The sequence below is a fragment of the Oryx dammah genome, unplaced genomic scaffold (assembly GCF_014754425.2).
Source record: "Oryx dammah isolate SB20612 unplaced genomic scaffold, SCBI_Odam_1.1 HiC_scaffold_4, whole genome shotgun sequence".
NCBI lineage: Eukaryota > Metazoa > Chordata > Mammalia > Artiodactyla > Bovidae > Oryx > Oryx dammah.
The window spans coordinates 79,586,607-79,658,695 of NW_024070188.1; the positions used below are offsets into that span (position 1 = coordinate 79,586,607).

The window sequence follows — 72,089 nt, forward strand, 5'->3', positions numbered from 1 at the left end:
TGCCTCAGTTTTCTCATCAGTAAATAACTGGTTATATAAATATGTTTTTGTTTAATGTTAAGGAAACAGAAAGGTTTCACTAAGTGTTCAGTTCAGTTCACTTCAGTCACTCAGTCGTGTATGATGACTCTTTGCGACCCCATGGACTGCAGCATGCCAGGCCTCTCTGTCCATCAACAACTCCCGGAGTTTACCCAAATTCATGTCCATCGAGGCGGTGAAGCCATCCAACCATCTCATCCTCTGTCGTCCCCTTCTCCTCCTGCCCCCAATCTTTCTCAGGATCAGGGTCTTTTCCAATCAGTCAACTCTTTACATGAGGTGGCCAAAGTATTGGAGTTTCAGCTTCAACATCAGTCCTTCCAATGAACACCTAGGATTGATCTCCTTTAGGATGGACTGGCTGGATCTCCCTGCAGTCCAAGGGACTCTCAAGAGTCTTCTTCAACAACACAGTTCAAAACATCAATTCTTGAGTGCTCAGGTTTCTTCACAGTCCAACTCTCATATCCATGCATGATCACTGGAAAAACCATAGCCTTGACTAGAGGGACCTTAGTCAGCAAAGTAATGTCTCTGCTTTTTAATATCCTATCTAGGTTGATCATAACTTTCCATCCAAGGAGTAAGTGTCTTTTAATCTCATGGCTGAAATCACCATCTGCTGTGATTTTGGAGCCTCAAAATATAAAGTCTGACACTGTATCCACTGCTTCCCCATCTATTTCCCATGAAGCGATGGGACCAGATGCCATGATCTTCATTTTCTGAATGTTGAGCTTTAAGCCAACTTTTTCACTCTCCTCTTTCACTTTCATCAAGAGGCTTTTTAGTTCCTCTTCACTTTCTGCCATAAGGGTGGTGTCATCTGCATATCTGAGGTTATTGATATTTCTCCCGGCAATCTTGATTCCAGCTTGTGCTTCTTCCAGCCCAGCGTTTCTCATGATGTACTCTGCATAGAAGTTAAATAAGCAGGGTGAAAGTAGACAGCCTTGATGTACTCCTTTTCCTATTTGGAACCAGTCTGTTGTTTCATGTCCAGTTCTAACTGTTGCTTCCCAACCTGCATATAGGTTTCTCAAGAGGCAGGTCACGTGGTCTGGTATTCCTATCTCTTTCAGAATTTTCCACAGTTTATTGTGATCCACACAGTCAAAGGCTTTGGCATAGTCAAGAAAGCAGAAATAGATGTTTTTTCTGGAACTCTCTTGCTTTTTTGATGATCCAGTGGATGTTGGCAATTTGATCTCTGGTTCCTCTGTCTTTTCTAAAACCAACTTGAACATCAGGAAGCTCACAGTACACGTATTGCTGAAGCCTGGCTTGAAGAATTTTGAGCATTACTTTACTAGCATGTGAGATGAGTGCAATTGTGTGGTAGTCTGAGTATTCTTTGGCATTGCCTTTCTTTGGGATTGGAATGAAAACTGACCTTTTCCAGTCCTGTGGCCACTGCTGAGTTTTCCAAATTTGCTGTCATATTGAGTGCAGCACTTTGACAGCATCATCTTTCAGGATTTGAAATAGCTCAACTGGAATTCCATCACTTCCACTAGCTTTGTTGCTAGTGGTGCTTTCTATGGCCCACTTGACTTCACATTCCAGGATGTCTGGCTCTAGATGAGTGATCACACCATTGTGATTATCTTGGTCGTGAAGATCTTTTTTTGTACAGTTCTTCTGTGTATTCTCGCCATCTCTTCTTAATATCTTCTGTTTCTGTTAGGTCCATACCATTTCTGTCCTTTATCGAGTCCATCTTTGCATGAAATGTTCCCTAATGGTATCTCTAATTTTCTTGAAGAGATCTCTAGTCTTTCCCATTCTGTTGTTTTCCTCTATTTCTTTGCATTGATCGCTGAAGAAGGCTTTCTTATCTCTCCTTGCTATTCTTTGGAACTCTGCATTCAGACACATATCTTTCCTTTCCTCCTTTGCTTTTTGCTTCTCATCTTTTCACAGCTATTTGTAAGGCCTCCTCAGACAGCCATTTTGCTTTTTTGCATTTCTTTTCCTTGGGGATGGTCTTGATCCCTGTGTCCTGTACAATGTCATAAACTTCTGTCCATAGTTCATCAGGCACTCTGTCTAACAGATCTAGTCTCTTAAATCTATTTCTCACTTCCACTGTATAATCATAACGGATTTGATTTAGGTCATACCTGAATGGTCTAGTGGCTTTCCCTACTTTCTTCAATTTAAGTCTGAATTTGGCAATAAGGAGTTCATGATCTGAGCCACAGTCAGCTCCCAGTCTTGTTTTTGCTGACTGTATAGAGCTTGTCCATCTGTGGCTGCAAAGAATACAATCAATCTGATTTCGGTATTGACCATCTGGTGATGTCCATGTGTAGAGTCTTCTCTTGTGTTGTTGGAAGAGGGTGTTTGCTATGACCAGTACTTTCTCTTGGCAAAACTCTATTAGCCTTTGCCCTGCTTCATTCTGTACTCCAAGGCCAAATTTGCCTGTTACTCCAGGTGTTTTGTGACTTCCTACTTTTGCATTCCAGTCCCCTATAATGAAAAGGACATCTTTTTTGGGTGTTAGTTCTAAAAGGTCTTGTAGGTCTTCATAGAGCCATTCAACTTCAGCTCCTTCAGCGTTACTGGTTGGGGCATAGGCTTGGATTACCGTGATATTGAATGGTTTGCCTTGGAAATGAACAGAAATCATTCTGTCGTTTTTGAGATTGCATCCAAGTACTGTATTTGGGACTGTTTTGTTGACCATGATGGCTACTCCATTTCTTCTAAGGGATTCCTGCCCATAGTAGTAGATATAATGGTCATCTGAGTTAAATTCACCCATTCCAGTCCATTATTTTACATAAACAATTGTCTCATTCCGCACTTGGACTGGAAGGCGGTAATGTCAGGAACTCATTTTTGCTCAGTGTCTAGCTTAAAAGATACTGATGGTGAATAGACAACAGTGATCTGAAAGCATTTTTGTAATCTGTTAAAATGCACATTTTAGATATCTCCCTACAATGCTTTTTAAATTTTTCAAAAAATGTTACTGAGTTCTAATTGACATGTAAAAACTACATACATTTAAAGTGTACAATTTGACAAGCTTTGACATAGGTAAACATCCATGAAAACATCATCATATCAAGACAGTAAATCCTGAGGGAGAATCCCAAATAATCCATGTTATTAATTTGCATTGTCAAGAGTTTTTTACATAAATGTGCTCATCATTATGTACTGATATTGATGTGTTTCTTTTACTCAGCTTACTTATTTTGCAACTCATGCATATAGTTATGTACATCAATATTTTGTTCTTTTTATTGCTGAGTGGTATCATATTGTATGAATTATGACATAATTTGTTTATCCATTGTTGATAAATAATTGGGTTGTTTCTAGGATTGGGCTATTACAAAATATCTGCTAAGAACATTGGACATATACCTTGTTTTCTCTCAAATGAATGCCTATTAGTGGAATGGTCCCATCACTCCATGGGAAATAGATGGAAAAACAGTGGAAACAATATCAGACTTTATTTTGGGGGGCTCCAAAATCACTGCAGATGGTGACTGCAGCCATGAGATTAAAAGACGCTTACTCCTTGGAAGAAAAGTTATGACCAACATAGATAACATATTCAAAAGCTGAGACATTACTTTGTCGACTAAGGTCCGTCTAGTCAAGGCTATGGTTTTTCCAGTAGTCATGTATGGATGTGAGAGTTGAACTGTGAAGAAGTCTGAGCACCGAAGAATTGATGCTTTTGAACTGTGGTGTTGGAGAAGACTCTTGAGAGTCCCTTGGAATGCAAGGAGATCCAACCAGTCCATTTTGAAGGAGATCAACCCTGGGATTTCTTTGGAAGGAATGATGCTAAAGCTGAAACTCCAGTACTTGGCCACCTCATGGGAAGAGTTGACTCATTGGAAAAGACTCTGATGCTGGGAGGGATTGGGGGCAGGAGGAGAAGGGGATGACAGAGGATGAGATGGCTGGATGGCATCACTGACTCGATGGACACGAGTCTGAGTAAACTCCAGGAGTTGGTGATGGACAGGGAGGCCTGGTGTGCTGAGATTCATGGGGTCACAAAGAGTCGGACACGTTGAGCGACTTAACTGAACTGACCATTACATAATAGGTATAAGTTTTAACTTTTTAACAAACTGCCAGACTGCTTTCCAAAGTTGTTGGGACATTTTACATTTCCACCAGCAGTGTTAGAGAGTTACAGCTCTTCTTCTTCCTTGCTAATACTGGATATGGTCAGTCTATTTAATTTTTCATTCTAATAGGTATGAAGTACTATCTTTCTGTGACTTTGATTTACATTTCCCTAATGACTACTGTTGAGTATATTTTCATGTGCTTATTGATCATCCATATATCTTCTCTGGTAAATTGTTCAAATCTTTGTACAATTTTTTAATTGGGTTGTTTCCTTACTGTTCAGTTAAAAGATAAATCTTAGGCATATTAAAATTTTTTAAGAGTTTATTTGAGAAAAAAATCAGTTCAAATCAGGCAGCACTTAAACTTGAAAGTAGGAGCGCTCCTTCTGCAGAAATAAGAGGAAAGACTTTCATAGAGAAGATGCAGAATCAAAGGTAGGAAATCATTTGATTGGCTATTGCTTAAGTGTTGGGTTTCCCTGTGGCTCAGCAGCAAAGAATCCACCTGCAATTCAGGAGACACGGGTTTAGTCCCTGGGTCACAAAGGTCCTCTGAAGGAGGGCATGGCAAGCCACTCCAGTATTCTTGCCTGGAGAATCCCATGGACAGAGGAACCTGATGAGGCTGTTGTCCATAGCGTCACAAAGAGTTGGACACGACTAAATGACTAAGCACGCATGCACACACAGCTTAAGTGTTTACTTTATTCTGAAAAGGTTTGTTGATTGGCAGTCCTTAGGTTTTTATTTCTTAACCTTGAGGTATTTGTAGGCTTAGGTTTTGGTTTGCTTACATAGGTTGCTAAGGTATTAGAAGCACCTCAATCTAATGGCCTCCTTGTTCACTTTATTTAATAATTCCTCCATTTTGAACATCTTTGCATACATGAGAAATTGACCAAAAATTTGTTATTAGCAACATTCCCACTCACCATCAGGGTTGTTTTTGTCTCATCATGAAACTCATAGGTTATAATGTCAGATTCATGGAAAAATTGTCTTTGCTGTTCATCTTGTTTCTGTTTGTCCAGGCACAGAGAGATCATCTGATTCACTGCTGATGGCTGCAAATGGGTATTTAAGACCCTTGAGAGAATACCATGCACCAGAGAGCCTACAATAATGACTATCAGGAGAATAAAACTAACAGACTGAATTACTACTCTTAGCCAGAAGGCCTTATGAACCAAATCAGTTCATTATCAAATAAATCAGGAAATATACCTGAAGGAGTGTGAACTTGATTTAGCCAAATGGTGTGTTTGTTAATTTCTTGTATTTTGCTACAGTACCAGAGGTGTTGATGCAGGCACAGCAGGTGATACCTGCCGCAGCACAGACTCCTCCTTGTTCAGTCAGTAAGTAATCTAAAGCAATCTGATCATCTAAAACCACCTTAGCAAGAAAGTCTAGTGACTTCTGTTGTACAGATGTGGCCTTAGCAATAGATTCAAGGATAATTCAGAGTTAAGGTATATTTTCTGCCCAAGCATTGACAAAGAGAAAGCACACATTGGGAAAAGGCAAAAAGAAATAAAGGTTTCATATTGAAGATGAAAATCTTGCTCTGAGATCTTTGGAAAGCTGTCTACCTCAAGATGCCATCTGCCTCTGAAGAAGAACATCTCTAGTCAAATTTAATATTAGATCTCTAGCTGGTATATAAGTCCAAGAATCTGGAGAAGCCATTTGTAATTGGGCAGTGCAGACACAAGGTTCAAGTCTGACTGCAGTCTGAATAGTAAGGAGGACCTTGTACAGCCCTTCCCAACAAAATTCAAGGGCAAATATTGTTCTTAGTGATTCCAAATCAAAGGGTGGGAGAAAAGTCAGACACATTAGCTTGGAGAGTCATAGCCAAATATTTGAGGAAATTAGAATAATTCAGAATCTAGTTTGGTGTACAGGTATATGACAAAACAATTAATAGGACCAGAGTTTAATATCCACAAGACTATGCTATAGTTTCCTACCGACACTTAATTTTCTTTTCTGTACGATCACCATCATTTCTATCAGATACTCATAGTGAGACTAATTTGTTTTAAACTTGACCTGACTATTTGCATAAGTGAAGCAAAAATAGTGATTGACCCTATAGACTTTGTTTAAATCATCTTTGCTGGAACTTTTCATGAGGAATCTCAAACTGGACTCTTAAAATCTCTTGAGGCTAAGAAGCCAAGCCCAGAACACTATCAGACTTTGCCTGTGATCTCTATAGAGAGATACAGATAGAGAAATTTGGGTTAATTCCACTTTTCTCAAGGTCCCCAAAATATCCTGAGAGTTTTAGGGCTTCCAGGAAGTGACCTTTCTTCCTCACTTTGTAAGGCTTGGAATTCTGTAAACTAGTTTTCCAGGGGTTTTTATTGTTTCCAGAAATTCAACCTTAGTTCCTTTAAACTATCTGTATATATGTGATTTTATGCACATCATTTACAGAGAAGACATTCCAGTCAAAGTCTTAGTAATGTAATCAGTGTTTCTAATTGTGTCCTGTTACAAGTAAAACAAGTTCTTATTAAACTTATGCAAATAACTATATTACCCTGGAAATAAGAATATTCAATAATTTCTTGAATTCTAGAGGGATCAGGAAGGGGAAAAAATAAATGTTTCAATTCTGTTAACAAAATATATATGCCAAACTACTATAATTCGTAGATAGATTAAGAGAAGAGGAATCATTCTCTGCCAGGTCTTGTCCCTGTTGCTGCCTTCACCATCTACACTATGGCTTTCATAACTAGGCAATTCATGCATTCCATGTCCTCCTCCTCCACCGCCACAGCCTTGGCAAATAAAATCCTTGTCAAGCATGTGATGGTCATCAACGGTGGGCTGATGGGCTCCAGAATTGCCCAGGTTGCTGCAGCAACTGACCACACAGTAGTGCTGGTGGACCAAACAGAGGACATCCTGGCAAAATCTAGAAAGGGTATTGAGGAAACTCTTCAGAAAGTGGCCAAGAAGTTTGCAGAAAACCCCAAGAGTGCTGATAAATTTGTGGCAAAGACCCTGAGCAGCATATCGCCCAGCGTGGACGCAGCATCCGTGGTCCACAGCACAGACCTGGTGGTGGAGGCCACTGTAGAGAATCTACAGGTGATGAATGAGCTCTTCAAGAGGCTAGACAAGTTTGCTGTGGAACACACAGTCTTTGCCAGCAACACTTCTTCGTTGCAGATCACAAGCTTAGCCAACTCCACCAACAGACAGGACCAATTCACCGGGCTCCATTTCTTCAACCCAGTGCCTTTGATGAAGCTTGTGGAGGTCATTAAAACACCAATGACCAGCCAGAAGACCTTTGAATCTCTGCTAGTCCTCAGCAAAGTGCTGGGAAAGCATCCTGTTGCTTGCAACAGAATAAAATACGTAGGAATATATTTACCTAAAGAAACAAAAGACCTATATATAGAAAACTATAAAACACTGATGAAAGAATCAAAGATGACACAAATAGATGGAGAAATATACCATGTTCATGGATTGGAAGAATCAATATAGTGAAAATGAGTATACTACCCAAAGCAATCTATAGATTCAATGCAATCCCTATCAAGCTACCAATGGTATTTTTCAGAGAACTAGAACAAATAATTTCACAACTTGTATAGAAATACAGAAAACCTCTAAAAGCCAAAGCAATCTTGACGATGAAGAATGGAACTGGAGGAATCAACCTGACTGACTTCAGAATATATTACAAAGCAACAGTCATCAAGATAGTATGGTACTGGCACAAAGACAAAAATATAGATCAATGGAACAAAATAGAAAGCACAGAGATATATCCATGCACCTATGGACACCTTATCTTTGAAAAAGAAGGCAAGAATATACAATGGAGAAAAGACAATCTCTTTAACAAGTGGTGCTGGGAAAACTGGTCAACCAACTGTAAAAGAATGAAACTAGAACACTTTCTAACACCATACACAAAAATAAACTCAAAATGGATTAAAGATTAAACATAAGATCAGAAACTATAAAACTCCTAGAGGAAAACATAGGCAAGGCACTCTCTGACATAAATCACAGCAGTATCCTCTACGACCCACCTCCCAAAGTAAAGGAAATAAAAGCAAAAATAAACAAATGGGACCTAATTAAACCTAAAAGCTTTTGCCCAACGAAGGAAACTATAAGCAAGGTGAAAAGACAGCCTTCAGAATGGGAGAAAATAATAGCAAATGAAGCAACTGACAAAGAATTAATCTCAAAAAATATACAAGAAGCTCATGCAGCTCAATACAAGAAAAAGAAACGATCCAATCAAAAAATGGGCCAAAGAACTAAACAGACATTTCTCCAAAGAGGACATGCAGATGGCTAACAAACACATGAAAAGATGCTCAACATCACTCATTATCAGAGAAATGCAAATCAAAACCATAATAAGGTACCATCTCATACTGATCAGAATGGCAAAGTCTACAAACAGTAAATACTGGAGAGGGTGCAGAGAAAAGGGAACCCTCTTACACTGTTGGTGGGAATGCAACCTAGTACAGTCACTATGGAGAACAGTGTGGAGATTCCTTAAAAAATTGGAACTCAAACTGCCATACAACCAAGCAATCCCACTGCTGGGCATACACACTGAGGAAACCAGAATTGAAAGAGACATGTGTACCCCAATGTTCATTGTAGCATGGTTTACAATAGCAGGACACGTAATCAACCTAGATGTCCATTGGCAGGTGAATGGATAAGAAAGCTGTGTTACATATACACAATGGAATATTCAGTTCAGTTCAGTTCAGTTCAGTCGCTCAGTCGTGTCCGACTCTTTGAGACGCCATGAATCTCAGCACTCCAGGCCTCCCTGTCCATCACCAACTCCCGGAGTTCACTCAGACTCACGTCCATCGAGTCAGTGATACCATCCAGCCATCTCATCCTCTGTCATCCCCTTCTCCTCCTGCCCCCAATCCCTCCCAGCATCAGAGTCTTTTCCAATGAGTCAACTCTTCCCATGAGGTGGCCAAAGTACTGGAGTTTCAGCTTTAGCATCATTCCTTCCAAAGAAATCCCAGGGTTGATCTCCTTCAGAATAGACTGTTTGGATCTCCTTGCAGTCCAAGGGACTCTCAAGAGTCCTCCAACACCACAGTTCAAAAGCATCAATTCTTCGGTGCTCAGCCTTCTTCACAGTCCAACTCTCACATCCATACATGGCCACAGGAAAAACCATACCCTTGACTAGACGGACCTTAGTCGACAAAGTAATGTCTCTGCTTTTGAATATGCTATCTAGGTTGGTCATAACTTTTCTCCCAAGGAGTAAGCGTCTTTTAATTTCATGGCTGCAGTCACCATCTGCAGTGATTTTGGAGCCCATAAAAATAAAGTCTGACACTGTTTCCCCATCTATTTCCCATGAAGCGATGGGACCAGATGCCATGATCTTCGTTTTCTGAATGTTGAGCTTTAAGCCAACTTTTTCACTCTCCTCTTTCACTTTAATCAAGAGGCTTTTTAGTTCCTCTTCACTTTCTGCCCATAAGGGTGGTGTCGTCTGCATATCTGAGGTTATTGATATTTCTCCCGGCAATCTTGACTCCAGCTTGTGTTTCTTCCAGTCCAGCATTTCTCATGATGTACTCTGCATAGAAGTTAAATAAGCAGGGTGACAATATACAGCCTTGACGTACTCCTTTTCCTATTTGGAACCAGTCTGTTGTTCCATGTCCAGTTCTAACTGTTGCTTCCTGACCTGCATACAGATTACTCAACAGGCAGGTTAGGTGGTCTGGTATTCCCATCTCTTTCAGAATTTTCCTACTTTTAAGTAGGGTTCTCTGTTTTTTCAGTTCCTGGGTCCCCTGGCTGTGCTGTGGGAAGGGACTTTAGGAGTCCCTGTGGAAGGAAGCTGCTCTAAAAAAGAACTGTGGCCAGTGGTTAGCCCCATCAATATTTTAGACCATCTGGAGGATACTGATTACTGGAAAATATATATAAGAGGTTGTTTCTTGGGGAGAGGGATTTATTCAAGAGATATTTAGTTCTTACTTGACACAGTGCTAGGCTTAGGGAGAGGGCAGTAGTTGATTTAGGTATAACCAGGAAAAAAAAAAAATCAATGACCTGGAGAGGAGAGAAAAAGTTCACATATGTTTCCCTTTCTGTTGTGGATATAATTAGTGGGGAAAGGAAGTCTCATCTAAGAATTTGGTTGCTCCAAAGAACATATAAACTAAACTTTGTAGTTATGTGTTGTGATCAGGGAAAGATGGTTGCTGTCTTGGAAGGACAATTTTGGGAATATAATATCACAATATCCCTGTTTTTATAGAGCTTATAGTCCACTGGGGGAGACAAACATGTATGATACACAAATCACACACACACACACACACAGAGTTAAAGTATGGATAATTTCAAGGAAGAGGGTGTTTGCTATGACCAGTGCATTCTCTTGGCAAAACTCTATTAGTCTTTGCCCTGCTTCATTCCGTACTCCAAGGCCAAATTTGCCTATTACTCCAGGTGCTTCTTGACTTCCTACTTTCACTTTCCAGTCCCCTATAATGAAAAGGACATCTATTTGGGGTGTTAGTTCTAAAAGGTCTTGTAGGTATACACAATGGAATATTACTCAGCAATTAAAAAGAACACATTTGAATCAGTACTAATGAGGTGAATGAAACTGGAGCCTATTATACAGAGTGGAGTAAGTCAGAAAAAAAAACATCAATACAGCATATTAACACATATATATGGAATTTAGAAAGATGGTAACGATGACCCTATATGCGAGACAGCTAAAGAGACACAGATATAAAGAAGACTTTTGGACTCTGCGGGAGAAGGCGAGGGTGGGATGATTTGCGAGAATAGCATTGAAATATGTACATTACCATATGTGAAATAGATCACCAGTCCAAGTTTGATGCATGAAACAGGGCACTCAAAGCCAGTGCACTGGGACTGCCCTGAGGGAAGGGATGGGGAGGGAGGTGGGAAGAGGGGTTCAGGATGGGGGACACATGTACACCCATGGCTGATTCATGTCAGTGTATGCCAAAAACCACTACAATATTGTAAAGCAATTAGCCTCCAATTAAAATAAATAAACAAATTTTTTAAAAAAATAGAGGAGGGATCAGGTTGGGGAAAAAAATAAATGTTTCAATTCTATTAACAAAAGTATATATGCCAAACTACTATAATTCATAGATAGATTAAGAGAAAAGAGGAAAAGATTTCCTTAAACTTAGAAAGCCAAAACATTAAAGAAACAGCAATCTTTCTAACTAAAACTCATGAAAACTTACAATCATCCTTATCTGTTCAGTCAATCCATGGTTATTAATTCTTGTACTTGAATCTAGTTTTTCCTATAAGGTTCTAGAAATTATTACCCAGTTCAGCGATATGATCATAAAGTTATCAGAAATCTGTATTCTAGGATATTTAGCAGAGTCCTTTCAATAAATCTCTCTGAAAACAGTCTTCTATAAAAGCATGAAAATAAAACAATAACTGTCTACAAAAAACTTCTAAAAACACAGCAATGCTTAAACATATGATGAGAGTTTGATATAAAACTATAGTTATTTCTATAGCATACGACAGTTTAAAATAACAACTGAACAATGAGAGTATTGACCAGTTTCTATGAACTGCAATTTCTGGAGTATCTATATTAGTAACATATATCTGTACACATATAACCTGAGGTTTATCATCACTTATTTGATAATGCCTCTTTGGTATGTTAATAACTTAACATACCAAATAAACCTAATCAGTTCAATATCTGTCTTACACAAGGTAAGACACAAATCCTTTGAGATTCCTCAGGGACCCCCCCAGGAATTCTCAAAGTTAGTTTATTGTCAAAAAGATTCCATTTAGAATATAATGAAGTTGTCAAAATTGGGGAAGTTGTCAAAATGGCAAAAGGCTTTTATATTTGATTATGTAAAACCACAGGTAATTATAAAATAAGACTCAATTATTTATTTAACCAAAATGACAGTGCTGCTGCTGCTGCTGCTGCTGCTGCTGCTATGTTGCCTCAGTTGTGTCCGACTCTGTGCGACCCCATAGACAGCAGCCCACCAGACTCCCCCGTACCTGGGATTCTCCAGGCAAGAACACTGGAGTGGGTTGCCATTTCCTTCTCCAATGCATCAAGGTAAAAAGTGAAAGTGATGTCACTCAGTTGTGCCCGACTCTTAGCAAACCCATGGACTGCAGCCTATCAAGCTCCTCCATCCACAGGATTTTTCCAGGCAAGAGTACTAGAGTGGGGTGCCATTGCCTTCTCCAAAAGTGACAGTAGAAGATCTTAAAGGCAAATACAGAAGGTTATATGGTTGTTAAAAAAAAAATTTTTTTTTCTCTTAATATTGAGAAAACTCAGTTCTCGCAAGTAATCCAAGTCTTGATAAAGATGGTATGAAGCCTAGAAAAATTATTTTGGTAAGACATTCAAAATCTATGCTTTTCAAGCAGACTACTCAAAGGGTAAAGAAAAACTCTTTCAGAATCACTGTCAAGAGCAGACCAATAGTCCAAATAAACTGTTCTTTTAACACAGAGACAACCAAATTCTAATTTTGTACCAGGATATTTTTTTTTTTTGTACCAGGATATTTTTATATTAAGACTCATTCTTAAAATACTTAAACAAATCTAACCCAATCTTAGCCATCTTGATCATTCATAAAATTTCTTTTCCAAGACTCCTTTTCCATAAATCTTCTATAACCTTTTTATATTCATTCAGGTTATTGTCCTATATTTTTTCCTCCTTCTTAATCTGGAACAACCAGTCATCCTACTTAGGGCAAAATGATTTTTTACCTTAACAACAACATGCCGTTTATACCTTGGCTTATCCAAAAAATGTGTTCTACTTTTCTTATGTATTTTTCATACATAGTTACTTCCTTTCATCCTTTTTATTTCTAGAAGTTTTAATTACATGTATTGATTATAATTCTTGGCTGTCAGAAACAAAAATATGTTAAATTCCTCTAACAAAATACCAAAAGTAGATTAACTTATGTTCAGTAATTAATGCTTCAGTATTTTATTTTATTTGGAAACAATCTAGATATCCAATGAATATGCTTTATTTAACTTAATATAACTTTAATGTTTCAAGTTACCAAAAAGATTTTGGAAACTATTTTTATGTAAAGATACTATAAAACATAATTATTATTGTAAAGTTTTTAAATGAACGTTTATTTTATTTACTCTTATTTAAATTTCTTATTCTTAACAATTACATTTGGGTTACTCATAAAAATTTCATGAGACAGTAAACCACCATCATCATAAGTAATTTTTCTTGCTGACAAACTTTATAACACATAACATGAGCTTATCTGACTTTTGGGAAATCCAAGTAGAACAAAAGTTTCATGTCTGCATTATATTTAATCTTGATAACTCTGAAGACATGGCTATTTTAATTAAAGCAACACCTAAACCAGTTTTTATTTGCTAAAGATTATTCCAAATCATGAGAACTTGAAAGTCATTTGAGTTATTTTCTATAATTCAGAGGGAATACTTAATTTATACATGTTTATTTTTCCTTAAGCCGATTAAATAGAGCTCTTTTACAAATTTTGGAAACACTATCCACGGGTAGAAAAATCACAGATCTATAACATACCTATATAGACATACATAAACATAAAGACAGACTCAAATAGAGATCCTACAGATTTCATTTTAAAATTTTAGTCATGAGACAAGTACAATAATGCAAAACTCACTAGTTTATAAAAGAACATTTGGATCTGAATTATGTTTCAGGAAGATGAAAATAATTTGAAGTTTCCTGCTCAAAAGGCTTAAGCTTTCTACTAATATTTGTGGAGAAGATTTTTAACAATTTTATTCACCTAGTTTCCAGATAGCTTCCTTTTTCCTTCTGATAAAAATTACCCCCACAGAAGTTTGCATTTCAAAGAGATGGCTCTTGATTCTTAGAGAAGACCTGGTAGAACATTTACACCTCAAAGGCACAGAGAAAGGATGTAAGTTCCTCCAAAAGGACTTTTGTTTCCTAAGTCAAGACCTTTTTTACAATATCTGCAGACCTTTGAGATGAATACGGGATGTTTGGGGATTGGTAAAAAGGATAGGTGAGCTTTGAATTGCTCCTAGAGCTACAGTTCTGTTCTTCTATAGAGTTAGTCCATTTGTAAGGCAAGTACTGCTGCTGCTACTGCTGCTAAGTCGCTTCAGTCGTGTCCGACTCTATGTGACCCCAGAGACGCAGCCCACCAGGCTCCCCCATCCCTGGGATTCTCCAGGCAAGAACACTGGAGTGGGTCGCCATTTCCTTCTCCAATGCATGAAAGTGAAAAGTGAAAGTGAAGTCGCTCAGTCGTGTCCGACTCTTAGCGACCCCATGGACTGCAGCCCACCAGGCTCCTCTGTCCATGGGATTCTCCAGGCAAGAGTACTGGAGTGGGAAGGCAAGTACAGTTGTTTTTAATTCCTCAGAGAATTGAGTTGCAACCAGGATGATATCAAGGAATTGTCCCACCCATTGAACTATATTATCTTCAATTTGCTTATATATAACATAAAAGAATTCCATCTAAGATGGAAATCAAAAGATTTCTGTGTTCTAGATTTAGAGTTATGTGTCTTTGGAATGCTTCAGTAAATTGTTCCACAATGGCTTCAAAAGTAAATTCTTCTTCAATGGTTTTGTTTTGTTTTCCCCTTGTGGGCATGTAATTTCATTCTAAGTTAGGTGAAAAGGCCTTTAAAATTTTTCTATCAAACTTTGAATATCAGTTTCCAGTTTGCCCAACTTCTGCCCATAGAATTCATGTTTAAAAAATCTTTCAAATATCTTTTTACCAGGTTTTACTTGGGACAAACAGTAACTATTCCTGGCAGTATTGAACATTTTTTCTTTAAAAAAAAAAAAAAAGGTATACCTATTAAGTGACTCAAAACCAAACCAAGTAAGGCTTATCCATGGATACAAGAAGCATTACCTAAGAGGGTGCAAAAGATGCAGCCTCCCCAAGATCCAGAACCACTGCTAAAGAGAACCAAAAGGAGGCATGATTTAGCTAGTTCCCATGAGATGGGCAACAGTTCACAGGATACTAACCACAAATGGAAGAAAGTCAAGTTCTAAAGACATCAAACCATACAAAGAAGAAAAAATAGCCCTCCTTGGGAGGGAAAGAACCTATAACCAAAAGATACTCCAAAAACAAGTGTCAGGAGTCTGAATTTGAAAAGAAAAGGACAACATGAAATTTTACCTTCCTCTCTCAACCAGGCCCTATAGACAGAGATTTGAAACATCCGACTTTCATAAAAGTTCTTACCCTTCACCAGCTTCTGCCAGTTTTCCTCAGATTCCATCTGCAAGCTCCAGAGCAAGTGGGATGTCTCAGCAGGTCCCATCTTGGTCACCAGAAACTGTAGAGGAGAAAAAACATTTTTCTCTTTACCCTTTACATTGAATTCTTGGCTAAGATCCCTGTTTCTCTAGGGCATCAAGTAAATTGATAAGCTTATCTAGGTTAAAAGTCTCCTACTGTGGCTACTGTAATTAAGATTATCTTCAGTAAGTTTAATCTACTTGTTCAAACACAAGTGGAGCCACAATTTTTATACAGATAGTTAGCCAGAGTCCCAGGTGGAGGAGTCTCAGAGACTTTGTACTCATAGGAACCCATATTCTCTCTCTTTTTTTTTTTTTTGCCCCCCCTTGAAACAAAGTTTTGATTACCTGAGGCCTAACACTGGGCCAAGTACATTTTAAGTTAGATGCAGCTCAATCTTGGATGCTGTTCAGAAAAAGAAATGTGCATATAAAGTCTGAGAGCTCAAAATCTGTGGGGCTCAAGTGAAACCAAATGACTCTGTGGGACCCTCATAGGCACAAATCCTTTCTGTGTCCTCCATTTCTTATTTTCAGGGAAAAAATTTCAGCCTTCTTCCCTGAGCTCCAAAGGGCAGATTCAAAAGGCTGCTAATCAAGGAATGGAGTGAATGCAGGAACAAGGGAAGAGCAGCCAAGAAATAAAAGTGCAGCCTCGAGACAGGGTCCTGGTTTCTCTTCAAGGAATATATACAACAATATCTTTGAGTCCTTCTGTTGGAACGAAGGCCCCCATCCAGGTCAAGGATGGTGACTTCAGGCTGAATGCAAGATTCTTGGAGCACAACCCTTTTAGCTCACCTCCAACCAATGAGAAGAAAGTCACACACCTTATAGCCCTCACCCCAAATTTTGCCTGTAAAAACTTCTCCCCCCAGAAAAGGAAACCCTCTTGCACTGTTGGTGGGAATGTAAATTGATACAGCCACTATGGAAGACAATATGGAGATTCCTTTAAAAAACTAGGAATAAAACTAACATATGACCCAACAATCCCACCACTGAGCCTATACCCTGAGAAAACCATAATTGAAAAAGACACATGTACCCCAATGTTCACTGCAACTCTAGGACATGGAAGCAACCTAGATGTCCACTGATAGAAGTATAGATAAAGAAACTGTGATACATATATACAATGGAATATTACTCAGCCATGAAAAGCAATGAATTTGAGTCAGTGCTAATAAGGTGGATGAACCTAGATCCTATTATACAAAATGAAAGAGAAAAACAAATATCATATATTAAGGCATATACATGGAATCTAGAAAGATGGTACTGATGAACCTATTTGCAGTGCAATAATGGAGACGCAGACACAGAGAACAGACTTATGGACATGGGGTGGGGTGCAGGGAAGAAAGAGTGAGACAAATGGAGAGAGTAGAGTGGAAATATATACACTAACATATGTAAAAATAGAGAGCCAGTGGGAATGTGCTGTATGACTCAGGGAACTCAAACTGGGGCTCTGTAACAATCTAGAGGCAGGGTGGGATGGAGTAGGAGGTGGGAGGGAGGTTCAAGAGGAAAGAGACATATGTATACCTATTGATTCATGGCTGATTCATGTTGATATACAGCAGAAACCAACACAATATTATAAAGCAATTATCCTTCAAAAATAAATAAATAAATGATTTTTTTAAAAAACTTCTCCAAACTCACTGGGGAGTTAAGAAGTTTTGAGCACAAGCCACCCATTCTCCTTTCATGGCTCTGCAATAAACCTTTCCTTGCTCCAAACTCTAACATTTTGGTTTCTTCGGTCTCACTGCGCATCAGGCACAAACCTGTGTTCAGTAGCACAAATATCTGAAAAGGACTTACTGTGATCTTCAAGAGCAGGAAGAGAACAGTGGGCACAAAGGGCGCAGGGACTTTCTTATGCCTGCTCTATGCTTGTTGCTCCTGGAGGCCATCAGGGCTCTCCACTTACAGCACCAGAACAGTGAAAAGATGAACTAAAGCATACTAAACATTTTAAGGGTTTACTTAAGCAAAAACCTATTTAAATCAGGTGATGCCAAATGTGAAGTGCTTAGGAATATTCCATCAATAAGAGCAAGGGTATAGCCTTACAGAGAAAGAGCAGAAGCAAAGCCATGAAATTACTTGATGAGACAATGGTTAAGCATTTGCCTCATTTGGAAAAAGGTTAGTTGGTTGTTTGTAACTGGTAGTTCTTAGGTGTTGATTTCTTAACCTTGAGGCATTTATAGGCTTAGGTTTTGGTTTGCTTATGTAGGCTGCTAAGGCATTGAGACCAACTCAGCTTAATGGCTTTCTTGTTTAATTAAGCTAACAATATATTCTACTTACAAGTTCTTTATCAGATATGTGGTTTGCAAATATTTTCTTCCAGTCTGTGACTTTTATTTTCCTACTGTTATGAAGGAGTCAAAGTTTTTTATTTTGGTAAAATTCAGTGTTTTAATGGATCGTGCTTTTAGTGATATATCTCAGCAATCTTCAACTAACCCCAAGATCATAAAGACTTCCTCCTATGTTTTCTTATAGAAGTTTTATAGTTTTAGGTTTCTATTGGTATGACTTCAAGTTCATTAATCTTAGTTTCTTATTATCACTGCCATGTCAAACTATTATATGTGTAATGTCAGGGTAAAATAACAATAGATTCAGGAATGCAAGGAATCAGAAGTTTTACTTCCCATGCATCTGTGTTTAAGATGCTATCATAGGACATGGAATCCTGGGGAAAGGAGCCAACACAGAGTAAAAATAACAAAAAGGCCTAGATTAAACCTGTTCAAAAGACCTAGCCTAGATCAGAGCAAGAAGAAAGAAGGAGAAGGAAGGTTTTCAGAAGAAAGGGGGAATAAGGGAGTAGAAGGATACGAAAAGATTATTGGACATGCTCGATTATTTGAAAAATATTATAGTTATACGTTGGATAAGTTTTTATATCAAAGGAAAAAAGTTTATAGAGAACATTAAAAAAGAAAATTTAAAAACTGAGCAATAATTAACTGCACAAAAAAGCAAAATTTTGTACAAGAAAGGAAGTCTAATAATACTGTGACATATATTTGACAATGAAAAATATTTACTTACTTGTAATAATATACAAACTGTCAGGTAATTAACCAAAAAATGTACTATAGCTCAATTTGGAGAATGGGTAAGTTGGGAAAGGAATTCTAGGGAGGTAAATCCTCAAATATCACCAGAGAACATTAAGAAATAGTGTCTAAAATTTTAAAAACCAACAATATAAGTGTACTTCTTAGAAATACAGATGTAAATGCCCGAAGTTAATAGCCAGAAGTATTTGAACTGATTGCTCCCGGGCTATGGGATGGCAGGGAGGAGGTTTCTGTGGAAGGCTGGAGCTAAGGAACTCTCTCAGAGAGTGAAGAAAGAAAACCAAAGACTGGAAGGTGCTTTATTTTTTCAATGATGTACATATATTACTTTGTTTTCAAAAATTCATTTTTTAAAAGAGTAGTTAATTCAAGCATTTACTTTTCAACTGCCTGCCACTGAGTCTTATAAAAGAGCCTTTGGCTAAAGGAAATCAACAGGGCAATATGGCCACCCAGGGTGAAGCCACTTCCACAGTGTTCGCCTCTTCCTTCAACTTATGGGAACATCTCATCTTCCATTTCCTCTTCTGGCCCTCTTTGACTTCTGTTCCCATCTCTGCAATCTTCCCCACCCTAAAGGAGTCCCTGAGAGGCCACTCGGCTCTAAAATTGGAACAAATCACTGCCTTCAAAGGGCAAGTTATAGTTTTGACAGGGTGAACTGCTCGAGTGCAGGGTGTGGAAGTTGTGGATTATACTCAAAATGCAGCCAGTTTATTGAAAGTGGTGACATCTCACTAGATGCAGTTCTCTTAGGGTTGCTGGGTGATGGGAACTTCACTATGGTCTTGTCTGGCTACTCTGTTCGAGGTGGGGGGGTGGGGCGCGGGGGGTGGGGGAGGAGGTGGTTGGGAAAAACAGCCCAGTTCAGACAATGCAGCAGCTGCCTTGACTAAGAATAGAATCCCATGTTTGATTTGAATTAGCCATTTGAAACAAGAGCAAAACAGCTCTGAAAGTACTACCATCTGTTTTCCTTTAAGGCTGGGTCATAAATAACAAGATGAAAATATATTTCCTGTTCTGGATTTGTGACCTGAACTGCCTTCTGCTGCGTTGTCACTGACCACTTCTGCTATCCACGCATATGACATTCAACAGGCAGCTGTTGGCTGTTGGCTGTAAGATGGTTAGAATTTGTTGGTTTGTTTTTCAGTGTCTATATATGAAGACCTCCTTTATTTCACCCCTCACTTTGTAAATAAGGAAATATAAATAAATTATCCTCTGTATATTTTTTAAAAAGCAATTCATACCGAATAGCCATGTGACCATACTGCTGCTATTGCCAAGCACAACACTTTTGCTGAAGATTCCTGCCTGGTGGAAGGGTATCTTCCAGGTCAAGGTCAAAGTGAACCAGAAAGTAAGGAAGAAGACAGGGAACTCTTTCTGCATCTAGAACTCACTAGCATCGACCTGCCAATCCCAGTAATATGAGGATGCAGAGAATAGAGAAACATCAAGACAGAGAGAAAAAGAGGATTAAAAAAAAACAAAAAACAAGAATATTTCTTCTTTCCACGGAGATCATCACACAGTACTTGCATCCTTCTTAGCTGGGATTTCCAGTAATTATAAATTGTGATCTACTAGCTCTTTCTCCAGTTATCTTTTTAATTTTTATACACACCCACACACACACAAAAACCCACCTCTTGATTTTGTTTCTTTGATAATTCAAAGGAAAAGGCCATGAAGGCTGGCAGGCCATCCCATTTATGTGCTCAGCCTGGTGAGTTGCCAATATATTCTGGGAGGCATTTCAAATGACAGACACGCAAACATGAAATGTACCATAAAGGGCTGTGGTTTCTGCAAGTTTTAAATCGGCCAGCTGTGAAAGAAACTGTACCTAACAGTAAATATCTCCACATGTTTAAATGTCCTTTTTAAATGATTTCAAAGCAAAAGACTTTTTAGAAGACTTAGAGCAACAGAAATATTAGAGGGCACATCCCTGAGCTAACGAAGGCACTGAATTGGAGACCTGGTATAAATGCTGGGTGCCCTTGATGAAGCCAGACATTTGGCAGTGATGCATCCAAGCACAGCAGTCATCACACCCTCGTCAGCTGAGACTTCATAACAGAAAGACAAGGTTGGGAAACCCGGTCATCTGATGCTTAGACTAACCCCAAACCTTCTGATGGCTTTCCTGCTGCAGATGTGGCCCATCCAGACCATTCTGGACCATGCTGTCAGACTGAAAAGTGAAAGTGAAGTCATTCAGTAGTGTCCGACTCTTTGCCACCCCGTGGACTGTAGCCCACCAGTCTCCTCCGTCCGTGGGATTCTCCAGGCAAGAATACTGGAGTGGGTTGCCATTTCCTTCTCCAGAAGATCTTCCCAACCCAGGAATCGAACCCAGGTTTCCCTCATTGCAGACAGATGCTTTACCATCTGAGCCACCAGGGAACACTCTTGAAAAAAGAAAACTGCTGAAAACAAAACAACAACCCTTATCAACAACAACAAAACCTTCCCCTTATCCACTGTTTTGGCCCACAAGTCCCAAGTCTACCCTTTCAGTCTGATCTTCCGTGGGGCACCCTGCCCCAGCCACTACTCCCGTACCCTTGCCCCATCTCCCTCCAGAAAGCTGCCAGTCCATCCTCCAGACAGGGTCCCACCACACTTTTCCCAGAGTCTGCTCCACCACCCAGCCTGTGAGAACTCCATGACAGAACAAAGAGATAAAAATGCTTGAGAAACACAGCACGTTGAGTTCCTTATGGAGAGTTATTGTGTGTTCATCATAAAAAGACCCTGAGAAACAGCGCTGTGAAGAAAGTCATTTAACCTTTCTAGCCAGTGATTCAGAGAAGGCAATGGCACCCCACTCCAGTACTCTTGCCTGGAAAATCCCACAGATGGAGGAGCCTGGTAGGCTGCAGTCCATGGGGTCACTAAGAATCGGACATGACTGAGCAACTTCCCTTTCACTTTTCACTTTCATGCACTGGAGAAGGAAATGGCAACCCACTCCAGTGTTCTTGCCTGTAGAATCCCGGGGATGGGGGAGCCTGGTGGGCTTCCATCTATGGGGTCGCACAGAGTCGGACACAACTGAAGTGACTTAGCAGCAGCAGCAGCAGCCAGTGATTCCTAAATGTCTTTGCCTGTAGGACCATTTTGTGTATGTTAGTTGCTCAGTCATGTCCGACTCTTTACAATCCCATGGACTATATACCGCCAGCCTCCTCTGTTCATGGAATTTTCCAGGCAAGCATATTGGAGTGGGTAGCCATTCTCTCCTCCAGCGGATCTTCCCGACCCAGGGATCAAACCTGGGTCTCCTGCATTGCAAGCAGATGCTTTATCATCTGAGCCACCAGAGAAGCCCCAGGATCATTTTACTCCTAACAAAAGAGGGATTATTTTAGAAACCACTCAGGAAAACATGAACTCAAACTCCATTTCTTTCAGAAAATAACTTCTGAATACTCCATCCCATTGCCCTCACCCCTCTGAACCTAGTAAAATTGTTTGCATCTCTAGTTTCATATATTTGTAATGGCTGGTTATGTATGGATATCAAAATAATATTAATCATAACCATAATAGATACCATTTAAGAAGAACCCTTTACTTTCCAGCTATCATACCAGGTACTTTGCAGATATAACCTTAGTTTATTCAGCTCTAACAACCCTGGAGGTAGGTGCCACTATCCCCATTTTACCAATAAGGAAACCAAAGCTCAGAAACTTCAAAGTCTGGGTCACACAACTAGCAAGCCAGTTCTGGGTCTTTGTGTAATCCATACACCAAGCTCTCTTCCAGCATTCTATGCATTCAACTGGATGGGTCATCCTTAAAAATCAGAGACTGCCTTGCTTTTCTGAGTATCAGGCATTTGGTAACTCCTCAACATACATGTCCATTAATAAGATCCGCAATGAAACAGACTATACAGATTTATGAGCTTTGTAGATTCAATGTATATTACACTATTTCCTCTACTGCTCTTTTGAAAAAATCTTTTAAATGTTTATTGAAGAAAATCCTGTATCTCCTAAGATAAATTCTTATTCTGGAATGAACTACCTAATTCTTAAAGATGTTTGAAGCCATTACAACTTACTGGCATTCTTAGTAAGGGATAGACATCTTATAAAAAAAAAACAAACAACTTTGAGCATCCTGCCATAGGCCGGTACCCCATAATGGGGCATGCTCAGGATACTCAGTATAGACTAGGAGATGATGACTGCTAGCCTCCTTCCTCTCTGATAAGGAGTAGAATCATAATTGGGTTAAATGCCTCAGTTATGGAGTTGGAGTCCTGGGTGGCACAGAATGGTGACCAAAAGCCAGATACCAGCATCAGACTGCCTGGGTGGAAATCCTAGCTCTTATACACTGTGACTTTGCACAAGTTACTACACTTCTTTCTTGGCTTTCCCCACAGGTAACATGGGCAGAGCAATGGTGTGAGTAGTAAATAAGGTAATATGTGCCAGGTACTCCCAAAGAATGTTTGGCATGCAGGAAACAACAGTGGTTGGATATTTTTACTCTATTTATGAGCTAACAGGAGCTCTCAGTTGATCAATCCCATAACTATCTTTACAAAAAAAAACAAACAATAATGAGCTAAATAATATTGAATATTTCTACATGTCAGATACATTCTAAGTGCTTGCTATCAATAGATATCCTCTCATTCAGTCCTCTTCACAACCTCTAGGTAATCATTATTTTCGTTTTCATTCTACAGATGGGAACTGAAGGCCAGTGATTAAATAACTTGCCCAAGGCCATTTCATAAGTGATGGTGCTGGACTGAAACCAAGCTCTGACTGGGTGCAAAGCCCACACTGCTCATCACCATTGTGTATGCCAACATATACGTATACATACAAGGTCATCAGTTATAACAAAGCTATTGTGATGGTGCCTTTGGTCGTGCCCTTCTCTGGGCTGCTAAGCTCACCTTGTATTGTCCCCACCAATCCAGAATCTACTCCTCAATGAGTGAGACTCCTCCTGAGCACCTTCCTGGACACCTGACTCATGTCTGAGCCACATTTAGCATCCCTGGACTCAAACACCCCATCAAGCTCTTTACTGGTTTCATGTCTCTCCAATTCCATGTTGCAACCAAGAGGGAAAAATATCAATACATTTCATATTGCTATGTCACACAATCCTCAATAAATATTCATGGACTGATGAGCTCATTACTTAATATATTGAGTTTTAGCTTCCATTTGGGTTTAAGACATTGTCAGTGACAATATTTAGGAGAAATAGTCTTCCTTATCATTTTTGGAAAGGCCAGTATAATAAGACCAAGTTGTTATATTTGTGGTTCATCTCCACCACGAGTATAACACCACCATAGTCCTTTCTCTACATTAAATCTTCCTGCCTGTTTTGTTAGGAGGTGTTATATTAAGAGCCATGTGTCCTTCATATTCACTTTTTGTCCAGTTTAGTTTCATTTCAGCATATAAACTACATCTTATATCGTTGGTAAAAGAAAAAGAACAAAGTTATAGCAGTGTTATTTTTAAAGATAAAGAAAAAATGAGGATTTAAGGATAGGACTTCAAAGTTAATTTACCAAAATCCAACTACATCCTTGACCTGTACAGACCCCAATAAGGCATTAATTACAAAAGGATTAACACTTTTCTCCACTGTAATAATGGAGTCCTCTGTCACTGGAAGGTGATAACAATATTTGCATTCATCCATTAGCATGGGATTCATAGATTATGAGAAAGGTCTTAACACTCTTCCGAAATGAAGTTAAGCAACCGGTGAAGGGAAAGAGCTACTTTTATAGTTTAAACGGACTTAAACAATTTTGAAAAAGTCTAGCAACACTTTGTGCTGTGCTCTCTGCAAAACTAGTAGGGGCATGATGAACGTATTAACTGGCAATATTATCCGACTTGTTGGTGACACTGCATGGCAACTGAGTCCAGCGGTATCATACAAGAAACAATTTCCTTGTTCTTTTGCACTCTATACCCAGCCTTCCCCTTTCCTCTGCCCACTCTGATGACTATCCAAATTCAGACTGACTGCAATGACTCAGTGAGCGAGATATAAATAAACAGTTTCTTCCCTGAATGATTCAACATGTTACAGCCATGTTGGAACAGAGAATGCCATCAGCATGGTAAACCTGAGTTATAAACATCTAGAGTTATTTTTTCTTAACTAAATTCTGACACCAGTTCTCCTGCCTATCCCTTGAAATAGGATTTTGCACTTTTTGTGGAATGACACGACGCTTTAAAAATGTAACAAATATAAGAATACTTGGGCCAGGGAAAGAAAAAGGAGGATTTATGAATAGTATACACATCCTCAGTGGAATTTTTCTTACTCTTTGAAGTATGTCTTCCCATCTAGGTCAAGTCAGTAATGCTGCCAAAGTCTTTATGGGCATAAGGAAGCCTTTCACATGCTTATAACCTTGAAAGATGAATGGGAGGCTATCTAAGAACTTTCCTTACATGTTCATTTTTTCCTCCTTGAAAAAGATATTTGATTGAAAATAAAACAGAGTTGACAAAAGTGCCAAATTCCACCATATTTCTGTCTCTATTTAAACTAGGCTCTTTTTCCTCACGCATCTGAGTTCTTAGGTAACAGAAGGGGACATAGCAGCAGAATGTTAGAGGCTGGGTGTGGGAGGCAGGGCTATATGCTGACCCCTCACAATCTTCATCTCCTTGTGTTGTGAATGTGATTGTTACATTTCATGGAGAAAAGAGATTTTGCACACATAATTAAAGTCACTAAGCAGTTGACCTTGAATTAATCAAAAAGGAGATTATGGGCAAGAGCCTCAACTAATCACAGGAGACCTTTACAAAAAAAAATGTTTTCTCCAGCTGGTAGCAGAAAAGGAAGTAAGGGAGATGAGAAGAGGGAGAGGGATTCAATGTGAGGGAGGTTGGCTATCCCTGTGATGGAAGGAACCATGAGGTGAGGATATGAGTGTGCCATCTAAGAGCTGAGGGTGGTACCTCTCCAGTAATTAGCAAGAAAACAAGGATTTCACTCCTGCAAGCACTTGACCTGCAAACAATCTGAATGAACTTGGACATGAGATGGGAGAGAAGGAGTCAGGGCACAACCGGTAGAAGAATGACACGACCGTTGAGGATGAGACAAACACTGGTTAAAACCAACTAAGGGCCAAGATGGTAGAAGATTCGAGTTCCAGCAGACGTTGAGCCTCATTGTACGCTTATTGTAACATATCAGCATGCTGAATGACACACCCATAGGTGCCATTGACAAATTCCAAGGCTGACCATAAAAGGCCAAAAAGTGGGCAGTGGCCCGATTCCTGGAAATCTCTCCCCACTTCCCCCCAAATAGTTGAAATAATCCTCCCGCTTGTTAGCGTATGAAATTACCTGTCCCATAAAAACTAACCATCCCACATCCCTTCTGAGACAGACCTCATTCTGCCTACAGAATGTGTATCTCTCTAAATAAACTTGCTTTCACTCTACTCTGGCTCTCTCTTGAATTCTTCCTTTGTGAAGCCAAGGACGCTCTCTTGGTGGCCTGTTCCAGGAACTCATCCAAGACCTGGGGTATGACTGCTTTCTCTTCGTTCTTCTGCAACAGAAGCATTCTCTCCAGAATCTCTGGTTTAGCCCACTTGGCCCCTTGACTTTGATTTTGTGAGACTCTAAGCAGAGAATCTAGTTGCACCTACACAGACTATTGACCTATAAGATTATGAGCTAATAAATGGGTACTGTTTTAAGCTTTTAAATTTGCAGGAGTTTATTACAAAGCAATAGAAAATGAATTCATGTGGTCTTAACTGAGAATCTTTCTCCAAACATTCCCACTATTCTCCTGCTCCAAGTTTCCTTTCCAACCAAAATATCTTCTTTGCTTCCTGAACATACCTTTTGCTTTCTGCTAGGCAGCCTTCACACACATTAACTTGCTATCTTGAAAGGTCCCTTTGCTGTTTAACCAAGGCTTTTGAGACCAACTTGTAGCTTATAACCTGAAGAAAGGAGCCTGACACAGTTTTCTTTCCAAAATCAAGTCATCTTCACCTGAATAATTCAACTGACATTCAATCATGTCCTGCTCTGTGGCACCTTTTTCTGTGTGGCCTGTATTCTTTTATTTTTCCTGTTTATTTTCTTGTTAATTAGATAGTAAAGCTCTTAAAAGCAAGTGCTTCTAATTTGCATGCCCCATTCTACCTAATACATCCCTTGTACATCACAGACACCCAATAAATATTTGTTCATTTGTTTTGTTCTAAAGCATCTCTCTTTAATCTTAATGAGATTAAATGACACCAACGGTCCAAAGAAAACCTCATTAGCTAAGCGACGGGAATCTCAGCAGTGACCTGCCCCACATTCTACTTGGCCTTTCACTACCATGAACCCCAAACACACTTAAACTGTCAAAATTAAAAATGTAAGTGCAAAAACAAGATAATCACAGAAAGTAATGTTTGCCAATTGATTTGTGCGACTTTCAATGACATTGTAAGCTCCCAACTATTCCCTGAGCAGCCAATTTGCATAGAAAGGGTTGCTCTCTCCATGGACCATATTTACCATGAATACACTCTTCGCATGACTGTGCAGGAGAGGGGAAGACCAGCAGAAAATATAAAGCGTGTTGCGCTGAACATTGTGAACAATTAAGAAGGATCTACATAACAGGCGTGAAGAAGCAGAGGCCGGAAGTCACCCACGGTGTTGCAAGCCCGGCAGATTTGTTTAATCCCTTGAAACACAAATAGGGCTTAAAATCTCAGCTAAGACATTTACTAAACTAAGTGAACCTATTTTAAAGTTTCAGGGAAAAGCAACAAGAATGCAATTTGGAAAAATAATGAAAGTCAACTTCGTCACAGCCCAGTGCCCCTCCTCTGCTGTTACTATCCAACCCTAAGCAACACGTTGCTCTGTCACCATCTGAAAATTCGACTCAGACTTTGAAAATATCACTATATTTTTTTTTTGTTTCTCAAAGGAAAATGTGAAATAAAAATCAATTTTACATGTAATTTATGTGCTCTCTGTTCTATATAGAATCATAGAACCTAAGGGCTGGCTAAGACTCTGACAAAGCTATTTTGTTTATTCTTCTCCATTAGGCAGGCCCACACTTAATCCTTCCTTGATAGGAAAATCTCTTATCATTTTTAAAGACTTTCAGAGGAGATTTCTTAGACTCTCTCTAACCCACTAAGGTAGTTAATAACTTTTCTTATTATCTAGCCTAAATCCTTCACACTATGCTCAAGACTCATTTCTTTTTGTCTGACTGTTCACTAGAGGTACAGGCAATAATTTATCACTCTCTTTCATATAAGAAATACTCACATACTGATCATAATTATGGAATTAACTCTGCAATCTCATAATGCAATATCCCAAGGTTGTTGTGGTTCTCTGCTAAACACTCTGCAACTTCCCTTGCTTTCTTTTACCTGTCAACCTCAAAAATGGTTGCTACCCTCTGTTAAGAATTTAATTACTTGGTTCTGAAGTCCTTGGTAGTTCTTGCATGTTACACCTCGGGCATCTGTCCAGAACCATATCTCAGGACTATGGGATGAAATAAATCATCCAAGGCTGTCCTCACACCTACAAATAATTTTATGAAGATAATTTGGTTGGAATGAGTATTGAAGGCAGCTGTGAAATGTGAAAATAAGTCACAGAAAGGTTGTCCATATAGGAAAAAAAAAAACTGAAAGGAAATATATCACAATGCTAATAGTAGTTATTCCTGGATGATGGTAGGATTCTGTGGGTATGTGTTTTGTCTTTCTTTACACCTTTCTTATTTTCCAGACCTCTTGTAATGCAGTATTTTTTTATGAGAAAAAAAGAGTAAATGGTATTTGCAATGTGTGTGTGTGTGTGTGTGTGTGTGTGTGGTGGAAAGGGTAAGAAGAAGCTGCTTAATGGGGTTACATAGGGAAGAGGTGGTGAGTAGCCCACCATGCCAGTTTTCACACCAAAAACTGGTTGCAGAAAAGCCCTCAGTCCCAACCACATCTGGATGGCTGGTCACCCAATAGGAAAGCAGGTGAGGGGACGGCATAGATGCTGTTGGGAGGGGGAGTCATACCAATGCCATTATAGTTCTCATCAACTGGGAACCGCTTGACTCTTCCTGATGAGCTGCTCAGGATACTTAGATTTGTGGAATCCAGGCAACACCCTAGATGCATGGAAAGGTAAGAACAACTCTATGTTCTCACCATGTTCTCTTTTTCATATACAGAGGCATGTTGCTGATTCAGGGCAAGGTAATAAAAGGATTTTATTCTTAAAGAGATGGGAATAGCAGACCACCTTACCTGCCTCCTGAGAAACTTGTATGCAAGTCAAACAGTTAGAACTGGACATGGAACAACAAACTGGTTCAAAATTGGCAAAGGGGTATGTCAAGGCTGTATGTTGTCATCCTGCTTATTTAACTTTTATGCAGAGTACATCATACAAAATGCCAGGCTAGATGAAGCTCTAACTGAAATCAAGATTGCCAGGAGAAATATCAGTAACCTCAGATATGCAGATGACACCACTCTATTGGCAGAAAGCAAAGAGGAACTAAAGAGAGTCTTGAGGTGAAAGAGGAGAATGAAAAATTTCACTTAAAACTCAATATTCAAAAACAAAGATCATGGCATCCAGTCCCATCACTTCATGGCAAATAGATGGTGGGGGTGGGGGTGGGGGGGTGGGGATGGAAACAGTGGTAGACTTTTTCTTGGGCTCCAAAATCACTGTGGACAGTGACTGCAAACATAAAATTAAAAGACGCTTGCTCCTTGGAAGAAAAGCTATGACAAAGCTAGACAGCATATTAAAAAGCAGAGACATTATTTTGTCAACAAAGGCCCATCTGGTCAAGGCTATGGTTTTTCCAGGAGTCACATATGGATGTGAGAGTTAGACAATAAAGAAGCCTGAATGCCAAAGAATTGATGCTTTCAAACTGTGGGGCTGGAGAAGATTCTTGAGAGTCCCTTGGACAGCAAGGAGATCAAACCAATCAATCCTAAAGGAAATCAGTACTGAATATTCATTGGAAGGACTGATGCTGAAGCTGAAGCTCCAACACTTAGGCCACTTGATGCAAAGAGCCAACTCATTAGAAAAGACTGTGATGCTGGGAAAAGCATCACTGACTCAAAGGACATGAGTTTGAGCAGACAGTGAAGGAGAGGGAAGCCTGGCATGCTGCAGTCTATGGAGTCACAAAGAGTTGGCTACAACTGGGTGATGGAATGACAACAAAGGATTTTAGATTGGATCAGAATAGTAGAGCTCAGACAGTAAAGCATCTGCCTGCAAAGCAGGAGACCTGGGTTTGATCCCTGGGTCAGGAAGATACCCTGGAGAAGGAACTGGTAACCCACTCCAGTATTCTTGCCTGGAAAATTCTATGGACAGAGAAACCTGGCAGGCTACATTCCATGGGATCTCAAAAAGTCGGACACAACAGAACAACTAATACACACACAGAACAGAAGATTCTGGGCTTATGTGTTTTCTTTGCTTTCTCTTCTCCTCAGGGCTCTGGAACTGTGAATGCCAGGCCCACACATTCAAGAGCCAACTTAAGACACAGGTGTGGCTTCAGGTCAGCATGGTGACCTGGCACCACATCAGGTTCCACACACAGCCACTCTGGGCAGAACTGTGGGCAGGAAAATAGCATTGGCTCTGAACAGGTCTCTACTCAGGTCAGAATCACCCTTCCCTTCATCAGGAGCCTGCCACCATCCCAGGCCTTTGCTGCATGAAGTGCATTTATTTCCAAGGGTTGTGTGGTTACGGTGGAGCCCCAGGAGACAGTGTAGCTAAGTTGCTTCAGCAGTGTCTGACTCCTTGCAGTCCCATGGACTGTAGCCCACCTGGCTCCTCTGTCCATGGGATTCTCCAGGAAAGAATACTGGAGTGAGTAGCCATGCCCTCTCCAAGGGATCTTCCCAACCCAGGGATTGAACCCCTCATCTCCTGCAGCTCTTGTACTGCAAGTAGATTCTTTAATCACTGAGCCACCAGAGAATCCCTTAGGGGACAGTGTAATAGCATTTTAAAAGCAGAGGTTTTCGAGTAAGGCATATGCAACTCAGCAAATCCACAGGCCAATCTTACCTTCAAGCCTTCATATATACCCTGTAACAGCAGTAATAATGGGATTATCTACCTCATAGGGAATGCATATAATGTGCCTAGAGCAGGGCCCAGCATTAGTGAGCAGAGGCACATATACACACACACATGTACCAGCAAGAAAGAACCTTAAATCTAGCCTTCTTTACAAAATCAGCCTCAATCATTCATTAAATATTTACTGAGCACTCACTGAGGGTCAAACTGGGCTAAATAACAGGATACAAGATAATTAAGACATGGCTTCTGTCCTCAAGGAGTTCACAGCCCAGCACACGGAACAGATGTGAGCACAGCCTGGACTGTTCTCTGAGCAGCAAAGCACGTGAGTAGTGAGTGCTGGGAAGAGTCACATTAGGGAAACTTACACAGGGAATAGTGTTTTAGGATCAAATCTTTCAAATAATTATTAACTTTTTAATTTTAGAAGTATACCACTTCAGTATTAAAAAATTCAAAACACATAAGCAAAACAGAGAAAAATAAATTAAAACCATGTGTGATACCCAGTGCCAACAGATAAATGATTTTCAGCATTTTGATATAGTTGCATAATCTTTATATATATATGGTATACATGGCAAGTTGCTTCAGTCATGTCTGACTCTTTGTGACCCTATGAACTGCAGCCTGCCAGGCTCCTCTGACCATGAGATTCTCCAGGAAAGAATACTGGAGTGGGTTGCCATTCCCTCCTCCAGGGGATCTTTCTGACCCAGGGATTGAACCTGGGTCCCTTATGTCTCCTGCCTTGGCAAGTAGTCTCTTTACACTAGTACCACCTGGGAAGCCATATATATATATATGGATATTTATGTGTCCCTAGTGAGGAATTGGAGAAGGAAATGGCAATCCACTCCAGTGTTCTTGCCTGGAGAACCCCAGGGGTGGGGAAGCCTGGTGGGCTGCCGTCTATGGGGTTGCACAGAGTCGGACACAACTGAAGCGACTTAGCAGCAGCAGCAGCAACAGTGAGGAATATCAGAGAAGGCAATGGCAAACAACTCCAATATTCTTGCCTGGAAAATCCCATGGACAGAGGATCCTGGTGGGCTGCAGTCCATGGGGTCACTAAGAGTCGGACACAACTGAGCAACTTCACTTTCACTTTTCACTTTCATGCATTGGAGAAGGAAATGGCAACCCACTCCAGTGTTCTTGCCTGGAGAATCCCAGGGACGGAGGAGCCTGGTGGGCTGCCATCTATGGGGTCGTACAGAGTCAGACATGACTGAAGCGACTTAGCAGCAGCAGCAGTGAGGAATATATGATACAAACTATTTTGCAATCTGATTTTTTTTTCACTTAAAAATATAGCCTGAACTGTCTTCCATATCAAGAAATATAAAAATAAGTACAACTTTAAAAGTGACTGCATAGTATTTTACCATAAATGCATATGTAATTGGGGGGTATGTGGCTTCCCTGGTGGCTCAACAGTAAAGAACCTGCCTGCAGGTTCAATTCCTGGGTCAGGAAGATCCCCTGGAGAAGGAAATGGTTACCCACTCCAGTATTCTTACCTGGAGAATCCCATGGAGAGAGAAGTCTGGCAGGTTGAAGGCCATGGGGTCGCAAAGAGTCAGCATTACTTAGTGACTAAACAACAAAAACTATCTTTCTTGTTGCCTGATTGTTTCCTTATAATCATATCATGCCACCATCCTTCTTAAAAAAAAAAAAAAAACCTTCTAGTTCCCATTAAATTAGAATGTCCAGCATAACTAAGTTGAAAACCACCAGAGGGGTTGCTTAAAACAAAAATTGCTTTTGTTGTTTAGTTGCTAAATCATGTCCAACTCTTTCAAGACCACATGGACTGTATGTAGCCCACCAGGCTCCTCTGTCCATGGGATTTCCCAGGCAAGAATACTGGAGTGGGTTGCCATTTCCTTCTCTAGGGGATCTTCCCAACCCAGGGTTTGAGCCCACCTCTCCCGCTTGGCAGGTGGATTCTTTATCCCTAAACCACCTGGGAAGCCCAACAAGGAGGATAGATCCCAGCAAAAAGAACTCCAAGGGCATCAGTATTCTAGTTGGAGTCAAAGAGGGGCTGAATTAAGGCAGCAATGGCCAGACAGGGAAGGACCCAGCTAGAGACTCACGGATTTGAACTTACAGGACCTGGGGGCTGACCATGGGGCACTGAGTCAGAGGATGGTTGTGCCTTGATGGGGTGTTATCGAGAGAGAACCCAAGAACCCTGGGTCTGGGGACACATGAATATTATTAATTTCTTTTAGAACACATTGAGGTGGAAGAGCATGGGAGATTCTGACCTGGGGATGATCTGTTGCCAAGCCAGTGTCTCCAGATCATGTCCAGGGTGAAGTGGCTTTGAAAATCTTCAACAGGATGTACACAGTGAAGCCTTGGGCATTAAGAAGACCATCCAGGAACGATGTGTTAGGGTACTGACCCATAGGTGAGAACGGGTCATATGAGAGGAATGGTACAAGCTAAAAGGGACCTAGAGGAGAATATCTCAAACTCTGCTAGAGTGCACTCATAAAAAATGGGGGGAAAGACTTCCATAGTCACATAAATTTGAAAACACAGAGGTGAGGTTTTAAGTGGGATTCTTTACTGTAGGACAACTTAGAGGCTTTGCTGCTCATTAGAATGGTGCTTCTTCAAGAGATAAAGGTGGTGGGTGGCATTTCCCAGACTTCTGCAACCACAGAATTCTTTCCACGTAGGAAACCTGCTAACCACTGGGAGATCCCCTGCGTTCTGCAGAGGCATACAGGAAATGCTGACCAAGAGAACAGTGGCAGGCACTACGCACAGCCCCAAGCTCAATTACTCACAGTAACAAAACAAAGCAGCTAATTTACTTTGTCTGCAGAATAGGTCAAATACCAAAGGGAGAAAAGCAATAAAGGCGAGGAGTCCTTTAGTGCCATATTTTCATTAGTTCTGAGAGTCACACTTCTTTACATTTTACTCCCTGAAATCCAAAATCAGGATGTCTCTAGGTGGTATCTAACAATCTCTGTCTGACCTGTGGCAATCATGACAGGGTTCTCATTGCCCAGGTGTGACCTAACATCAACAACTTGGAAAAAAATTCCTGGAAAATGAGAAAGGCACTCTTGTAAAGAGCCTACAATCAAATGTTGGTGGGGAGTTGGGTCTGGGGTGATAACTAAATGATGAGCCCCATTCCTGACTGAGAAGTCAAAGCCAGGTGAAGGGCCCTGCACCATGGCTTTGGGTCATCTTACAGATTCTTTAAGAAACAACAACCCTCAATGTCTTCAAAGGAAGAGGCTGATATACACACAAACAAGGACATTAATGATGATGAATGAACAGGGATGCAGAAGAACTGGCCTCTGGATGGGAAGAAACATTAGAATACCACAATTACTCAGTTCCCTTCTGTTTTTCTTCCTTCTGTAGGCAAAGAGTAATAAATGATTAATTTTTAAAAAACCTATATCTAAGTCCAAAGACTTCAAATGAGTATAAAATGAATTCTAAGTGGTAAGAAAGCATTGCATCAATGTTTCATGTTTCTTTCCTTCTCAGTGGCATATACAATAATGGAGAATTTTAAGTCAATTGTGACTTACAATTAATGAAATGGATAACTGCTTTTTAATGTGTATTTTAGCCAATCCTTTCTCTCTAAAACATTTTGCAATTCATTCTTAAATGGCTAAAATTCCCAAGGAATTTCAACTAACTACCTTTAGAGTGAAATTTTGAGAATAGCCCTTGGTTCCCTTATTCTTCAGGATTTCTAAACCATCCATCTCCTCTTCCTGGAAACCTCAAGCCAGTGACCTCCTAAAGCAACATCTCTGTAAAAGGCTTCTCTAAGCTGTCCTGGACAACAAAGCTCTGCACTAGACCAATTCCCTGAAGAAAACTCAGCTTCCCCTTCTAAGTTTTTGTTTTCCTCTGCAGTTCTCTTTTTATAGTTGGAGTCAGTGGTAAGGCCATTTGGCCTCAGCTGATCTCAATTAAACCCTCTGTGTGAAGCAGGGGGTAGGGGTGACCTGGCACTATCTCTCGCCTCTTCATTTCCTTTCTATAAAACAAGGGGATGAGATGAGACATTCTCCAGGTCCCTACAGCATTAACATTCTACATTTTATGTTGGCTTCTCAAAACAATCAAATGTATTCTTCATATTTAATTTGCATTTTATACAAACAAGTATATTATACTCACAATTAACCATTTTGCATTAATAAGCAGATACTATTCGTTACAACTCTCAGAGCATACTGCCAAATATGGAAACACACTGCATATTAATATTTTTCAGAAGGTCATGTAACATATACTAGTGCCTTTCTGAATTATTTGACTTCTGTGCTTTAAAATGGTATTTGTTCTCACCTTGAAAGTAACTGGAGTGCCAGGTCTTAACAAAAGAATCATTCCAAGTTGAGATGGGCAGTTATAATGATGTTAACTATTTATATGATTAACAGGCAATAGCCCATAAGATTGTGAAGTCAAGTTCCTGTCCATCTTCTTTGCTTGGTGTGCCTAGCACAGATCACGGTGCAATCATGTAGAAAGCGTCCAATGTGTATGCATGCTCAGTTGCTTCGATGTGTCTGATTCTGCAGCCCCATGGACTGTAGTCTGTCAGGCTCCTCTGTCCATGGGATTTTTTCTGGAAAGAATACTGGAGTGGGTTGCCATTTCCTTCTCCAAGGAGTAAATGCCCAACACCTAGCTACTAAGTGGGGAAAAAAAAAAAAAAGAATGATTCAGTGGCATTGAAACATAAAATGATGGCAAAATGAATTTTTAAATGCCTATTACAGGTGTATTAATAGTATAAACTACTACAAACAAGAACAGATGATTTAAGGAGACTAATCTTCCTTCTGAATGTTGTTCCCTTGGGACATAGTTCAGAAACATGGTAACAAAACACACATCGTTATTGATCCTAGGGAAACAGGTGATTGATATTGAACTTTGTAGGACTATTTATCCTATACACATACAGGCATCTTATCAATCACTAATTATAAACTGGACAGCCTCAGCTGTACCAAAAGGAAACTCCTAAACTGAATATTTGAATTTTTTTAATTGTTGAAGACTCATTAGCACCTTGGGAGAAATACTGGAAAAATGTCAGATGGAGAACTGAACCTCTAAACCCCAGAATTAACTCTCCCAGTAAAATAATGTAAGCAGCTCCCCAAAGTCTGGTGGGAGGTGTCCTTTGGAGACAGAGAATTTACTTTTGCTAAGGAATAAGATCTCTTCAAGAAAATTAGAGATACCAAGGGAACATTTCATGCAAAGATGGGCAAAATAAAGGACAGAAATGGTATGGACCTAACAGAAGCAGAAGATATTAAGAAGAAGTGGCAAGAATACACAGAAGACCTATACAAAAAAGATCTTAATGACCCAGATAACCACAATGGTGTGATCACTCATCTAGAGCCAGACATCCTGGAGTATGAAGTCAAGTGGGCCTTAGGAAGCATCACTATGAAGAAAGTTAATGGAAGTGATGGAATTACAGTTGAGTTATTTCAAATCCTGATAGATGATACTGTGAAAGTACTGCACTCAATATGCCAGCAAATTTGGAAAATGCAGCAGTGGCCACAGCATTGGAAAAGGTCAGTTTTCATTCCAATCCCAAAGAAAGGCAATGCCAAAGAATGCTCAAACTATCACACAATTGTACTCACTTTACATGCTAGCAAAGTAATGCTCAAAATTCTCCAAGCCAGGCTTCAACAGTACGTGAACCAAGACCTTCCAGATGTTCAAGCTGGCTTTAGAAAAAGCAGAGGAACCAGAGATCAAATTGCCAACCTCCATTGGATCATAGAAAAAGCAAGAGAATTCCAGAAAAGCATCTACCTCTCCTTCACTGACTACACTAAAGCCTTTGACTGTGTGGATCACAACAAACTGTGGAAAATTCTTCAAGAGATGGGAATATACCAGACCACCATACCTGCTTCCTGAGAAATCTGTATGTAGGTCAAGAAGCAACAGCTAGAACTGGACAAGGAATAACGATTGGTTCCAAATTGGGAAAGGCTGTATATTGTCGCCCTGCTTATTTAAATTCTATGCAGAGTTAAGTAATATCATGCAAAATGCCAGGCTGGAAGAAACACAAGCTGGAATCAAGATTGCTGGAAGAAATATCAATAACCTCAGATACACAGATGACATCATCCTTATGGGAAAAAGCAAAGAGGAACTAAAAAGGAAAATGAAACAAAAAGTGAAAAAGTTGGCTTAAAACTCAACATTCAAAAAACTAAGATCATGGCATCTGGTCCCATCACTTCATGGCAAGTAGATGGGGAAACAATGGAAACAGTGACAGACTATATTTTCTTGGGCTCCAAAGTCACTGCAGATGGTGACTGCAGCCATGAAATTAAAAGATACTTGTTCCTTGGAAGAAAAGCTATAACAAAATTAGACAACATATTAAAAAGCAGAGACATTACTTTACCAACAAATGTCCATCTAGTCAAAGCTATCATCTTTTCCAGTAGTCATGTACAGGTGTGAGAGGTGGACTATAAAGAAAGCTGAGCACCAAAGAACTGATGCTTTTGAACTGTGGTGTTGGAGAAGACTCCTGGAAGTCTCTTGGACTGCAAGGAGACCAAATCAGTCAATCCTAAAGGAAGTCAGTCCTGAATATTCATGGGAAGGACTGACGCTGATACTGACTGAAACTCCAATACTTGGGCCACGTGATACAAAGAGCCAACTCATTGGAAAAGACCCTGACGCTGGGAAAGATTGAAGGCAGGAGGAGAAGGGGATAACAGAGGATGAGATGGTTGTATGGCATCACCGACTCAGTGGACATGAGTTTGAGAAAACTCCGGAGTTGGTGATGGACAGGGAGGCCTGGCATGCTGCCATCCATGGGTTTGCAAAGAGTCACACACAACTGAGTGACTAAACTGAACGGAAAGAATAAGCTGAAGACCTTGAGGTCTTATCTGATGGGGAGAGATGTGTGTGGCACTGGGGCATGTACTCAAAGCGCCTCTATCGGGCCCCTGGAAGTTGATCAGGAGAGAAACAGGAAGGCTGAGATGCCTGCCCCATTGTAAGCAGAGAGCAAGGAACCAGAGTAAAGCTGCCCAAGACTGTGGGGATGCCAAGACCATCAGGAAAGTGCCAAGGTACCCAGAGAAAAGAAGGACAAGGCGGTGTTTGAATTCCAGTACTTCCACTTGTTTGGTACTTTGAGGTCAAAAACCACTGGCATTTTTACTCAGGGACTTATTTATTCCTGATTTTGTATGTCTTGGAAAAAGGAGAATGACAGAAAAAATTACTTAACATTGGAGATGTACACTCAAATTTTTTTAATGTTTCCTGACTAGTTTGCTGAAATCCTAGAATTTTTATAAATCATCTTGCTCACCAAAGCTCAAGAAATTCCTCTACTGAACTAATCTGGAGACTGTCAAAACAAGCTCCTTCTCATATGTCAGCAATCGTAGGTCTTTCCATACTCAAAGTATATATATATTTAGGTGCAGGAAAATTAAAAGAAATTGAGAGTTGGTGAGCAGAAGAGAATGTTATTTTGATATTTTTCTCTGAAGAAACATTTGAATAGGGAATATTGCATCTATCACAATAACAGAAATGTGTACCTTTCTATTTCTATAATGTATAATCTCTACATTATACCAATATATTTACCATTTAGAGGTACTTTCCTATAGACTTTTTGTCAGATTGGGTAATTTCATTGGTCACATGTAATTAAATACTGGTGGCTCAGACGGTAAAGAAACTTCCTCCAACGTACGAGACCTGGGTTGGATCTCTGGGTCAGGAATATCCTCTAGAGAAGGGAATGGCAATCCACTGCAGTATTCTTGCCTGAAGAATCCCATGGACAAAGGAGTCTGGCGGGCTACAGTTCAAGGGGTCGCAAAGCGTTGGACACGACTGAGCAACTAACACACTGCTGCTGCTGCTGCTAAGTCGCTTCAGTCGTGTCCGATACTGTGCGACCCCATAGACGGCAGCCCACCAAGCTCCCCTGTCCCTGGGATTCTCCAGGCAAGAACAATGGAGTGGGTTGCCATTTCCTTCTCCAAGGCATGAAAGTGAAAAGTGAAAGTGAAGTCGCTCAGTCGTGTCCGACTCTTAGTGACCCCATGGACTGCAGCCCACCAGGCTCCTCCATTCATGGGATTTTCCAGGCAAGAGTACTGGAGTGGGGTGCCATTGCCTTCTCCAACTAACACACATACACAACTAAATACTACAAAGTTGAGTGACAGTTGTGACTTGATACTGTTATTCAAGTCATCGCCATACATCAGACAGTCATATATGAATATATGCATATTCAGGATCGTAAAGGCAGCAGCACAGATTAAAAATTATGAGGCTAGTGGTAGAGTTGGAGAGAGGTATGGGCTTCCCTGGTGGCTCAGCAGTAAAGAATCTGCCAGCCAATCTAGGAGACATGGGTTGGATTCCTGGGTTGGGAAGATCCCCTGGAGAATGAAATGGCAACCCACTCCAGTACTTTTCCTTGGGAAATCCCATGGACAGAGGAGCCTGATGGGCTCCTCTGGAGCCCTCTGGAGACTCCCAAGGAGTCGGACATGACTTAGCAACTAAACAACAACAAAACAGAAAAAAAGATTTATCTCATCGAACAACTCTAATACTCATTCATCCTGAGAAAAAAAAATTCCACTACTCTATTGATTATTATTTCATAGGAGTCTAGCATATATATCTTCACCAAGAGCTTCCGATTCTTTTGTTGGAGTTAAGTTGGATAAGGGAAGAGATGCAGGCAAGGACATGATGGCTTTCTACTCCATATGTGTGTCACCTTTTCATCCTCCCTGCCTCTCTTCTGATGTGTGCCCTAGACAAGTTGGAACCCATGCTGTGCTGAGGGCTGGAGGAAAAGGTTTAACTGATGGCCTCAGATCAGGACTACAGTCTTTTGTAAACTTGTCTCTGTGTCTCCCCACACATGTCAGCTCAGAGAGGAGGAAGTGGCTGGAGCAGAGCACATGCTGAATGGAAACTCAGCATGCTAGTCTCTTTCGACCCTGGCCTCCACGGAAGAGATAAGGTAACCTTCCAAACTACCCCCTGAAAAACAAACGTGATGAACACTAACACATCTGAGCTAGAATAAGTCAAACAGAAAGACTTCATCAGTTCTGAGAGACCCAGGTATTTCTACACATAGCATCTCCTGAAGAGCTTCAAATAAAGGCATAACAGATAAATGGGTAACCATGAGGCCAATATTATTTATCAAACTGGAGGAAGGGAAATTAGGATACAAGTCAGAGAGGAAATTGAGAAAATTCAGAGCTTAACTACAACTCAATGCAGAGAGATTTATTTCTTTGTTCCCCAAAAATCATAGCTTAACCCAGTAATGGATTTTGTACACACATATATAAAATGTACTTCAACTGAGTAAAGCTTTTCAAATATGCAAATAAATCATGTCATTAAAAATAAACCCCTCTAGGTGCTCAAACCAGGAGGAGAAGATTCCTAATCACTGATGAAAGAGCATTCCATGAGTCAGCAATAGCTATTCTATGGGCAAAAGATTAATTAAAGATAAATAAAAGTCCTGACTAGCCGCATATATATGCATAATTATATATTAAGTTGTATTCTACATTATATTATTATATTATACAATTATATACAATTACATAATATACAATTACACAATAATTATATACAATTATTATTTTATTATACTACTTATATATTAATATAATATATTGTATATTATATATAATTGTATATAGTATAATTGCAATTGTATAATATATGTTATATACACAATATGTCTTTAAAGGCAGACCATGCCCAGAACAGTGTGGGAAACCACATGACATGTGAATGTCACCCACTTACCTCTAATTACGTTGTTGCATGCTTGTGCTAAGTCACTTCAGTCATGTCCAACTATTTGCAACCATATGGACTGTAGCCCACCAGGCTCCTCTGTCCATAGCATTCTCCAGGCAAGAATACTGGAGTGGGTTACCCTTCTCTTCTCCAGAGGATCTTCCCAACCCAGGGATAGAACTTGCATCTCCTGTGGCTCCTGCCTTGCAGACAGATTCTTTGCTGCTAAGCCACTGGAGACACCCAGTGAACTCAATATAGATTTGGGACACTTCAGCTTCTTTGGGGGCTTCCCTGGTGGTTCAGCCAGTAAAGAATCCAGTCTATTTCATATTTAATATTACTATTAAATATTTCCATGACTGAAAAAAAAAGATATTTTACATTTAAGTTTCCTTAATCTTTCAGGGATTTTCAAAACATCTGAACAAAACAAGCAAAATGATGAAACACTTCAAAGAAGGCAAGCTATAGCTCCCATTTCTTAAAAAAATCACATGAGGAGCTCTACACAATGAAGCAATTAATTTTTGGAGCAGCCTAGTTCAAAAACTGCAACTGCTATAAGATGTGCAGTGATGTTTCTCTTCCATTTATTAAAGAGAAACTCTTGTGAAATGAGAATTAGATTATTGAGCTATGAATGTAAAAAGGGAGGTGGAGGAAGAGCTGACCATGCATATGATCCAGCGTGACTCTTGATATCAGATGACTATGTGAGCCTAGAAATGGCAAATTGTTCTCACTTTTTTGAATGGAGTTTTTTTAATGTCACGTATTAGAGCAGCAAAAAGCAAAATGAATGATGTTTTGTATTTCTATATATATTGGCTCTTAATAAAATATAAAGGATTAAATTTACCTAAATTTTGTTTTTTTTGGTTCTGTTTTGATGAATTAAATTTTATTTCTTACAGCAATTAATTTATATGAGAAAGCTTTTATTGATATTTTAATCCAAACTCATATTGTGTCTAATGAACTCCTACTGAAGTTCCCGCAGTAGATTATAATTTTAAAACTGCATCATATTCACAATAGTGAGTCATCTTTGCCTTGAACACATAGCCAAAGTAGCTGTGTGTGACTCCAGCAAGTAATTAAAAAGTCCACAGGACTATTGGTTTCCAGTCTATTTTGTAAGGAGCTTGGAAGGTATCACTTCCAATAAGAGGTCAGAGACCTGAGGTCACAGTGCAAACTGCTGTCTCAAAAATGGGAAAGATGCTGAAAATTGCAACTTACAGAGCAGAAAACTCCATAGCAACTACTACCGGGTTAGAAAAACCTGATTAATCACTGAGAAATTGCTGGACGTTCATTGTAAACAACTCTGAGAGACAGAAACTCCAAGGGGGCTCAGTCATGGAGGGGCTCCACATTTTTGTGAGTTTTACCTCCAAAAGGTGGACCAGGCTCTGACTATCAGAGGAAAAATTCCTTGTATCTGGGAGGTGGAGGGAAGGAGAAACCGTTTAGGAACATGCTAGAACATTTTGGCTTTCTTAACAAAGCCTTTCCTCAAAAGAAAACTATGTAAAGATCCTAAAATACTGGGGTTTGATCAGAGCTTAAGTGACCTGGGGGAAGGGAAGTACTAGCTCATTCAGGCTACCCCAAAAGGGGTAGGAGACTAAGAAGCACTTGTGAAGTTCCCAGCCCAGAGGAACAGGCTCACTGAGAGACTAAAACCTAACCAGAGGGCAGTGGAACACTGCCCTCCCTACACCTCCCCTCTACATCACTAAAGGTCCATCTGCCACAGCTCCTCCTCCCCAATACACTGCCATGTACAGTCATCAAAAAATACTAGAAAACTGAATCCAATAATGTGTAAAAAGGATTATACACCATTCCTGAGTAGGATTTTTCCAGGTATACAAGGCTGGTTCAACATTCAATTATCAACTAATGTCATCTATAACATCAACAGGCCAAAAAGGAAAAATCACATGAATGGATCAAAAAATTCATTAACAAGCATTGAACAATATGCAACACTCATTCATGATAAAGATTTTCAATAAACTGGAAACAGAGGGGAACTTTCTCAACTTGATAAAGATATTTCTAAAAACAAAAAAAACTATAATTAACATCAGACTTAATTATGAGAAACTCAAAACTATCCCACTAAGTTCAGGAACAAGGCAAGGATGTCCCCTCCACAGCTCCTTTTCAGTACCATCCTGGAAGTACTAGCTTAATGCAATAAGAGAAAAGAGGAAGATAAAAATATACAGATTAGAAAGGAGGAAATAAAACTTTGTTCACAGATGACATGATTGTCTATGTAGAAAATTTAAAAATTAATAATAGACAAAAAATACTCCTGGAGCTAATAAGTGATTATAGTAAGGTTGCAAGATACAAGGTTAATACACAAAAGTCAACTGCTTTCCTATATACTGAAAATGAACCAGTAGAATTTGACATTTAAAATATAAGATGTTTTACATTAGCACTCCAGAATTGAAATATTTAGGTGTAAATTTAATAATCTAACAAAAATTTCCACATTCACAGAAATAGATAGAAAGGCAATGTTGTCAAAATATCAGTTCTTCCTAATTTGACCTATAGATTCAATGCAATTTTTCCAGTAGTCATGTATGGATGTGAGAGTTGGACTATAAAGAAAGCTGAGTGCCAAAGAATAGATGCTTTGGAACTGTGGTATTGGAGAAGACTTGAGAGTCCCTTGGACTGCAGGGAGATCCAACCAGTCCATCCTAAAGGACATCAGTCCTGAGTGTTCATTGGAAGAACTGATGTTGAAGCTGAAACTCCAATACTTTGGCCACCTCATGCGAAGGGCTGACTCATTTGAGAAGACCCTGATGCTGGAAAAGATTAAAGGCGAGAAGAGAAGGGGATGACAGAGGATGAGATGGTTGGATGGCATCACCAACTCAATGGACATGAGTTTGGGTAAACTCCAGAAGCTGGTGATGGACAGGGAGGCCTGGTGTGCTGCAGTCCATGAGGTTGCAAAGAGTCGGACATGACTGAACTACTGAACTGAACTGAATCCCAATCAAAATCACAGCAAGTTATTTTCAAATACTGACAAAATGATGCTAAAATGTATGTGAAAAGGCAAGAAATCCAGAATAGCCAACACAATATTGAAGGAGAAGAATAAAATTGTAGGACTGACACTACTCAATTTCAAGACTCACTTCTTTAAAGCCACAGTAATCAATACAGTATTAGCAAGAGAATAGACAAATAATGAAACAGATCAGAGAACCCAGTAACAGACCCACACAAAATTTTATTCAACTAAATATATTTATAGAAATAAAAAAAGAAAAGTTACCACAATGGAGCAAAGATAGTCTTTTACAAATAGTGCTGGAGGAGCTGGACATTCAAGTGCAAAAAAAAAAAAAAAAAACCCTCTAGACAGACCTTACATTCTTCACAAAAATTAACTCAAAATGGTTCATAGATCTAAATGTAAAATGTAAAACTAGGAAACTGCTAAAGTATAACAGAGGACAAAATCTAGGTAGGTAACTTTGGATTTGCCAATGACTTTTTAGATACAACCCCAAAGGCATAATCTACAAAAGAAATAACTGATAAGCTGGACCTCACAAAGTAAAAACATCTGCTCTGCAAATGACTGTGCTAAAAGAATGAGAATGCAAGCCACAGACTGGGAGAAACTATTTGCAATCGATATATGTGATGAAGGACTGCTATCCAAAATATAGAAAGAACTTTTAATTCGGAAATCAGAAAATGAACAAACTGATTTTAAAATGAGCAAAGCACCTGAACTTATGTTTCACAAGAGAAGATACACCGATGGCAGGTAAGCATATGAAAAAAATGCTCAATATCATATATCATTGTGGAAATGCAACTTAAAACAACAGAGATACCACTACATATCTACTAGAATGACAAAAATCTTACCACCACCAAATGTTGGTAAGGATGAAGTAGTAAAAACTCTTACTCATTGCTGGTGGCAATGCAAAATGGTACAAGCTAGAATCAAGATTGCAGGGAGAAATATAAATAACCTCAGATATGCAGATGACACCACCCTATGGCAGAGAGCTAAGAGGAACTAAAGAGGCTCTTGATGAAAGTGAAAGAAGAGAGTGAAAAAGCTGGCTTAACACTCAATATTCAAAAATCTAAGATCATGGCATCCAATCCCACCACTTCATGACAAATAGATGGGGAAACAATGGAAACAGTGACAGACTTTAGTTTCTTGGACTCCAAAGTCAGTGCAGATGGTGACTACAGCCATGAAATTAAAAGATGCTTCCTCCTTGGAAGAAAAGCTATGACAAACCTAGACAACATATTAAAAAAGCAGAGACACTGCATTACTGCCAAAGGCCTATCTAATCACGGAGAAGGCAATGGCACCCAGCTCCAGTACTCTTGCCTGGAAAATCCCATGGATAGAGGAGTCTGGTAGGCTACAGTCCAAGGGGTCGCAAAGAGTCAGACACGACTGAACGACTTCACTTTCACTTTTCACTTTCATGCATTGGAGAAGGAAATGGCAACCCACTCCAGTATTCTTGTCTGGAGAATCCCACGGACAGGGGAGCCTGGTGGGCTGCCATCTATGGGGTCGCACAGAGTCAGACATGACTGAAATCACTTAGCAGCAGCAGCAGCAGCAGCCCATCTAGCCAAAGCTATGGTTTTTCCAGGAGTCATGTATGGATGTGAGAGTTGGACCATAAAGAAAGCTGAGCAACAGAGAATTAATACTTTTGAACTGTGGTATTAGAGAAGACTCCTGAGAGGCCCTTGGACAGCAAGGAGATCAAACCTATCAATCCTAAAGGAAATCAGTCCTGAATATTCATTGGAAGGACTGATGCTAAAACTGAAGCTCCAACACTCTGGCCACCTGATGCGAAGAGCTGACTCATTGGAAAAGACCCTGATGCTGGGAAAGATTGAAGGCAGGAGGAGAAGAGGACAACAGAGGATTAGATGGTTGGATGACATCACCAACACAACGGACATGAGTTTGAGCAAGCTCCAAGAGTTGGTTATGCACAGGGAAGCCTGATGTGCTGCAGTCCATGGGTTCACAAAGAGCTGGACACAACTGAGTGAGTGAACTGAACTATATAGCTATTCTGGAAAAATACTTTGGCAATTTCTTACAAAACTAAATATACTCTTACCTCACAATCCAGCAATCACACTTCTTGGTATATAACCAAATAAGTTGAAAAATTAGGTTCACACAAAAACATGTGCATGAATGTCCATAGCTTTATTCATAATTACCAAAACTTGGAAGTAACCAAGAGGTTCTTTGGTAGGTGAATGGATAAATAAACTGGTACATTTATACAATGGAAAATTATTCAGCACTAAAAAGAAATGAACTATTGAGCCGTGAAAAGACATGGACAAATCTTGAATACATTATCAGTAAGTGAAAGAAGCCAATGTGAAAGGCTACATACTGTAAAACGATGGCGATAATGCAAAGATCAGGAGCTGTAAGAACTGGGGTTGGGAGACAAATGAGCAGACAAAGTGCAGAGGATTTGTAAGTGAAATCCTAAAAGCTTTCATTTTTATTTTAGTGAAAATACTCTGTATGATACTGTAACAGTGACTACATTTGCCAACACCCATTTGTACACCACCAAGAGAGAACCCTAAGGTAAACTACGGACTTCGGGTGAGAATGATGCATCAGTGCAGTTCCACCAGCTGGAACAAATGGAACCCTTGGCATAGGATGAGAGTAGTGGGGAGGGCTGTGTGCATGCATGACCAGAAAGAACGGCAAATCTCTGAACTTTCCACTCGATTTTGCCGTGAACCTAAAACTGCTCTTTGTTGTTGTTTTTTAGTCGCTAAGTTGCGCCCAGCTCTTTTGCAACCCCATGGACTGTAGCCTGCCAGGCTCTTCTCTCCATGGGATTTCCCAGGCAAGAATACAGAGTGGGTTGTATTTCCTTCTCCAGGGGATCTTCTCAAGCCAGGGATCAAACCCACGTCTCTTGCATTGGCAGGTGGATTCTTTACCACTGAGTCACCTGGGAAGCCCAAAACACTGCTCTGAAAATAGTCTACTTTTTAAAATTTTCTTTTAATAAATGTGTGTGTTTTTTTTTAAAGAGGGGGCCCACCATGAGCCCTTGACCTTTCTTTCACTTTGATCTAATAAATGCTTATTAAGCATGTGGTATTAATTTCTTAGAGCTGTCTTAACAAAGTTCCACAAATTGCATGGCTTAAACAGCAGAGTTTTTTTTCTTTGGGGGGCTTTCAACTTTTTATTTTGTATTGGGATATAGCCAATTAACAATATTGTGGTCGTTTCAGGTGAACAGCGAAGAGCCTCGGCCTATACATGCATCCATCCTCCCCCAAACCCCTCTCCTCTCCTGGCTGGCCACATGGCACTGAGCAAGAGTTCCACGTGCCATATAATAGGTCTTGGTTTTCCATTTTAAATAGAGCAGTATGTGCATGACCTTCTCAAAGCTCCTAACTGTCCCTCCCCCACCCTGACCCCAGTAACGGCAAGTTGGTTTTCTAAGTCTTAAACAGCAGAAATTTATTATTGGAGGCTAGAGTCCAGATCAAAGTGTTATTAGAGCTGGTTCCTTCTGAGGGCACTGTTCCATGTCTTCTTCCCAGTTTCTAGTGGTCTAATGGCAATCTTTGACATTCCCATTCTCTGATTCCATGTTTACACGGTATTTTCCCTGTGTATGTGTCTGTCTCCAAATTTCCCCTTTCTCTAAGAGCATCAGTCACCCTGACCGAGATTCAAATACTACTTACCTGCAATACCCCTATTTCCAAACATGGTCATGTTTGAGGTGCTTAATGTTAGGACTTCAACATAGGAATTTTGCTGAGACACAGTTCAGTTCACAACACTCTATGAACATAACACTGTGCCAGGCTCTGTTGGGAATTCAAAATATTTGGAGGGTGTCTCACAACGTTTGTCATATTTGAGAACATGACAAAACGTATGCATAACCACAGCCACGTACACAACTGATATTACGGCAAAGTGAGAGAGTAAGGGCCAACCGAGAAGTACTCGCACCTCTGGCACAGCTTCACTTACCGGGCGGGTTGCACCACCCACGGGTTGGAAGTTTATGGACAACTCCCTAGAAGCAGGAGGGATCAAGCAGAGGCGCAGCTGAGATCACTAAGTGGGAACAAGTGAGAAAACGACGGCTCTTGGCCTGCACTTCCTTCCAGGAGTCTGTGAGGAGCTGGACATCTAGCACAGTAGGGGGCAGGCCTAGGGAAGCAGTTGAGCAGGTGATAAAGCTAGAAAATCAGATTGAAGCCAAATTGCACAGAATCATGAAAGATAAATGTGGGCTCTGGGTGAAGTGAGGCCTCTAAAGTTTTGAAAACAGGAAATGAAGTAATGAAAGCAACATTTAAGAATGGTTTTTCTGGCAGGGGGATGTAGACTTCACTGGAGAGGAATTCATTCATTCAGCATACACCTGTTGAGTCTGCTCTCTCGGCGTGAGAAGAGCTAATATACAACAAACTACTTTCTAGAGTAAAAGATCAGGTACACTCAAAATACCCATTAAGGGAGACAGGTAAGACTGAGATTTGCCTCTGTCTGTGGGATTTCCCAGGCAAGAATAGCGGAGTGGATTGCCATTTCCTTCTCCAGAGGATATTCCTGACCAAGGGATCAAACCTGTGTCTCCTGCTTGGCAGGTGGATTCTTTTACCCCTGAGCCAACCTGGGAAGCCCGGGATATGAACACTTTCAGGAGACTGGCTGGCTGGCCTGCTTTTATCTGTTTGTGGTTTGGGTTTTTTTTTTTTTTTTTTCCCTTTCCTGAGTGTCGTGTGCTGCAGTTTTATTCATGAGTAACCCTTAAAACTCACTTCCATCTTTATTCTCCAGCACACTGCATGCTCTCACACTCAGTGGACCACAAAAACAACTGTGATAGATCCAAAACTGCTCTCCAAAGAGGAACCAGGATGGAAGAAACAGGCTCTGTTAGAGTCACAGCCAACCCCCGTCATCAGAGACGCAGGCTCTCAAGGAGGAAAACCAAACATAATTAAGTAAAATCGTATTGCTCAAATTTCCAATTACATAAATCAATGATATTTTCCTCAATACCATTTTGTATACTGTATATCACATGGATTTATAGGCTTCAGGATTGATTGAGCCAACTACTATCCATGTTATATCAGCAGGTTCTGTATCTTTTGGTGTCAGCAAAAAAAAAAAAAAAACAGTTACTTTTACATTCAAGATGAAATCACATTGTATTTTCAAAGCACATGTCATCTCAAAAAATTATGCTTAGGCAGGATTTTTCATATAAATAATTCTCTACTGGGCAATCTATCAGAGGCTGGTTTCTCTTTTTCCTCTTTTTTTAAAGTTGGCTTTGTGTGTTTAAAAAATAAAAGAAAAGGATAAGCCTTAAAACCTTGTCTCTAATAGCAAGCTTGGGAAGAAAAAGCAGAGAACTTTTTTCTGAAAAAATAATAATCTTTCTTAAACAAATATAGTTTATCATCTAGGTTCTTGATTCAATAGATGAAAATTTTTAACCTTTATCTTTTATTAATATATATTACCTACAGTTGTATATATGAAGATTGTGTTTGTAGATGGCTATAAACAATCTATTGGCTTATCCATCCTTTCATTTTCTTGAGACATTTTTACTTCATTTCATGAAGCCACAGAATTTTAAATTTGGACTATTAGAGATTTGTTTTTGGTCCAGAATTTAATGTAAAGTTAAAACTCATTACTTTTCTTTTGTTTCAGTGTAATTTTCAATGCAATATAAGAATCTTACAGAAACATAACAAAAGAGAGAATCTTCTATTGATTTCTACCTTCTAATATCACCAATGTGATTTTTAAAAATATTTCTTTCTAGTATTTCCTCATATGTAAAAATTACAATAATTATAAAATTTGACATCCTCTTTTTTTTTTTAACTTATGAGAGGTTTCCAGTAGCAATAGTCTCCTTCCTAACACAAGCTTAGGGCTGCCCCAAGTCAAGTGGAAAGAACAGCAGTTTGGCCTTTGGGCAGGAAGCAAGGTGGCTTTGGGAGCATCTGCGTCTTTGGCGGAAGAAATAAGCCTGCTTGGATCAAGAGGAGCACAAGGGGGAATCCTCAAAATTAGCCCTGGAAGAGCAGCACAGACTGGATTTGGAGGGTGGGGTTCTGGGGTGAGGCCAGAGGAGGAGTCTGGACTTGTTGCAACAAAGCACATGAAGCTGCCTTTCCAGCCAGGAGAGAAACGGGAAGAAGGTGCAGCTTTGGAAAGCACAGCTAGCTGCTAAAAAGGGGCGAGCCGAGGAAAAGCAGGTGGTCACCAGAGGTTCCCTGGTAGCCAAGGGAGAAAAATATGTAGGGAAGGGTTGTGGGGTTTCTTGTGGTTCTTTCTGTTATGGGTTTTTTTAATTTATTTATTTATTTTAAATTGAAGGATAATTGCTTTACAATATTATGTTGGTTTCTGCCACACTTCGACATGAATCAGCCATAGGCATACATATGTCCACCACCTCTTGAACCTCCCTCCCACCCCACCCCACCCCTTTAGGTTGTCACAGAACACGGGTGTGAGCTCCCTGAGTCATACAGCAAATCCCTACTGGCTCTCTGTTTTACATATGGCAATGTCTATGTTTCCATGCTAATCTCCCTTGTTATTTTTAGTGGTGGTGGTGGTGTGTGTGCTTGCACATTAAACCCATAGGAATATCTTCATTTTCTTGAAACACAGACTCTCTTAGTCTACCTTTCCTGTGTTCTCTTTTCTTAGAGACATGGGTGTAAGAAATATATCCTTCTCTTAGTTACTGTAAGAAAATCACCAAAAGTAGTATGACAATATTTTTGTTAGTTGTTTCAAATCTATATATTCTGCTGTACAAAAATTGAGATGTTGGTCAATACTTGCATATTATAGAACATAGTTAGGCTGGTAGGGTTAGTTACCATAAAAATATTAGTTACATATGCCAACCACCTGGCTACTAGTATAGAGGTGTATTACCAATGCCTATTACCAGTGCCTATTTTTGATGGCATGTTATTAGGATCCTAGAGCCTGACTTGTCCATACACCTTCAAACTGTGTTCCCTGGAACTCTAAATATTCATCAAAGAAGCTTCTGGGCCATTCGCCTCCTTCATTCAGCTAGAGCATCCCACCATTATCTGCTCCAACTTTACAGAGTTTCTTTAAGTCTGAAGCCTACTAAACTAGTCCAAGCTCCTCATTTTGTGAAAAAAAAAAATAATAATAATGAGATTTTAGAGCTCTGAATTGACTTGCCTCAACTCATACACAGCAATGAGAGGCAGAGTTAGACCTAAAACTCTCTGAAGTGGTGCCGAGGTCAAGGCAGATGCTCTCAAGTCTGAGGTCATGGCAGGAACAGCGGGAAGTGAGGAGACAATGATACAATTCTGCCTTGTGTCAAGCTCTGTGGTTCCACTGGCGAAACGCTTCTCTTCCTACTATTATGCTTGATTATGTGTGCGGAGGATCTGGAAGTTAAAAAACTCATTTTTTTCTAGGAATGTTAAGGAGCTTTCTTTTTAACATGATGTATTCACTTATTCTGACTTTCACTCATCCCTGAATTCTACAAAATGCCCATTCCTTTCCAAATACGGCAGTAGCTTCCCCTTACCATAAAGTCTGGTGAGACTTATATGAGGAGGGTACCTTCTATTGAAAGTAGCATTCCAAGAGCAATTAGGTAGTAAAAAGTAATCTGGAATTTAACCAGCTCATACCCTTCGTATATCTATAGAATATGCATGCTCAGTCACTCAGCCATGTCTGACTCTTTGCAACCCCAGAGACTGTAGCCTGCCAGGCTCCTCTGTCCATGGAATTGTATAGGCAAGAATGCTGGAGCAGGTGGCCTTTTCCTACTCCAGGGGATCTTCCTGAATCAGCGTTCAAACCCACATCTCCAGTGTCTCCTGCACTGGCAGGTGGATTCCTTACCACTGGGCCACCTGGGAAGCCCATCTAGATATAAATAAAAAGGAAAATTTAAAGGAAGGGAAACATATTTAATTACTTGGAAAAATTATCAAATATCAAAGCAATTGTAATAAGATACTTCATAATGCTTAAATGTGATTGTTATGTATCATCATGATGAGTGCTGTACAAAATGTAATGTTAATTTTGACCAAGGTCAAATATGCAATTTAGTAATTCTAAACATCAATGCAAAGAAATAGAGTATCAATGCAAAGAAATAGAGGAAAACAATAGAATGGGAAAGACTAGAGATCTCTTCAAGAAAATTAGAGATACCAGGGAGATATTTCATGTAAAGATGGGCTCAATAAAGGACAGAAATGGTATGGATCTAACAGAAGCAGAAGATACTAAGAAGAGGTTGCAAGAATACACAGAAGAACTGTACAAAAAAAGATCTTCATGACCCAGATAATCACAATGGTGTGATCACTCATCTAGAGCCAGACATCCTGGAATGTGAAGTCAAGTGGGCCTTAGAAAGCATCACAACAAACAAAGCTAGTGGAGGTGATGGAATTCCAGTTGAGCTCTTTCAAATCCTGAAAGATGATGCTGTGAAAGTGCTGCACTCAATATGCCAGCAAATTTAGAAAACTCAGCAGTGGCCACAGGACTGGAAAAGGTCAGTTTTCATTCCAATCCCAAAGAAAGGCAATGCCAAAGAATTCTCAAACTACCGCACAATTGAATAATTCTCACATGCTAGTAAAGCAATGCTCAAAATTCTCCAAGCCAGGCTTCAGCAATACATGAACCGTGAACTTCCTGATGTTCAAGCTGGTTTTAGAAAAGGCAGAGGAACCAGAGATCAAATTGCCAACATCTGCTGCATCATTGAAAAAGCAAGAGAGTTCCAGAAAAACATCTATTTCTGCTTTATTGACTATGCCAAAACCTTTGACTGTGTGGATCACAATAAACTGTGGAAAATTCTGAAAGAGATGGGAATACCAGACCATCTGACCTGCATCTTGAGAAACCTGTATGCAGGTCAGGAGGCAACAGTTAGAACTGGACATGGAACAACAGACTGGTTTCAAATAGCAAAAGGAGTCCGTCAAGGCTGTATATTGTCACCCTGCTTATTTAACTTATATGCAGAGTACATCATGAGAAATGCTGGGCTGGAAGAAACACAAGCTGGAATCAAGATTGCCAGAAGAAATATCAATAACCTCAGATATGCAGATGACACCACCCTTATGGCAGAAAGTGAAGAAAAACTAAAAAGCCTCTTGAAAGTGAAAGAGGAGAGTGAAAAACTTAGCTTAAAAGTCAACATTCAGAAAACGAAGATCATAGCATCCGGTCCCATCACTTCATGGCAAATAGATGGGGAAACAGTAGAAACAGTGGCAGACTTTATTTTTGGGGGCTCCAAAATCACTGCAGATGGTGATTGCAGCCATGAAATTAAAAAACCCTTACTCCTTGGAAGGAAAGTTATGACCAACCTAGACAGCATATTAAAAAGCAGAGACATTACTTTGTCAACAAAGGTCCGTCTAGTCAAGGCTATGGTTTTTCTAGTGGTCATGTATGGATATGAGAGTTGGACTATAAAGAAAGCTGAGCACAGAAGAATTGATGCTTTTGAACTGTGGTGCTGGAGAAGACTCTGAGAGTCCCTTGGACTACAAGGAGATCCAACCAGTCCATCCGAAAGGAGATCAGTCCTGGGTGTTCATTGGAAGGACTGATGTTGAAGCTGAAACTCCAATACTTTGGCCACCTGATGCGAAGAGCTAACTCATTTGAAAAGACCCTGATGCTGAGAAGGATTGAGGGCAGGAGGAGAAGGGGATGACAGAGGATGAGACGGTTGTATGGCATCACCAACTCAATGGACATGAGTTTGGGTAAACTCCAGGAGTTGTTGATGGACAGGGAGGCCTAGTGTGCAGTGGTTCATGGGGTTGCAAAGAGTCGGACACGACTGAGCCAGTGAACTGAACTGAACTGAATTCTAAACATGCATGTATATTTTTATTTTTGAGTTGACACAAAAGCAGTCTTTTTCACAACTTTGAAACTGGTTCAAAGCCACAGTATCATAAGGATTAACAGTGTCCACTCTGGTGATCCGGCGCCCAAAATATTCATGATGCTCCAGACTTACTGCACTCTTATGGCTTCTGACACATTTAATGAAGTTAAGATTCTTATATTACTGTAGCATTTTATTAAAATCTTTTCCACCTTTTACCTGATGCTGTATCAGATAAACAGTCACCCCCCCAAAAAAAACCACACATATTACATAAATAAAGCACATGACTCAGAACCTGTCCTCACTAAGCTACCAGTTCTCAGCCAAACTGCTAAATAACTCCCAAACTGCCATCTCAACTACTAGGTAACTCCATTAAACACCTGATGCCCCTGTCCTAGGGCTTCACTGGTGTCTCCGTGGTAAAGAATCTGCCTGCCAATGCAGGCCACGTGGGTTCGATCCCTGGGTCGGGAAGATCTCCTGGAGTAGGAAATGGCAACCCACTCCAGTATTCTTGCCTTGGAAAGCCCATGGACAGAGGAGCCTGGAGGGCTACAATCCATGGGGTCACAAAGAACTGGACATGATTTAGCAACTAAAGAACAACAACAAATCTCCTGCCCTTGTGAAGCAGTTATTGGACTACACTGATCAAATCTGTGGCCCAGTGTGGCATCACATGACTTCAGTTCTAGTGCTTATGGAGTAACTTAGAAACTGAAAATACATTCCATCCTCAGTAAACCTAAGGGGTGAGGGTGTCCCGTTACCTATTAGCTCAGTGTCCACAACTATTATGGGAACATTTTAATGACACCCAAATTCCTAGGAATGATGCTAGAAATCTAAATAGATAATACACATCAGGACCTGTTGATCTGCTGAAATTTTTATCACCTGGGCATGGAAGGAAGGGGGACCTTCCTTTCCCCCATTTTCTGTTCTCCCCTTTGCCTGCTGATGAGAGAAGAAACCCGCCACCTCCTCAGCCTTGTCTGGGCTGTGGGTGAGGCCAGTGAGCACAAGGGCTGAGAAGGGGATCCAACAGGACCAGGTAGTTCACTATGGTGGGGGTTAACCACTGAATAATTTCTAAATATGAGGCTTGAGCAACTCTATCGATACTGATGATACTTGTTCACAAGTGGAACACAGGGAAAGCAAAAATATCTATCTTTTTCCCATCTCTGTCTCTATAAATGTATAATTCAAAACATTTACTCTCAAAATTTTTAGTTTTAGGACTTTTTAAAATTCTTAAAATTTATTGAGGACCCCAAAGAATTTTGGTTCATGGGGATTTTACATATTAATACATAATAGAAATTGCAACTGGTAATTTTTAAATATTTATTAGTTTACCTTTTCAAAAAATAATAAGTCCATCACATACTGCCAAAATTATTTGATTTTATGAGAAAACAACTATTTTCTAAACAGAAAATAGTGACAAGGATGACATTGCTTTGTAGTTTCGCAAACCTCATTAATATCTGGCTTAACAGAGCATAGCTGAATTCTCATTTCTTCTCTGCATTTAGTCTGTTGAGATATTTATTTTGGTTGATACATATGAAGAAAATATAATCTGACAAAGATGTGCAGTTGGAAAAGGGCAGAGTATTTTATAGCCATTTCAGATAATTGTGGATATTCTTCAGTACTGTGCCGAAACCCAACAGTGGTCATTTCTTAAAGGTTAGTTGTGATATGGAATCTAAAACCATATTGATGAACTTTTCCCTGTGTGTGTTTGTATTAAATCCATTCATCACACTTCAAATGGATCTTTTACTCATGCACTGATCATTTGGAAAAGATCGGTTTACTGATTTATGCATACCTTCCAGTTGTCGGCTCTGTTATTACATAATATCAAAAAGGCATAAACACATGAAAAGGTGCTCAACACCGCTAATCAGCAGGGAAATGCAAATCAAAACCACAATGAGCTGTCACCTCACACCTGTTAGGATGACTATCCTCAGAAAGAACACAAATAACAAATGTGTGGAAAGGGTGTGGAGAAAGGGAAAATTTCACAAACTGTTGGTGGGAATGTAAACTGGTGCCACCACCATGGAAAACAGTACGGAGGTTTCCCAAAAAACTAAAAATGGCACTACCCTGTGACTCAGCATTTCCACTCCTGGGTATATATCTGAAAACAAAAACACTAATTCGAAAAGATACATGGACCCCAGTGTTCATAGCAGCAGCATTATTTACAATTGCCAAGATATGGAAGCAACCTAAGTATTTATCAACAGATGCATGGATAAAGAAGACGTGGTGTATATATACACAATGGACTATTACTCAGCCATAATCACAATGATATTTTGTCATTTGCAGCAACACGGATGGACTTGGAGGGCATTGCATTAAGTAAAATAAGTTAGAGAAAGATAAATACTGTATGATATCACTCATATGTGGAACATAAAAATATCAATATCACAAACTAGTGAATATGACATAAAAGAAGCAGATTCATAGATACAGATAACAAGCTAGTGGTTACCAGTAACAAGCTAGTGGTTATCAGTGGAGAGAGGAAAGGAGGGAGAGGTAGTATAGGGTAGGGGACTAAGAGGTACAAACTATTAGACATAAAATAAGGATAAACTGTACACCATGGGGAATGTAGCCAATATTTTATAATAACTATAAATGGAGTGAAATTAAAAGATGCTTGCTCCCTGGAAAGAAAGCTATTACAAACCTAGATAGTGTATTAAAAAGCAGAGACATCATTTTGCTGACAAAGATCCATCTAGTCAAAGCTATGGCTTTTCCAGTAGTCATGTACTGCTGTGAAAGCTGGACCATCAGGAAGGCTGAGCATCAAAGAATGGATGCTTTCAAACTGTGGTGTTGGAGAAGACTCTTGAGAGTCCCTGGTACAGCAAGGAGATCAAATCTATCAATCCTAAAGGAAATCAAACCTGAATATTCATTGGAAGGACTATGCTGAAGCTGAAGCTCCAATACTTTGGCCTTCTGATTCAAAGAGCCAACTCATTGGAAAAGACCCTGATGCTAGGAAAGATTGAAGGCAAAAGGAGAAGGGGGTGGCAGAGGACGAGATGGTTAGATAGCATCACCCACTCAATGGACATGAATTTGAGCAAACCCCGGGAGATAGTGGAGGACAGAGGAGCCTGGTGGGTTACAGTCCATGGGGTTGCAAAGAATCAGACATGACTTTAGCAACTAAACAACAACAACAAAACAAAATGGAGTATAACCTTTAAAAATTGTGAATCACTATATTGTACACCTGTAACTTATATAATGGGCTTCGCTGGTGGCTCAGACAGTAAAGAATCCACCGGCAATGTGGGAGACCTGGGTTTGATCCCTGAGTTGGGAAGATTCCCCTCAAGGAGGGCATGGTAACCCACTCCTGTAATCTTGCCTGGAGAATCCCCAGGGACAGAGGAGCCTGGAGGACTACAGTCCATGGGGTTGCAAAGAGTTGGATTTATATAATATTGTATAGCAACGATACTTCAATAAATAAGTATTTTTAAAAATTCATTAATATCACCGTGAACCTCACCAAAAACATCTATAAGCATTGGGAAGCTGTTAAACTCAGAGAGGCAGATTCAAGTTTCCCAAAATTCTAATTTTCACTTGAAGGCTCAGATTTTATCATTGGCAACAAATACTGTCGGTTGTTTTCCTAGAAGTGACAGGCTCCCTTCATTCATTTTTTAAAAGAAAACGTCTGCCAAATACCCAAGTCTGAATAACCAGTTTGTCTGTCAGACATTTTCAAGTGATAGTGTTTCAGGAACAAAGCAGCTAGTTCAGCCCAGAACTCAATCACGCAGCTGCCTTTCCTACAGACACCCTGGGGCTCCGCGATGTACTGCAAGTGCTTTATGTGTGCTTCCTGCTTTGCCACCCATAACACTAAAGAGATGTGTACCGAGGGCCAAACGTTAATAAAATTAATAATTTTTTAATGCCGTATTAGTAGCTTCCCTGGGGGCTCAGATGGCAAAGAATCCACAAGACATTCTCACATGAAACTGGGATTTCTTTGGTTTTCTATATTTGTTTTTAATTTTTGGCACTGAGTGTTTGGTGGTGAGGAATGGGACGAAAACCAGCACACTTTGGGGCCACTGCCTTGGTTCACCCGTTAGGCACCAACAGTCTGTCTCATCATTGCTTTGGCACCATTATTGCAAACATTATGACAGTGAGAAAAAGCAAATGATATCTAATGTTATTAGGAAAACAGTTTTGACCCCACAGACTTCCCAAAACAGTCTTGGGGAGTCCCAAGGGTCACACTTTGAAAATCAACCTATCCAGGGCAAATTTATATTGATGAAGCTTATATATTTAGAGATACAAATTCCTTGGCAGATGCAACTGGTTAACTCGGTTGTATTCCAGCCACATCAAGCTAATTGGGATTTTCCAAACACAGGGGTTTTCTGACCTCTGAAACTGAGGCTAGAATGTGAGGACATACCCTCTTCCCAAGAGCTCCCCAGCTAGGCCTGCCCCCTCCTTCCTTCACCTCTCAGTTCACTTGTATACTCTTCCAGGAGGCCATTTCCTGAGCACTGCCATGGCCAAGCCCCAATCCACATGCTGAAGTGCCCTCCTCTCCGTTATCCTACAACCCCCTGTGCCTCTTTGGGGACCTTGTTCTCCAAGAGTGGTCCCTGGCATCTCCAGGGATTCTGTTAGGAGTGTGGAATCTTGGGTTTTACTCCAGACCAACTACCTTGGAACCTGCATTTCAACAAGACCTCACGTGATCCCTGTTCTCATTAAGGTTTGCCAAACACTACAAGTCAGGGGACTGGCCAACTTAATGGTGTGGCAATTGCTTATTTACCTGTCAGTCTCCTAGAAGACAGGCAGTTGTTGTTGCTAAGTTTCTTAGGAGGGCCTGTGACTTACTAGGTGTTTCAGAGATGCCTGCTGAGTAGATGAGGAGTGATGAACATGTTGAAGGGTATTTGTTCTTACATATTTAGGAATGATTTCTAAACCAGAACTGAAGCAGTTATCTGGTAAAGGATTCATTTTATCTTCATCAGCAGCAGAAAACTTTAAACATATAGATAGTAAATTAATTAACTTTAAGGTACTTATTTTTAAAAGTTACTTATTTATATCAGTTACACATGCTCCTGTATTGAAAACTCTATGGTTTTACAAGGAAATTAAAATATCCCAATAGTTTTAAAAAGGCAGATACTCAAGGAATAAAACCATCAAAATATGTATTTTTTAATTAGGCCCTAAATGTTGACCAATGAATCTTTATGACAATTATTGACTTTGTAAGGCTCCCCCTAGATTAATGTGCAATAGAATCTGTGCATCTGAATTTTTTTTCAATCAATGTTTTTCATTTGGGTTCCCCCCCCAAAACACAACTTTTTTTTCTACCTTTTCAACAAACAGAAACCGTGGTAAGAGCAGTTTGTCATTTTTAAGGCATGAGGATTAGGCTTTGACTAATTGGAAGATTTGCCCATTATTTAAATGAAACTTGTTTGCAGTTTCATCATCCGCGTGGATCTAGAAAGGCGGTCGACTGGCCCATCAATTTGGTTAGAAAAGAATAAATGAATACGGAGACTGACAGTGTTCTCTCGAGGGAGGCTCTGTGTGGCTGCATTGTTTCTCCAGTATTAATTATCCACGTAAAAATAATTCACGACGCTGCAGTATTATCCGCCCGGCTCCCAGCTCCCCAGCCGGCCTGCCTCTCCCCTCTCCGGGCACGTTTACAGCTCCCGATGTCAGCAAGTGCTGGGCACTCATGTGTTCACTGTCAACAACACACCAGGAAATCAGGGCTCCGGGCAGCCCACTGATGCTGGGTTTCGGCTCCCTCTGGAAGCGAGGCGAGCTCTCCTCCACGCTGCAGAAAAGGCCTGTTTACCAGGCCGGCACCCGTTCTCTGCTTAGGCTTTGAAAAGGCAGCGCCAGCATCTTGGGCATGAAGCTTCGAGATGAGGAGCGCAGGGAGGGAGGTGTCATTGGTAGGTCAGTGAGTTCAGACCAGGAGACCGCAGAACTGAAGAAAAGGGGGAGAGGCAGAGAGAGGAGGAGAGGGAGGGAGCCATCTCATCTGAGTCCATGGAAGGGCTCCACACCATGTGCATTAAAGGCTCGACCTGGCCTCCCACGCACTGTGGCCGCGGTGGGGGAGGAGCGGATGCTACCGACCCGCTGACCTGGAAACGCAGGTCTGACTCCGGACACACAGAGCAGAGGGAGCAGAGATGCAGAAGCTCGCAGTACAGGGTGGGGGCAATTCGACTGGGAACTGTTCAGATGAGGTTCAAAGCCACAGGGTTTCAGCACTGGGGACATCCAGGGGCTTCTCTCTGCCCATTCAGACAGATCTGGGCATTCTCCATTACAATCTGAGCTCTGTATTAGACCCAATTCACAAACTGATCCGGGGATCAGTAACAAAATGTGTTAACAGATATTTACGTCTCACCATTCTGGAGGCTGAGGGGTCCAAGGTCAAGGTGCAGGCAGACACGGTTCCTGGTGACAGCCCTCCTCCTGGCTTGCAGACAGCTGCCCTCCCCTTATCCTCATATGAGAGAGAGAGAGAGAGAGGGTGCTTCTTCTAGAACACTGACCTCCAGCCTCACCTCATCCAAAGCTAACTATCCCCAAAGGCCCCATCTCCGAATATCATCACATCAGAGGTTAAGGCTTCAAAATATGAATTTTGAGGGGATACTACATTCAGTCCATAATACCCTGTTAAGAGTTTGTCTGCCATTAGACAATATACTGGAACAGTCTTGCTTTTTGCCTGTAATCTAAGTCATCCTCTGATACCTCTCACCATCGCCCTCTTGATAGACAGAAGTGGAGCTGCATCACCCGGATGCCGTCCAGGCCTCCTCCTCCAGCCTCAGGGGCTGCCCACTGCCCCCAAACCCCACACTCCACGCACCAGATACACGCGCTGTCCCTTCACACGGGACGACCCCTGCCTCCTCCTTCACCTGGGTACTCCTGCTCACAACTCGGGCCCCTGCCTCATCCACCAGATGGACATACACCCTCGGGGCTCCCAGCACCGGGCCCTCTCCCATTCAGACCTGCACCCTCTGTCCCTAACACCCCTCTGAAGGGGTGCTAGGCACCCTCGCCTCCCAACACACAGCAGAGTGCCTGCCTCCTCTTCAGACAGCCTTCAAGCCAGCTCATGAGATAATGAGGGTTGCCTCCTGCAACCCAGTTATAATAAAGGAAGGGAAAGAGGCGGTGGGACAGACTCCTGTTTCTCTCCCCCTCTCCCTGGAAAAGGATGGCAGGCTTCTGATTTAGAGGGAAGGAGAGCAGAGTGGGGACAAGCTGATGGAGGGCCCAGTCCTCGTCTTGGTCACCCTCTGTGGTCCTCACTCTTGCCCCCTACTTCCAGTCAAGGGGAGGAGGGGTTTCTCTGCCGGGGGATCCTCGCCCGCTGTTCCTCCCTGCCGTCCCCCGCAAACCACAGCAGGAAGTTCAGAAGCTGGTATGGATCTTGGAGGATTCCATTCCCTCCCCCTGCCTTCCTTGGGTGTGTGTGTGTGTCTGTTGCTCAGTCGTGTTCGACTCTTTGTGACCCCATGGAGGTCTCTCCTCTGTCCATGAATTCTCCAGGCAAGAATACTGGAGCGGGTGGCCATCCCCTCCTCCAGGGGATCTTCCCTACCCAGGGATCGAGCCACATTGCAGGCAGATTCTTTACCATCGGAGCCACCAGGGAAGCCCCTTGTCTTCCTTGGTGGCGCACCACACGTCCTCTGGATGGCAAATGCCCAGGGAGGGAAAGTTTCTGGAACCAAGAAACCAGTGACTCCAGCCTCCGCTGCTCTCAGCTTCCATTCTGCTTTGGGATCACAGCCAAACAACCCACCTCTACTCCCCATTCAATGAATTTCAGCTGTTGTTTTTGCCAGCTCTTTCCTTTTAATCTCCAGATGAGTGTGTTTTCTTGCCCACTCTGCAACTTTCACTCAAAAGTGAAGTTGCGCTGCCCAGTGCTATAGAGTTAGTGGGGTTTTTGGTCCATGCTTTCTGCGCTGGACTCTGGCACATCTCAGAGTCTTCTCCTATTGGCCCACCACTTGGCCCCCAGACACCCTGTGGTCTTACATGTAGGAATGCTACTGTACTGTACCCTTCAAAGTGGTTAAGATGGTAAAATTTCTGTTCTGTGTTTTCTGCCACAATTTTTAAAATATAAAAAATGTTTCAAGTGAAAAAAAAATCTTGTGTTCAGAAATCTCCATGGGAGCAGACAGTAATTTTCAGTGGACTATTCAGTGAATGATCTCTATGTATTACAGGTTGAATTGTGTCCCCCCAAAATATATGTTCAAGTCCTGGGACCTCTGAATGTGATCTGACTTGGAAATAGAGACATCGGAGATACAATTAGTTAAAAGAAGTCATAATGGAATAGAGTGGGCCCTTAAGCCTATATGAGTGGTGTGCTTATAAGAAGAGGAGACACACACACACATAGGGAAGAAGGCCATGTGAAGAAGGAATCAAAGACTGGGGGATGCAGATACAAGCACAGGGACGCCAAGAATTCCCGGCAACCACCAGAAGCTGGCAGAGACAAAGGAGTTTCTCTCTTAGATCCTCCAGAGAGACCTTGGTCCTGCCAACACCTTGACTTTGGACTTCTAGCCTCCAGAACTATGAGATAATAAATTTCTGTTGTTTTCAGTCATCCGTTTGTGGCATTTTGTTAAAACAGCCTTAGGAAACTAATGCATTTAATACCATGCATATAAACCCTAGAATCATTGGGAATTTGCTTGGATGTAGCACAAAACTTAATTTCTGCACCCTGCATGATCCCTTCTCTCATGAGCACAAATGCAGTATCTGTGCAGTGGTGATTCATCACGTTCTCAAAAGGGTTGCCTACGCCTCTCTGACATCACCTTAGTTTCAACACAAGCCTGGATTCTCTGACTTTTCCATCTGACCAGGTTCCTCTTGTCCCTGAATCATTTTCATTGCTTTTTCTTCACCTTCTCCTTCAATACAATATCCTTTTTACACCAAAGTGATAAGAATTGAAAATGATATTCTAAATGAGACTCTGCTAGTCCTTTTAAATAATGGTAGAAGAATTCCCTTTGACTCAAATTCAATACACTCTATTCACACCTCTGAAAGCTGTTGGTACGTTTCTGTATGGCTTTATCATTGTGGTTTCAAGTACTAGCTATTGTCACATAGGAACCACAGACTGTTGGAGGTTTAGAGGTTATAACACATTTACCGTTTGCCTTTCACTTCATCATTTCTGAAATCACACACTAATGACATACATTTAATATGCACTCCACTCAATACTGCAAATTTTCCCTAGTCATTAGGTCAGGTACACAAAGGGGAAGCCCCTTCCATCTCAAGGTTAGGTCAGGAATGAAAACTAACATTTATCGAACACTGACTACGTCAGCCACTTTACATATATGATCCTCACACCCCTAGGAGCGAGATGTTATCGTTTTGGTTATTTCCACTGTATACATAAAGACTTGCAAGGAGGAAGATAACTTGATTCAAAGTCACTGTTAGTAGGTAACACACCCATGGCTAGAACCCAAGTTAGCACAACTACAGGCCTACACTCCTCCTCTGGCCCACACCACCAAAAAGCAGATACAGGTGATGTTATTCTTTTCTGCCTGGGAAACACTGAGATCCAAAAAACATAAATCATAAGAAAAAAAGGCAGGGTGTTACCTTGGAAAGAGCACTGCAGTAGGAGTAAGGACGCCCGAGCTCTAGAATTGGCCCTTCTCTTAAGCTTCTCAAAACCATAAGCTTCTAAAGACCATGAAAGTGAAAGTCACTCAGTCATGTCCAACTCTGCAACCCCATGGCCTATACGGTCCATGGAATTCTCTAAGCCAGAATACTGGAGTATTCCCTTCTCCAGGTCTTCCCAACCCAGGGATCAAACCCAGGTCTCCTGCATTGCAGGCGGATTTTTTACCAGCTGAGCCACAGGGAAGCACTCTAAATACCATGATGCTGCTGCTGCTGCTGCTAAGTCACTTCAGTCGTATCCGACTCTGTGCAACCCCATAGACGGCAGCCCACCAGGCACCCCCATCCCTGGGATTCTCTAGGCAAGAATACTGGAATGGGTTGCCATTTCCTTCTCCAATGCATGAAAGTGAAAAGTCAAAGTGAAGTCGTTCAGTCGTGTCTGACTCTTCGCGACCCCATGGACTGCAGCCTACCAGGCTCCTCCGTCCATAAGGTGCCTTTATTTATTTTACCCACTGCTGCGTGATGTTGAGCAAATTGCTGACCCTTCCTGGGCTTCAGACTTGTCATCTGTAAAATGAGGGGTGAGGAGGCGGTCCTAGTAGCTCCCAGGGAGCTTTCAGCTTGATTAGCTGTGAAGCAGGGGTGCCAGGCTTGCCCCTTCCTCTGTGCCTTCAGTTCCTACCCCCGTTATGTGCTCTGTGTTCATCGTGCTTAGCACAGAATACTTTCAATTTCATATTGTTTTCATTTCATTTTTTTTAGATCTCTGGGTTTTCCCCAGAATGAAGGACATACAGCAAACAAGGAACAAGAAGGTTCCAATGTGCCTCTCTGTCAAATTCCCCTGGGGGCGGAGCCCAAGCCGCACTCACACTGCCGTGTCAGCGACAGCGGGGCCATTGGTCCAGCTCCTGCAGCTCAGTTAGTCACCCCTGACCATGCACAGCCGTTACCATGGCAACCATTGCACTGTGCTCCGTGGAGGCCACGGGTCACCACTGCAGATGCCACCACCAGCAGACCCAAGCCTTTCTCCCCTCCTCAGCACGCCCTGACTCAGCATCGGAGGCCACGCATCCCAGCCACGCGCCGCCAAAAGCAATCAGTCAGATTGAGGCCCAGAGTCAATGTAGGCAAGAAGCTTCTTTCCCTGTAACTCTACCACACCGAGATTGAGCACTGCACACAGGGTGGCTATCTCTTCCATGTGGTGGGAGAGAATACATCAGATGTTGCTCGGCTACACAGTGAATCTGTGTCCCAAAGAGAAAATTAGAAAAATGCCAACATTTCTTCCTTGTGCTATGAATTAAGCATTGTCCTTTCTGCAGTTTAAAGATAGGGGTCTAAGCCTGCAGATGCTGCCAGGGTCTTTAATATGTTTATAAATGACATGCAGTTCTTGTTACAAGGCAGCTTCCGGGTCAGAGGCCGGGGGTGGGGCCTGGGAGTCTGAAGCCTTTACAAGCTCTCGGGTGATGTTTCTGCTGCTGATCCATGGACCAAATTTTGAGTAGCAAAGCCTTAGATGACACGAGCTCCTACTGCACATAAAGTGGACCTTTCCCAATCACTGCCATTTATCATTTCAGTAAGGAATCAGAGTAAATATTAGCTGGTTCAGAGAACACATTTCCACAGGGCAGAGGCTGCATCTGCTTGGAATAAAGATAATAGGTACAATTTATTGAGAGCTTGCTGTTTGCCAACATACACACACTCTCTCCATACAATAGCCTTTTCAATACAGTTGTTACTTAATTAAAATTTTAACATAAGGGAACAGAGGCTCACACCTGTTCTGTGACTTACCCAAAGCCATACTGTCAGCAAGGAGTCAGGCCGGGACTCAAACCCATCTGTCTTTCTGCAGACCCAAGTGCTTCCTCTCACCACGCTGCTCCTCTGCTAGGCTCGACTGCCCCGGGCAGCGCACAGAAGGGCTTCCCGAAAGCAATGACCTTGTCAGGATTTTCCGGGTCCCCCGATCGCCACTGTTTCAGTGCTGGTTGTCGGTCACTAACAAAGCCCCAGACAGGAAATCCCCGTATTCACCTCTGGTCAGCCCCACGGCTAACATCACAGGGATTTGGGTCCATTCACTGAACAACAATTTATTGAGTGCTTCCCACAGAAAATCAAGTGAAGATGAGAAGAAGCAAAAGATAAAGGCTCTGGCCTCTTCCTTCTAGCTCCCATGCCTGATTTTTCATCTCTTCTTTTCTGAGTCTCCAGCAGCATCAGAGTTTTTGCCCTGGTCTAGGCCAGACTCTGCCTCTATTGTTGTCAGCTGAGAAAGCTGGCTATCAAAACCGAGCTTCAAAGGTGATACTGATAAAGACAAATTCCAGGGTGGGGGTGATGGGGTAATGAAGGTTCATGGCAGGCTGATCCGAACTGGGATAGAAAAGGGCAGTGTTTGGAGTCAAACATCTGGCTCAAAGTTTAACTCCAGCCCTCACTAGAAGGGTGACATAGAAAAACAATTTAACCTTCATCTGGGTCAGGATTTTGGTGTGTTTTTTTTTTCCTATTTTCCTCTGAATGGGAGTATTAACACCCATGTCAAAGACTGATGGTATGACGATGCCAGTTTCACAGAGCCAGAACATGACAGGTGCTCAGTGAGGACTGGTTTCCTTCTTTCTGCCATTAAACTGGTCAACGTGTAAAAACGAGAAATTCAGGGTGAGATCCAGGAGAAGAAAAGGAGCTAAGAGCAGTACAGAAGTGGGGCAGAAATTATGTCTGGTGCTTTGTGTGAGACACAGCAGACAGACAGCAAGCACAGGACCAAGGCCACGCTCGACAACCAGGAAGAACCAGGAGCCAAAGACTGGCCAGCCTGATTCAGCCACGGGGATTCTCCTGGGCAGTGTGCTGGACCAGCCAGCTTGTTGGAAGTGGTTCCTCCCCAACTTCCTCCTTTCCTCCGTGCCTCCTGCCCTCCTCTGACTACTGAGACACATAGATGATCCTCTTAAAGAAGGCCCACGCAGCGTGCGGCCTCTTGATTTTAAAGGGCATGTCAAAGGGCATGAAGGACTCTAACTGGGTCCCTATCTCTTCCTTCAGGTCTTTGGATGAATTTCCCAGGATGTAATCTTTATTCATCAGTTGTAGGACATTGTCAGATTTGTATTCCCCACACTCATTTATATAGAACACAGGCAGAAAAATACATTTTATCTCAGACAAATGGGTTTCACCTAAACAAACACAGGGAGAGCCGGGGATTTTTTTCCTCACTTTCCCGATGAGTGAGGCAGTCCTGGTTCCTCTATGAATTCAGACAAAGGCAGATTTCTGCTGGATGGCCACCAAGCCAATTTGCTCTCTGCCATTTCCCCAGGCTCTCCTGTAATTTTGTAGAACCAGATGACCAAACTCTGGATGATGTGTAGGTTGCAGCCACAGATGCCAATTCAGGTCTGATTCATGAAAGCATCCCACACAATCCTGTCTTGAGTTCTGAATGAGGTCAAGGAGGCCTGAAGCCAGGAAATGGCACAGCCACAGAGAGGAAACAGTCCTGGTCCCCAGTGTGAAGCCTGGGCTAGCCACCTGACCCACAGTAGGCTGGGACCCAAGCAAGAAGTAAACTTCCATTAGGTTAAACCTTGACAAGAGGGAGTGTCTGTTACAGTGACTAGTCTGATTCATTCTTCCCACACCAGCCATGTGAGCTCTTGACTAATGCTCACCAATGACTAGAGTCAGCCTGGCCGGCCTCAGTTCCACTCAGCTGCAGGTACTAAGGGCCTGCCTTCTTTGTGATGATTTATTGCTAACTAAGCAGCCAGCCTTTCTGCAGGTTCAGACCTGATTCCACCTGGGTTTGCTGTTCAGACATTGAAAAGTGACTGACAGCCAGGGTGATACCCTGTCCCCTTGCCCTGCTGCTGCTAAGTCGCCTCAGTCGTGTCCGACTCTGTGCGACCCCATAGACGGCAGCCCACCAGGATCCCCCGTCCCCGGGATTCTCCGGGCAAGAACACTGGAGTGGGTTGCCATTTCCTTCTCCAATGCATGAAAGTGAAAAGTGAAAGGGAAGTCGCTCAGTCGTGTCCGATTCTTAGCGACCCCATGGACTGCAGCCCACCAGGCTCCTCCATCCATGGGATTTCCCAGGCAAGAGTACTGGAGTGAGGTGCCATTGCCTTCTCCGCCCCTTGCCCTAGCCAGTCCCAAACATCTCATCTTCCTCACTGAGCCACCCTTATATCGCAACACTGAGTTCCACATCACAACAACCAATCTGGGCATTCCCGAAAGTCTGCCTATGCATTAGGACAATGGAAGCAGAGGAGGGAAGGAGGGGGACTGCACTGGAAGGTAAACTCTATCCTTGGTATTGTTAAGCTTTACACCGTAAAATTCATTTGGTTTTGTGGGACAATCTGATATCTAAGACAAATCTACCACTTTCTTGTTCTATCAAGGTTTCTGATTCTACATTCCAGTCTTTTTCCAGTAACTGTTACTCAAGAGCAAGAAATCTCAGACTGACATGTGTGCAAATTTCATGGGAATCTTTTTAACATGAAGATTTTAATTCCATCGGTCTAGGGTAGACTTCAGATTCCACATGGTTAGATAGCATTACTGACTCAATGGACATGAATTTGAGCAAACTCCAGGAGATAGTGAAGGACAGAGAAGCTTGGTGTGCTGCAGCCCATGGGGCCGCAAAGAGTCAGACAAGACTTAGAGACTGAACAACAACAAGAGTTCCACTCTCCATTCATTCAGGACAGTTTTCAGAGAAACAGGGTAGTAGAAAGAGAACACGGGCTTGTGTGCAGGTAGATCTGGATCTGAATCATGACTTGACCACTTATCATCTACCTGACATTGAACTGGTTACTTTCCTGTTTGCACTTCCATTTTCTCATGAATAAACTGAGTAATCCTGAGTTGTTGAGTAGACAAGACATGAACTTGAAATCCCTCTGTTACAAAGGCTGGTCAACAGCAGGCACTCCAAAATTGGTGATACTGATTTAGAGTCCTCATATTAATATACTTGACTGTAAAAAAAAAAAAAAAGTCTCAAGTTTCACTCAGTTTTCTCGGACCCCAGTCATGCTAAAGAAAACCGAACCTCAGATATAGAGAAGTTTAGCATGGACTGAAGGGGGCTAAGATCAAAGAAAAGCCCAGCCCATGTTCTCAAGCCTAAACATCTTTGAGATCTACACATAAAGGACCAGTGACGTCACTCGTGGTAGTCAGTCCAAGGACCAGCATGGGAGTCAGTTCTGTTAGGCATCCCCCCACCATGCCTGGGAGAACCATTTGTTGATCTTTTTGAGTTGTGTCCAACTGTTTGTGACCCCATGGGCTGCAGCACACCAGGCTTCCCTGTCCTCCACTATATCCCAGAGTTTGCTCAAGTTCATGTCCATTGAGTTGGTGAAGCTATGTAACCATCCATCTATAGTATGGGAGAACCATACTATCGAGAAAATTACATTATTGCCCCACTTTTGTGTTTCATAAGAATTTTAGTGAGGCCTCTGTACAGTTTGTCCAACCATGCTTTTGAAGAGAGGCTCATCATCATTAAGGAGTTGAGGGGGTCGGGGACAAGGACTTGTTTTACACTCACATGATACACAGCTTATGACTCAAGACAACCACAAATGTCATAGAAATACACAACAGAAACAGCTAGATGTTAAAAATAAAGTTGAATGTGGTGTAAGAGAACAACTTGCAGATCTTCGTTTGGGTGATCAGCCGTTTCCCCTAAAAGTCAAAGACCCACAGGTGCTGCTACACTTTCTGTGCTCGAGGTTGGAGAACCGAGGCCATTGGAATAGCCAGGATGCCCGCTGCAAGACGCAGATCCTGGGCCCTTGTAGATGGGCTGAGTGGATCCACAAGAAGGGCAGCCAGGAAGCCACAAGTCAGACCAGCTTGTGAGGAATTCCTATGTCGACACACAGACTTTGGAAGCTCTCTTGTTGACAGGTTGTGGTTATTTACTCTTTAATGAAGATACATCTACAGGGCTTGCCATAGCTTTGATCTAGGTACCTGGGTCTTCTGGAGACACGTTTGTGACAAGGGTCATTTGGGAATTGGGGGCAGCCATAGATCTTCTGGAAGGAGGAGAAGGGTGCTGCATGGAATGAGAAGCAGTGAGAGTGCAGGAACGATGGATGCCCGGAGCCCTCGGGTTCAGAGACCCCCAGCCTCCCCCAGCCTCTCCGGTGCAGCCCCCAGGGAAACCACACCTGCTAGATTCTCTCCTCATCCTCCATTGTCCTCCTCCATCATCCTCCCCATGGAGCTCAGGTGCCCTCTTAAAGTCCTTAAAATCCCAGCTTCCTAAAGGACGGACTATGGAAGCCAATTCAGTCCTCCATTTTCTGTTAGGTGTTGGGGGTTTTTCCTTGCCTCTGGACAGAGCCAGTCATCCCCTCCGAGCACGACTCCCCACAGACAGGTATGCTCACACCTGGACTGTTCTCCTGCGTGGCCCCCTCAGCATTCTGCATCAGCGGTTCTTAACCTTGGCTGCACAACTGAATGATGAAGGAGCTTTAAAAAATAATGATTCCTGGATTTCAGCTCCAGAGGGTCTGAATTAATTGGTCGGAGGCATGCCCTAGACACTGGCATGTTAAAAAGCTGGTGCAGGTGATTCTAATCTGCAGCCAAGGTTAAGAGTCACTTCTCTAGACCCAAGAACTGCTACACTGCCAGGAACAGATGGGACCAGTGCCACTCAGAATGGACCACACATTAGAATCACCTGGGTAACTTTAAAACCCACCCAGTCCTGGGCCCCACTCCAGACCAAAGAAGTCAGAATCTACCAAGGTGCCAACCCAATGTCAGTATTTTTCAAAACCTCCGAAGTGAGGCTTACATGCAGCCAGGATTGAAAACCACTGGTGTAGACCAAAGGTGTGCCCAGAAGGAATCACTCAAGAAAGATGACCAAGGAGTAAGGTAGAAGCAGAGGAATAAGCAAAAATATCCTCCGCTTACGTGGCTGTAACAGTGAAGATCTTTTTTTCAGACTGATTCTACTTCATCTATTTGCCTACCTTTTCCAGCTGTTAGCTGGTTACCTGCCTGCCAATATTTGTGCGTAGGTTTTAGGAGTTTACAGTCAATAAAGTGACCCACCTGCAGACTTAAACAGGGCTATTATCTAGCACAATGTTGGTGTGATTGCTTCTGTATTGCAAAATGATTTTATCTGCTGGTCTTTCTCTCTCTCAGTCTGTGGGAAAAAAAGAGAGCTCAGCAAACTAAGAGGAAGTTAACAAGCCTGGCTGAGGAAATTTATTTGCGATTTCTGAACATCCACTGCCTACTGTTCTTCTTTTCTGAACATTTGAGATCATTACCTAACATAGTTTTTCAATATATATATTTTATGGTGGATATTTAGGACTTTCGATTTTTGAAATCTCTAGAACTACTTTATTACATGTTTATCACATGAACCAAGAGCAATATATTGTTTTTAGAGGGGGAAACATCTGGCTCTAAAAACCAAGGTATATATGTTAAGGATAAGAAGAGATTTTTACTCAAGACTACAGCAAGACTAAGACCAGAATAACAAGAATGATCTGCAACTCTTTAATTCCAAGATTCACTCATTATCTCAATTGCCCTCATATTTTTTGGTTCAAATTTCCTGACTACAACACCTGTCCATTTTTTAAACTAAACTAGGGTTTAGTTTATTGACTTTGCAATTTCCCCTACCCTGGGGTTCCCTGGTGGCTCAGATGGTAAAGAATCTGCCTGCAATGTAGGAGACCCAGTTCGATCCCTGGGTCAGGAAGATCCCCTGGAGAAGGGAATGGTAACCCATTCCAGTATTCTTGCCTGGGAAATCCCATGGACAGAGCAGCCTGGTAGGCCACAGTCCATGGGGTCACAAAGAGTCAGACACGACTTAGTGACTTGCATTTGACTTCCCTTTACCTGCAGCCTTCTTACTGCCTAATGTCACCTCTGTTTTCATAGGGTGAGTGATGAAAGGACAAAAGGAATTTCTGGAACTGTCAGTCCCTTTTTTATGTAGTGACTACTCTGATGAAGTCTCAGTATTGGGGAACTAAGAAATACTGCTTAAACTAATTTGGAGAATTATCTTTAGAGTCTAAGTATAATTAGGTCCAAGTTATGTGAGTACTGTATTTTTGAATGCCTCCCTCTAATCCATCCCTCTTCACCACCAATTGCATGCTGGCTTCCTGTTGTTGGAGTTTTCCTCTCCAGTATCATTCTATCAGGTGCAGAATAGCTGAGTCTGAACAAAGAATTACACAAACAAGCCATATTTGCAGGAAGCAATCTGTCAAAATGATACGGTGATGGAGAAAATCAGATTGTAAACAGGCTTATGATTACCAAATTCTGCTAGCTGAAGAGAAGTAAGGAGTAAAAGAATCTCCTCTCACACACGACCTTATGAAATGAGAATTCCTAATAAACATGATTCTGACCTCTTCACATGATTCAAGACCTCTTTAGTCATGTCTTTTACTCTGTGATCC

The 72,089-nt window shown here is 41.3% G+C and overlaps 1 protein-coding gene across 1 annotated transcript; it reads left to right on the forward strand.

The window, feature by feature from the left end:
- The first annotated feature begins 6,890 nt into the window (after positions 1 to 6,890).
- LOC120862679 (hydroxyacyl-coenzyme A dehydrogenase, mitochondrial-like) lies at positions 6,891 to 59,709 on the forward strand. Its single transcript, XM_040238755.1, has 2 exons — positions 6,891 to 7,535; positions 59,467 to 59,709. Exons 1-2 carry the CDS (start codon positions 6,891 to 6,893, stop codon positions 59,707 to 59,709), a joined length of 888 nt encoding a protein of 295 aa, XP_040094689.1.
- The last annotated feature ends 12,380 nt before the right edge of the window (positions 59,710 to 72,089 follow it).

What these genes read in the sequence shown, in the direction of transcription:
- LOC120862679 (XM_040238755.1), top strand. Translation starts at nt 6,891, where the DNA reads ATGGCTTTCATAACTAGGCAATTCATGCATTCCATGTCCTCCTCCTCC. An exon ending in CTTGCAACAGAATAAAATAC is followed by an intron (nt 7,536 to 59,466) that starts GTAGGAATATAT and finishes ACGACGCTGCAG; the next exon opens with TATTATCCGCCCGGCTCCCA.